This window comes from Pelobates fuscus, chromosome 11, assembly GCF_036172605.1.
Source record: "Pelobates fuscus isolate aPelFus1 chromosome 11, aPelFus1.pri, whole genome shotgun sequence".
NCBI classification, from domain to species: Eukaryota; Metazoa; Chordata; class Amphibia; order Anura; family Pelobatidae; genus Pelobates; species Pelobates fuscus.
The window spans coordinates 27,747,618-27,819,706 of NC_086327.1; the positions used below are offsets into that span (position 1 = coordinate 27,747,618).

A 72,089-nucleotide genomic window follows, 5' to 3' on the forward strand; every position below is an offset into this window, starting at 1 on the left:
GTAATTTTGAGCCTTTTCCCCCACTCAGTTTTCAGGATTATGGAACTATGTCCCCGCAGGTCAATATATCACCAACATTTTAAATAATACCACTGGTTTTCTATGGACGATGAAGGCAAGTTAAAAGCTTTTTAAACAACATTTATGTAAAAAGGAAGATAAATAAATTTTTTAAAAAGGACATTGTAAAACTAAGACCTTCTAAGGGCCTGAAATGTATTCACAGATTCATACATTCGAAGCTGTTCTACTGGCAGAATAAGTTTGCGTTTCCCATTCTGTCTGCAAAGTGTTTCTATTCTGCCCTATCATTCATGCACATATAGGATCTAGTGAGTGTCCCTGGCTCCATTTTTTGTGTACTTCCTATTTTACCAGCTTGTACGTCAATGCAGCAAGCAGACACGTTTCCCAGACTAGTATAGACTTCTGCATTTGCTTTCTATTGTTTTTCATAACTCACCACTAACTCCGTGGTAACATTCCACATACAAGTAGGAAATAGGCAAAAGACAAATTACAGGAATTCTGTTTTACTCTTGTGCTTAAAGGACCACTATAGGCACCCAGACCACTTTAGCTTAATGAAGTGGTCTGGGTGCCAGGTCCATCTAGGTTTAACCCTTTTTGCAGTAAACATAGCAGTTTCAGAGAAATTGCTATGTTTACAAATGGGTTAATCCAGCCTCTAGTGGCTGTCTCATTGACAGCCGCTAGAGGCGCTTCCGCGCTTCTCACTGTGATTTTCACAGTGAGAAGACGCCAGCGTCCATAGGAAAGCGTTGATAATGCTTTCCTATGACACTGGCTGAATGCACGTGCGCCTCTTGCCGCGCATGCGCCTTCAGCCGGTGACGTCAGAAGAGGGAGGAGAGTTCCAGCGCCGAGGGAGCCCGGCGCTGGAGAAAAGGTGAGGGATTAACCCATTCCTCCCCCTTCAGCACCACGGGAGTGGGACCCAGAGGGTGAGGCCACCCTCAGTGCACTATAGTGCCAGGAAAACGAGTTTGTTTTCCTGGCACTGTAGTGGTCCTTTAAAGGAGCACTATAGGGTAAGGAACACAAACATGTATGCCTGACCTATAGGGTTAAAACCACCATCTAGCCATCCTGGTCCCCTCATGTCTCCCTAAATATAGTAAAATCTTACTGTATTGAAGTCTGGAGCTGCTTGCTTTGTCCCGGTTTCGTTTTGCCTTGCCCACTGCCTGCTGACACCATCAGAAGTGGTAGCCTGATCCAATCACAATGCTTCCCCATAGGATTGGCTGAGACTGACAAAGAGGCAGATCAGGGGCAGAGCCAGCACAATTCACAGCCCTGGCCAATCGGCAACTCCTCATAGAGATGAATTGAATCAATGAATCTCTATGAGGAAAGTCAGTGTCTGCATGCAGAGGGTGGAGACACTAAATGTTTGGATGCATTTTAGGCAGCCATGACCCAGGAAGGATCTCTAACAGCCATCTAAGGAGTGGCCAGTGAAGTTATCACTGGGCTGTAATGTAAACACTGCATTTTCTCTGAAAAGAGTGTTTACAGCAAAAAGCCTGAAGGTAATGATTCTAATCCCCAGAACAAATGCAATAAGCTGAAAGTTGTTCTGGTGACTAGTGTCCCTTTAACTAATGAAAAGAAAAAAAGCAAATTTGTTGAATAGCATCTCCACAGTTTTAAGAACTTAACATTCACTGTAATCACTTACAAAAAAATTCTGCTGAATTACAAAGCCCCACTTCCCCATTCCCACACTGTAATGGGGTGATGTGCTTTTTGTGTTGTTTTTTGAAGTTTGAAGATACATTACATCACATTGTAGTGCTTATGGTGCAAAGAGCCCTTGAGTAACACTCCCACAACAATGGTTTGTGTCAAACTGTTTGAGCAGTTTGTCAATACCTATCCCTCTGTTGACAGTTAAAGGCTGGTCCCTCTGCGGTGGCTTATCTAATAAATACATGAACTTCTGCAAAAGTCAACATTCTTCCATTTCTTCACTTGTATTTCTAATTACCTCTCTGAACCAGATGAGCACAACTCGGGTCATAACTTTATTCCACGAGGATAAAAGAGAACAGACTGTGGGGGTCCCTTGAAAGCACATTAGGGTCAGAACAATTGTGTCATGGTCATAAAGTTTGCTACTTGAAGAGACACTTCTGGCATCAATACCTTAGTTGTCCTTCATTGTATTCCTAACGCTATAGTGCCTGGTTAGCAGTTTGGATGCCAACCCTTGAAACATGCCTTTCTCAAGCCAGTTTTATGAATAGGGAGTCACTGATGGCGGAGACCGTTCTCAGGCAATAAGTGGTGCCCCTCCCCATTGGTACTCCACGCTTCCTGAAACTGAGACTTTAATAGCTGGATGACCCCTGGGGGAAGGTGATATCGGTGTTAAAAGCTCAGTTATGGGTCAAACTGTTTGAGAACGGTTTAACTCCTTGAGGTAAGAGAGCACCCTTGGGCAGGGCCAGATTAAGAGTCCAGTAGGCCTGGTGCTGACAATTATGATGGGGCCTAATTACAGAATCTTATCGACCAAAAACACAGTCATACCTCTCAAGCATCATGTATCTGATGGAGTTGGTGTTGGAGGGAAACTCAAAGTATGCAGCAATAAGAAAACACACACTCTATGCTAATCTCTTTTTCTAATTTATGCTTTCATCTTTCAAGTAAATCCATACCCCCTAACAGTAGTATACAGTGAAGCAGGAAGTCAATAGGCAGGGTGAAAGGGTGGGCCACTGACGCAAATCACGTGAACAGAACTGCCAAAAGGTGCAAACATGCCCAAAAAGGGGGCATGTCTGTCCAAAGAATTGGAAGGCCAGCCTGTCAGTGTCCCTATGTATCACAGTGTCAGTGTCCCCATGTCGCCCAGTCCTCTAGTCTCCCAGTGTCTGTGTCCAATGTCACTAGGGGACACTCAGAGACATGGGGACACAGTGAGACATGTGGACACAGACCCGGGAACACAGACAAATGGGGATCACAGACACTAGGAACAGAGACATGGGGACACAGACACTAGCTGAGAAGGCATGGGAACACGGAGATATGGGGGCACTTATGGACACAGACTAGGGACACTGTGTGGGAGACATTGGGACACTGAGAAGAATCAATGTGTTCTGGACTCCTTTTTTGCGGTTAACCTTGCACCCTCTGTTGGAAGATATTTTATTTTCTTGTGAACTTGTGTTTGCTGGCTTTCTTCTGTTCTTCAAAATACTATACTGCTCACCATCGCATAGGCATGAAGGTCATACCAACTCTCTCTTAATCATGCCAGCAGCAGACAATTTCAGAGTTTTTGTAAGACTTTTAGCCACAGGGTTTATCATCTAGTTTTTAGTCCTGGTAAACCTGACAAGAGACAAGCAGTTCAGATACCCCACCAAAAGGGGTATTTAAAAAAGTGAGTATTGAAAGTGAATTTTAAATTTAAGGACCAGAGCAGCTGCACTGCAAGCATTTCCAGTTATACTAATTTGAACTTAAAGTCACTAGAATTACAGCTTATTGTGTTTGTTCTGCTCAATATAATCAGTCCCTTCAGGCTTTTTGCAGTAAACATTTTTTTCTGAGAAAATGCAGTATTTACATTACAGCCTAGGGATACCTCCACTGGCCACTTCTCAAATCGCTACTAGAGGTGCTTCCTGGGTCAGTGCTGCACAGTGTGACTGCCATTCAGTGTCCCTCCCTCCCCACCCCCCACCCCCCTCCCTCTGCATGGAGACACAACTTTCCTTATAGAGATGCATTGATTTAATGCATCTCTATGAGAAGATGCTGATTGTCAATGGCTGTGTTTGGCTTGTGCTTGCTCTGCCCCTGATCTGCCTCCTTGACAAGCACAACCAATCCAATGATTTCCTATGGAAAAGCATTGTGATTGGGCGAGAGAATTACTTCTGACTTCAGATCGGGGCAGATACAGCAGCAGGAGACTGTAATAAACGTAAGGGGGCCTTTTTCTAAAACTATTTTTCTCTCTTAACCATCAAAATAAAAAGACTACATTAAGTCGCCTTCTAAGATGGCCACTTCCAAGCCACCAAACACTGTAGAATACTTATCCTCACATGGCAGTTCACTTATCGCTACAGATACACTATTTCTAGTGACTCTATTTTAGCTAGCTACTGCTCCTCATGTGTCCATGACTTTATGGCCAGACCTTGCTTTTCAATTTCCCCGTACTTAGATGACTGCTTTCACCTGGCAAGAGCCGTGTAACATACAGATATTATCAAGTCTCTAATGGTTCATATATAAACATACGCAAATCGCTTCTTTTTGATTAGCTAATTGCATGGACGTTGGGTCTGTTGGGTACAATATACTTTCTGAGACTCCACCTCAAACTTCTCTCCAAATAGTAATTCAGCCCAAACTTGTAATTTTAAATTATAAATTAAATTATAAGATACACTGGTTAATGTTTCTCCCATCATAAGCACAGGGTTACATACTCTTTAATTCCATACAGACCATACAATGCCTAAAGATTTTTCAATGTCAAAGCCTATTGCGCTTTGTGGTTAAAATGAGAGAACCACGCAAATACATGGAATCAACCAATTCTCTTTAAACCTCATAAGACTTATGACATAAGACATATTGAAGATGCATTGTTCGGTTTAAAGACTCATAACAACAGAAAGTGGGATCAACATAATTTTATTTAACTGTGGAGTTGGCCTTTACTGGAATTAAATTAACAATCTGTTATTTTTCCCCTTTTATTTATTTTTTTTTTTTTTTAAACTTTGATGTGGACAATGCTACAAGCGTTGGTGCTGTAGCACAGCCTCCAAGTGTTTCATGTTTAGACACATGGCAAGCCAGCAGGCTGGTGAATCTTTAAAGGACCGCTGTCAGCATTTTAAATTTTTGTTTGTTTTAAGTTACATTTAATTAAAATTAATGATTTGTTTGAATGATGTATAGGTAAAAAAAAAAAAAAAAGGAAACTAAGCAGCCCTGTTGGGTAGGATTCTAATCCTATCTGTTCAACTGCTGCTCTGCTCAACATAACAGAGCAATCCCAGCAGTTTGACCCAACATGGCTGCTCTGTCAGATAAAGTCATGTTTTTAAAAAAAAACAAAGAAATCAAGATAGATAAATATATATATATATTTTAAAACAAATCTACTTTTTATGACAGCTGTCCTTTATCTCCTACTGTCACAATGCATTGCCAGTCTAACCTGTTGGCTACCACTGATCTAAACCTAGCTGAGGCTTATTGAAAACAAACTGCAAAATACAGAATAAGTAGCCAGATCAGTACAGCTGAAAAAAAAATAAGGGCAACCCCCTATCATAGAAGGGTGCTGTGCATGAACTTCTAGACTTAAGATGACTGGCCTTGGGGACACCAACTGTTGCATATTGGGTTTCCCTTAGACACATTTTGGATGGAACATGCAAGGCAAATCGTCTCATCTTGACTGAAAATGCCATATTTAAGGAGCAGGCATTTTATTTTTGGGCTGTTTCACACCAAAATAAAAAAACAATGAACCACATAAATGAATGAACTCTATTTAAAAATATCTGAATGGATAATAACAAGTAACAAGAACATTTTCTGTATAAAGTGTGTAACCATGAACAAAAAGGCTCAATTCAAACACCAGGGCAATTTATGGCTAATGGATAGACATTCTTTGTATAAAAGAAAAAACAAACAATAGCTGATACATGGAATTTACTTCCAGCATTAAACTAAATGGCATATGTTCACTAAATAAAATGTAGGCACATTAAAATACAACTCTCTGTAAAAACGGTATCTCCTGGCATAAGGAATACTCCAACATTCCAAATGAATAAATTTATCCATAATGTTAGCATGTGAGTTTTAACATTTATATTATTGCCACATTTGGTATTTAAAAAAAAATATATAGATTAAACGCATCTGTAATTCAGCAGTGTTTCGGCCTCAGAGATGATAATCTCTGCCAATCCAATGATACTCAGAGAAGCTTTGGGGGTCGTACTGCACATGCACAGCAATTGCCGCACTGCACCAATCATTATCCCAACGCCTTCTCTATAAGAAGATTTATTGAGAGTTCGGTGTCATGATGCTAGGTGTGATGACACGGAATGCAAAAACTTTCATTTATTAAAAGTCTTTACTAGCAAGTGCCTCCATTGGCTGACAGCTGCTAGATGCATACTGACTGATTAATGTTTTGATGACATCCCTACAACACCTACATTGTCGTTTCTCGTAAATTGCAATGTTTATGAAACAAAACAACTACATTAAGCTGTACTTTTTTTTGTGCTCAGAGTATCTTTATCTTTTTTCATATTGTAGAGATGGAAGTTAAGGGGCAGATCCTTTTGATATAGGTACACCTTTGCTACAGAAAATGTTGCCTTAATGTACTTTATTAAATCCTGCAATTTCTCTATGTAATAATTTCTTACATAGCGCCTTCTTCCCCATCAAGAGAATTCAAAGTGCTTAGTGCGCCCTCTTAACCACCTCTTCTCCTTAGCCCATTTACAACCTGACTTACGGAAGGTTCTTCTACAACACTCAGTAGTGCTTGGTTCATCTAAAAAGTCTGAAATGTTGAGTGACCATGTCAAGACTAGAGTATACAAGCTATGAACAGGTTCACAAAGCAGCAGATATAGTCCACAACAGCTGGAGTACCAAAGGCTAGCCATCATAGTCCTAAAACATCCCCAGGAAACGCACAGCCCTAAGCATGTAGGTGACGGGTCGGCCCTAAAGCTAGTCTGAGTAGCTACTGATTGTCAGTATTGTGTTAAAATGCAGCAGTGGGTAATGTTAAAGCAGGAATTCCACAAATAAATCATTATAGAGTGCTTTGTCCTTTTCAACTTAATTTTCTGATCATTTTTACAGGCTTTCATGATATCCCTATAATGCCTACAGTTCGATGCAAGTGCCAAACGAAGGATCTTCCCCCAATTTCAACTTTGCAAACAAAATTTTTCTAAGTGCATATTAATAAAAGAGCAATGTGAGGGAGAACCAATTAAGTGCGAGATTTGTTAAAGGAAACTAAAATCAATAGATCAGGATAACAAGTAGGGAAGCATAATGAACTCAAATGCCACTCTTGACACAGAGAAAATAATCTTAATCCTGTTGGAGGAAGAGTAGCAGAAAGATGACCAGCGATCGAACGCTTGGCATTATTTCAGAAGGTCTGTGTTCTCACACACAACACTCAACTGGGGCCTGTACAACGTTCTCCTACAAACTACCGAAAACCTCTCTCTACACCAGCAGGGACAAGGACACGTCCAGTGTGTATGATCTCACCCTGTCTCGGGATCAAAGATGAAGGATCTTTTGAAGATTTACAACCACTACATCAATAGAGGCCAAGTCCATTTAATGACCAACAATGGTCTTCTAGTGCAGTTCACGGGACCCTAATGTATAAAATGATGCTTAGGGGTAAAACCGTATTGGTTTCTTATCCTACGACATAACTCCTCTCCAGTAAGAGGAATTAATAGTTTATGCTCCTGAGCAAAAAAAGTGGCAAGTGGTTAAAAACCTGCATTTACAGAAGAACTGGACCGATACCCTTTGTGTGACACAGGCCAGCTATGTAAAAATGTAAAGCTGTGGATTGTTTTCCCCCCAAGCTGTAATTTTGTGGTCGAGAGAACATTATTTGACAATATCCTCAAAATCGTCTGCTCCTCTTAATTAGACTCGGCCAGCAAGGTCTTCAGCCCATGAATGGCCGACGGAGTCCTTTATCCAACTCTTAGAGCTTGGTAGAGAGGTTTAGTAAGTGAGATGCAATGGTTTGTCTCAGGTCAATGCTGCATACAAGGTTTACTCATGAACATCCCATATTTCAGATAGCAACGGAGGCAGCTTTTTGTCCTGAAGGCGGAGAGCAAAGACTTGCTCAGAGTGCACACTGCTTAGTGTCCGCAGGCTCACAAGTTTCATTAACATGCGAGGGAACATTAAATGATCCTGTGGAAGTAAAAAAATATATATATATTATTTTATTGTAGTCCGTGTAGCTTGGTTACCACAAAAATTTGCAGACTTCAAACTTATACCAAATCTGCAAGGATGAACACCAGGCCAACATACTAAAGAAACTAAGGGATGTATCTGTACATTTGATACACAGACTTGCTTTTGTGCCATAGTTTGCTTTGGAGAGGGGGACAGAAGGGGAGAGAGGAGGAAAGAGAGAGGGGGAGAAAGAGAGAGGAACTTTGTCACAGGTGACTGTGACAAAGATCCTCTAGGTGTGCAGTGGCAATTAACTAATAAAGCCTGGCTGGTGGTGAAGAACTAGTAATTTTAAGATATTATTTATATTTAACACATGCATACATATATACACACACACACTTTCAGTGTTCACTACATTCCTTAATCTTTGCTAACCATGCAGAACCGTTCCAACAGAGTTAACTTGGATAGATCGATTACAGTGGGGAACAAGAAATTAACCCAAAAGGTGTAGTTTCTTCATTTAAATTAATCACATAGTCTTGCTATTGATTAACAGCAGTGTATGTCAACTGGTTTATCTATAACCCAAAGTGGATCAGTTTTCCATAATTTAAAGACTTCTGCAGTTTTACAACTTACATGCCAAAGGCCACCAATGCAAAATCTAGAATCTCTAACATGCAAATTACACCACATAATGCCAAACATAAATGGTCACCAAAATGATAAAGTACAACAAAAAGTGAAAACAGGCAGAAACACTAAGTGCATTATCAGAACCTATGACTTTTTACCTGAGGTCTCTTGATGCGGGTGTAGGAATGCAGTGCTTCTACATATGGGAGCTGAAGGTTTTCCACAAGTTGGTGGTTCTGGACATTCGGTCTGTCTGCGGAGAAGATGTTGATTGCTATGAGAAGGGCGTATTCTGCATCGTCTAACTGCATCTGCCTCATTCCGCGTGAAAACTCAAAAATGGGGTTTATGAACTCTACCTGCAAACCTGGAACAGAAAAGATCAGATTTATTTAAAGGACAAGGTAAGCCATTGCTGGGCAACATTATGTATTTTTCCCATTCACACTTAAAGGGACACTCCAGGCACCCAGACCACTTCTGCCCATTGGAGTGGTCTGGGTGCCAACTCCCACTACTCCTAACCCTGCAACTGTAATTATTGCAGGTTTTTTATAAACTGCAATAATTACATTGCAGGGTTAACTCCGCGTACGGGTGCAGAGTGCGCGTACGGGTGCAGAGTGCGCGTACGGGTGCAGAGTGCGCGTACGGGTGCAGAGTGCGCGTACGGGTGCAGAGTGCGCGTACGGGTGCAGAGTGCGCGTACGGGTGCAGAGTGCGCGTACGGGTGCAGAGTGCGCGTACGGGTGCAGAGTGCGCGTACGGGTGCAGAGTGCGCGTACGGGTGCAGAGTGCGCGTACGGGTGCAGAGTGCGCGTACGGGTGCAGAGTGCGCGTACGGGTGCAGAGTGCGCGTATGAGTGCAGTGTGTGTATATGAATGCAGTGTGAGTGCAGTGTGTGTGTGTGAATGCAGTGTGTGTATATGAGTGCAGTGTGTGCAGTGTATGTATGAGTGCAGTGTATGTATGAGTGCAGTGTATGTATGAGTGCAGTGTATGTATGAGTGCAGTGTGTGCAGTGTATGTATGAGTGCAGTGTGTGTGAATGCAGTGTGTATATGAGTGCAGTGTGTGTGTGAATGCAGTGTGTGTGTTTGAATGCAGTGTGTGTGTTTGAATGCAGTGTGTGTGTTTGAATGCAGTGTGTGTGTTTGAATGCAGTGTGTGTTTGAATGCAGTGTGTGTTTGAATGCAGTGTATATGAGTGCAGTGTGTGTGTGAGTGCAGTGTGTGCAGTGTATGTATGAGTGCAGTGTGTGTGTGTGTGAATGCAGTGTGTATATGAGTGCAGTGTGTGTGTGTGTGTGTGTGTGTGTGAGATGCAGAGTGTGATGCAGAGCCTTGGTGGGGGGTGGGCATTTTAATATATTTTTTTATTATTATTTTATATTTTTATTATTATATTATATTTTAATTATTATATTATATTTTTTTGTTATATAATTTTTTTATTACTATTTTTATTATTATATTATTATTATATAATTTTTTTTATTACTATTTTTATTATTGTATTATTATTATTTTAATTTTTTTGTTATATTATTAATTAATTTATTTTTATTACTATGATAAATTTTTTTTGTCCCCCCTCCCTGCTTGCTAGCGTGCCAGGGAGGGGGGCTTCTTCCCTGGTGGTCCAGTGGCATTGGTAGTTCAGTGGGGGGGGGGGAGGGGGGCTGTCAGAGAGTTTACTTACCTCTCCTGCAGCTCCTGTCAGCTCTCTCCTCCTCCGCGCCGTCCGGTCAGCTCTTCTGTCAGCTCACACTGTAAATCTCGCGAGAGCCGCGGCTCTCGCGAGATTTACACTGGGAGCTGACCGAGGTGCTGAACGGACGGCGCGGAGGAGGAGAGAGCTGACAGGAGCTGCAGGAGAGGTAAGTAAGATCTCTGCAACCCCCACAGCCCCTGTCTGTATTATGGCAATGCAAATTGCCATAATACAGACTATTGACTCGAGTATAAGCCGAGTTGGGGTTTTTCAGCACAAAAAATGTGCTGAAAAACTCGACTTATACTCGAGTATATACGGTAATCATTTTCTGTATGACTTTTGTCAGTCTCTTACAGCGTTTTTAAGGAATTTTGGCCCAATCTTCTTTACAACGTTGCTTCTGATCATTGAGGTTTGCTGGCATTTGTTTATGCACAGCTCTCTTAAGGTTCCGCCACAGCATTTCAAGCAGGTTGAAGTCTAGACTTTGGCTGGTACATTGCAACACCTTGATTCTTTTGTTTTTCAGCCATTATGTTGTAGATTTGCTGGTGTGCTAGTGATTATTGTCCTGTTGCATGACCCTATTTAAGTAAAGCTTTAGCTGTCGGGCAGATGGCCTCACTCTAGAATACCTTGGTATAGAGTTCATGGTTGACTCAATGACTGCAAGGTGTCTAGGTTCTGTGGCTGCAAAAACAAGCCCAAATCATCACCCCCTCCATGACTGTGCTTGAAGTTGGCATGAGGTGTTTGTAATGATGTGCGCATTTTCACCAAATGTGACACTGTGCTTTATGGCAAATATCTCCACTTTGGTCTCGTCTGTCCAAAGGACATTGTTCCAGAAGTCTTGTGGTTTGCTCAGGTGTAACTTTGCAAACCGTGCTGTCATGTTCTCTTTCTCACTGTAGCATGATGGTCTTTAAGTTGTTTGATGCGCAGCAATAATTGCTTCTCTAAGACCATTAGTGATATCTTCCCTCCTTGGCATTGTGTTAACACACAACTGAATGCTCCAGACGAGCAAACTTTTTTAGAGGAAGTTTCTGATTATCAATTAATCAAGGGCATTAAATTACCAGAACCTTTTTGCTACTTAGCCTCTTAGTTCTTATGCAAGTAGCAACAGTGTGGTTTTTACACATGGCGTCTCCATTTTGGCTTTATTTTTTGTTAAATAAATAATGACACGGTGTAATGTTATGTGGTGTTCATTTGAGGTTGTATTTACCTAATTTTAGGACCTGCTATGGAATAGACGATTGTCATCATGTCTTGATATGTAAAACCTTAGAATTCTATATTTTGTGGATGACTGTGCGTTTGACCTGGGTGTTCTAGAGAATGTGCTTGCGTCGGGTGGTATCTATGTATGCGTGTTTGGCACAGTGTATCTGTGGTTTGTAGATCTGCCACTTTGTCGGAGTTTTCTGTGTGCGTTTGTATGTGTTTCTGTCTATGTATGTATGTCTATGTGGTAAGGTCTGGGGAAGAGGCGCCAGCCAGTGGATTGGTAAGAGACCCCCCCCCCAAAGGTTCCATTCCAACGCTTGTGTGCTTCAGATTCCAATAGCACGATGTATGAATTACAAAAGAACACATTGAATCTACTGCACTTTTAGATCTATGTTAATAGATATAGATAGATATCTATGTTATAGATAATAATATAATTGAGTAAAACCAATAGGACACCATGCACACAGTGTAGTTTCTTCTTTTTTTAAGACTGGAAACTAAAGAAAAAGTTTTCTAGTGCCAGGAAAGTTTAAAATTGAAAAGCTGTTCTCCCATTTGCAGTATTCAAAAAAGTTTATTCCGTAAACAGTGAACTAAGTAGTTAACTGAAAACAGAATTGCAAAATACAGGCTACAATAGCCAAACTATAGCTGATGGAATGTTTTTTCCTAGCTTAGCAATTTTGGCCTAAATTATGCAACCCAAGTAAAAATTCACCACATTTTACTCCTAAAAGAGGAACGGTCACCTGTCGCCTAGTAAGAAGAACGTTCCCATGAACCCACGAGGGATCAGAAAAGCAAAACATTTTAGTTAGCTAAATAACTAAGCAAAGATGGAATTATTTATTTTTCGTTAAAATGTAAAACCATTAGTAAAAACAATAAAACAAAATAATTTAACTCCTCGCAATATGCCCATTACATTGAATGTCTCACCCGCTCGGTGGAAATCATCCTTGCTGTAAGTGAAGTCTTTGAGGAACGTTATACATTCAGTTTCATGATTGTAGCGCCTGGCTGTCTCAAGTAGCATTATCTGTCAAGGACACAAAATAACATTCTACTGACATCCTGTGTCTCATGAAAAGTATACCTCTTAACACGGAGGTACGGATATTAGACAGAAATAGTGAGGCCACCAGTGGGCATGTCTGGCTGGAAAGAGGGGCAAATACATCCAGAAAATGGACAGATCATCAATAAATAAATAGGAGCATGTCAGGAAGGCTAGTGGACACTCAGAGCTGAGCAAAGCACCCCTGAAACTCGCTCAAAGCCCTGAGTTTACTTTCCTTTCTGCAGATCCTCCTACATTATGCCCAGCACAAACTTCCTTGTTAGAGAAGCATTGTAAACACACTAACTGCTCCACAGCTCTGAGCAGGGAGACAAGAAGGACTTAACCTCCAAAGCTGTAAACTCACCATTCAAGTGACTTCTAGCAGACGTGTCTTCCCACGTAGTGGCTGCTGGCTCCCAGCAGTGCCCTGTTCTATAACATGTGGTGAGAGCTCTGTGCAGTTCCTGTAGTGTATAGTGAGGAAGCTGCGTGCTCGAGAACCAATCCCTCGAGAACCAATCACAGGGCTTGTTCTTCGCTGAGGCCACAATGAAAAAAAAAATCACTGTGGTCTCTCCAAAGAGAGTGCCCCCAAAACATATATGCAATGATTTGCCAATGCTTTTATCTTTTATTCTACATATCTACTTTAAATTCCATGAGCACATTGTGAAGAGAGGACAATGCGTAGTGTTGGTGATATGGTCATCATTGGTCGTGTCTAAGTTTTTATGATTTTATTTTTTTACTGTATAGCAGCTACAGCTTAAGGATTCATGTATTACAGATGGATCTAGTCATCAACAATAACTAGAACCCTGTTTAACACAGAGGTGAACCGTCCCTTACTAAGGGAGTTCAAGCACAAAACTTAGTGAGTACAACATGGTTCATTCACTAAAGTGAGCATTGTCAGCAACAAAATAGCAAGACTGAAAACACAGCCGACTTGCAGATCTATTAGGATTTGGTCTTTTAGGATCAAAATTTGAATTACGGTAACTATGAGTTCCCATAAATGCACACTCTAGAGAGTAACCCAATAAATGGAACTATGAGCAGGGTGCATTAGCACATTGTGATGCACTGCATTTGCAATTACCACGGGAATCAAGACTCCTTGTTACTGGCTAGAAGTGGTTGCTGAAAACTCCAAATGTACAAAAATATTGGTAAATTAGGAAAAGCATTTTGTCTTGAACGTGAACTTTAAAGGGACACTTCACCGCCCCATGAAATAAAAATCAAGTTTTACTAGACATACCCTCATAAAAACACACATGCATTATGCATTTTTTCACTGAATGTATATCAAATAAAACTAAAAGAAAAAGAAAAAAAGCAGCTTGCAAAAGCTGCAGGTCTCTTGCAAGCCCTCCCATTCTTCCTCAGACCAGACTGGCTGTCTCACCACAGACTTTCCAACGCAGTTTCCTGTCTCTTGAGTTTACCTCCACTGAGCAAAACAAACCAGGAAGTAACAGAGCGAGTTGTCCAATTGACAGCTAGGAAGAGTGTCACAAAGTTAATTTATAAAAGTGCCAATTTCTACTGAAATAAATACTTTTTGTGACATGAACTTCAGCAAGCAGGGGGGAGGGGGTCTTAATTGCCCTTTTAACTAAAAAATAACAGAGATGGAAATAATCCAAATAAACTTTGCTGTTTTAACGCATCATTCTTGACATTCCCTGATGTAACTGACCAAATAACCAGAGAAGGAAGGTTGTAATAACTTAAAATTAATTGAGTGACTGTTTAGAAGGAGATGGTTAAGTGCATGCTGGGAAATGTTATACTAGTATAAGACAAAGCAGATAAAAATAGATGAAAATATTCTGCAGAGAGGGTTCATGCTTTCTTAATTATTGTCCACTAGATGGCGATATGCCTCCTCAGCACTGTAATGCATTCTGTGAAATTCTAATACATGCATATATAATGTTTACCTCTATAGTGGAAGCCTTCAGTAGTGCTATCTGATCCTCCCTTGACAGTTCAAGGAAACCTGGAACTTGTTTGGCAAAATCCACAATCTCCTGTACTGAAATGATGGCGAGCTCCGTAAAATGAGCAAAGCGTTGTTGGCGAGCTTCTCGGCTGTTTGGATCACTGCCCAGGGGCCACGGCTGGTAGTGAAAATAAATAAAATGATTTGAGATCTTTTTGGAAAGCTGTAATCAAGAGCAAAAATAAAGTGGACTGAGCAGAAACACTTAGAAACCTGGTAGCGTGCCTCTGTCAACCTTTAAGAGGAACAAACACTTAAAAAAAAAAAAAGTTCCTGAATTGCCCAACCCAGTAAATGCTACTAAAGATGTGCAGAGGTAGTGGAGGCAAATGTAAACCACAAATCCACAGCACTTCCTTGTGCAGGTGCCATCATCCCCCATGATGCTCTTGGCACAATCCTGTTCAGTCGGCCATTTTTTTCATAGTGCCTTCTGCAAGCAAGCCCATTTAATATTATCATCATCATTTATATAGTGCCGACATATTAATTCCATGTACAGCAACATTGTGAGACGTTAGAAAAGGTCTTCAGGAGGAAGTGACCGGTTTCTCATTTTTTTTTTTTCCCAGTCTATTCTACTTGATTCCTAGGCCTCTCTTAGGAGATTTCCCTGAATACAATTTTTGACAAAAAATAGAAACAATATAGACAAAAGGCGAAGAAGGACTTGCTGTGATAGTGCAATGATTAACACTGTAGGGTTAAGGTGAAAGAGACATTGCTCCAGACCACTTTAATGAGATTAATTGGTCTGGGTGCCTATAGTGTCCCTTTAACTAAGTCTATGTCCAACAAACTCACAAATATATAAGAATGTGAGGTTATGGAATAGTGCAAACATATCGGCACACAGGTATATGCAGGGATGTATTTACCACAAAGGCAAACAAGGCATTTGCCTAGGGCGGCACTTTCAGGGGGGGCGCCAAAAAACGCCACCCCAAGCAATGCCTTGTTTGCCTCATGTTCTGGGGCTGTCCACCTTGCTGTGAGTGAGTGAGTGTAGCTGTCAGTGTGTTTCTGTTAGTGAGTGAAAGTGTGTGTCTTTCAGTGAGAATGGGTGTGCGTGTCAGTGTGTGCATGTAATTTTATGTGTATCTGAGAGTGTGTGCCTGTCAGTGTGTGTCTGTCATTGAAAGTGTGTGTTGGTTAAACAGTGTCTGCCAATAACTGTGTGTGCCAAAGACTGTGTATCTGTCAGTGAGTGTATATCAGTGCATGTATCAATGAGGGCATGTGTCTGTCAGTCAAAAAAGTGGCCTTGATATGAATTGGAGGGGCAAATTTAGATTTTGGGTGTGCCCGAATTTAGTCGTGCCTAGGGCAGCACAAATCCAAAATACACCACTGGGTATATGTACCGTTACTTTAGGCTGATCACTGAACGACCTCTTGTTGCATTGCTGCTGTGCTGATACCAGTTGCTGGATCATCTCTTCTTGCTGTGGAGTGAGCTGGACAATATCTTGGGACAGCATACAAGGGCTTGGGGGAATGAATACTGCCGTGGAGCGCACAACATCATCGTCCTGTTGCTGCTTTCTTATCTTTTTACTACGGATCTGTTCTTCCGAAAGCACACCTATACAATAAAGCAGCAAACAAACTGTAAGAGGACACATTTAAGTCAGGATCCCACTGACAGCACAATGAAAATTAATTGTTGAAAAACAAAAGGGGGGTGTGGGAGGCTGGGAATGGAATTAAGTAGTATTATGCCTTTCTGGTGTAATATTCCCTATTGGGCACTGTGGAGAAGTCTGCCCCCTTTCAATGTGCTGTTCAACCTGTAATAAAATATTTTACTTACCTGAAATCCAGCGCCAGGTGAAGCTTCCCGAGCTGCTCTTCCACGACCCCTTCCTGACATCACTGGGGCTGCGGGCCAATCAGAGGCTTCTCAAATCCACAAGCTTCTGTCATGTGACTTTGTGGCTACTTTGCACATTGTATGTTAACCCATTTTCATTATGAGAAAACGTTTACAAAGTATTATTGATATGTTGTTTGTTTTACGGCAACACAAAGTGAATTGATAAAATATGGAGCAGCTTGAAATGTAAGCTTGTTGAGAGGCTCAAAAAACACCCATTAATGTGCAAGATAGGGTCCTCCTCCTGTAGCCTCTTGCTACATTCCATGACTAGTTTGCAACAAGCAATCTTGATCAGAGTATTAGCAACTAGATATTATACATAGTAATTAATGGGTCATACATTTCTGGAGTTGTAAAGGAAAGGATTGATGTAATGAACAACACAATCACAAACTTCCTTTGTTACTGCTTCTGGCTGACAACACAGGCGGAACCTGTTAAATAGAACCTCGGGCACTTCAAAGGATGAGACTGCTAATATCCCACAAATGTTCCCTCTACAATGTACAAACCAAAAAAATGGTGATATCCTAAAACCATGCAACAACGCTAGGTCATCAATATCCTAAATGTCGCTCTCAGATATTGGTATAGAATTCCCATAATGCAGCGGTATCTTGCAAAGCACCGTGGGGTTTCTGTGCCACAAAAAGCCCTCAGGAACACCGGCATTAAAAATAAATCTATTGCTTTTTAACATTAAATTTAGGGTTTTTTTTTTTGTTTGTTTGTTTAGATGCAGGATTTCCCTTTGTTCTTAAAATAAAAAAAGTAAAGCAAAAGTTAAAAATTTACATAAAAGTTGCCTGTAATCCAACGCTGGGGACCTAGACGCAGTAGTTGTCTATGAGACGTAATTGCCATGTACAGCAACATTGTGAGACGTTAGAAAAAAGGTCTTCAGGAGGAAGTGACAGTTTTCTTATGTCTTTTTTTTTTTCAGTCTATTCTACTTGATTCCTAGGCCTCTCTTGGGAGATTTCCCCAAATCGAATCTTCCCTTTTGGTATAACAAGAAGTATTATTCTTGCGCCCCCTCAATAATGCTTACCTTTTCTGGTTTAAGCAATCTGGGATGCACACTCAATAGGCTGAATAGGCTCAATGTACAATGGCTGACATTGCATACATGTACTTGTGGCTTCCTACTGGTTCACCAGGCAATATCACACTTCTGCATTGAGCACCAGGCACATGCACACACCACATGCTAAACATTTCTTGTGTATAGCTCGCTAACAACCTTTCTCCCAGAAAGCCTTTTAAGTTGATCTGGCTCTACCTGGAACATAAATCATCTATATACATCGATTAAATAACCAACAAATGACTTAAAAAAAAAAAAAAAAGGTTTGAATCAATCCACCTCCGGGAATTCTCTCAATCTCTTTCGAGTGCCTTTTCCTATAAACTGTCCCAAGTACCATTGTACCAGGAATGTTTGCTCACTCACACTGTTCCCGCATGCCTGCTTCTCTGCATTTCCGAAGTCTGCACTCCTGGCACTTGCGGCGCATGTACATGTCCATCTGGCACTTGCCATTATTCTTGCATGTGTACTTTGCATTTTTTATGACACTCCGCCGGAAGAAACCTTTACAGCCTTCGCAGCTGAGAACATTGTAGTGGAATCCAGAAGCTTTGTCCCCGCAGACACTGCAAACCTCATTTCCCAGCATCTTTGGCGCCGGACCCTTCTTCCTCTTCCGCTCTGGTTCCTCAGCTGTTAAAATATACAAGTATTTAGATATATACAGATCATGCAGTTCCTAATATACCCTTCCTATATGCTCCTTATAAATGCCCTCAAGCATTTATGTTTAAAACAAAACAAACAAAAAAAAAAACACACACACCAAGATGAGAGACACACAATAAGGAAAACTAGTCCTCCCTTCAATACGTCTGTAACAGATGAATGAATGATTGCAAAATTATACAAATTCACATTTTCTTTATCTTGCTTAAAGTATACTCAAAATGCAATGTATATGCACCACTGCTGTTTTATTACAAATGTACATACTAGCTATTCACCAAATGTCAAACAATTATTAAGCTTGTATTTCTTGTTTTTAAGTACTGTAAAAATTATTAAAGGGATCAGTTTCTTCTCTGGAAGGAATATTTCCTTGTTCCCTCACATCAAGTTAATGACAATCCGAGGCTAATGTAAATTAAATCTCATGTCTGGCATTGCAACTAAAATGAAAACTACTGAGAGTTTTTGGAATTAATGTTTTATTTAACAGCCAACTTATTGCTACTGGGTTCTGCAAGAATCTAGGTAGTGATGGTTTGATTTAAAAAAAAAAAAAAATTCAGCCAACCAGAGTTTAAAATGTAAACTTGCTGGCATTTCTGTTCTGGACAGCCTTTACGGGTGGGACCAGTCTAAAGTGCTCCAGATAGGTTCTCTCTGTAATTGCACAAGCGAGCAACAATTATTTTGAAACCTGAGCATAGATTTACCGAAGGGCAAGCTACTGAGTTTTCTAAGCTTTTGTCCGTTCTCAAGAGTTCTCATGGTCTTTGTTTTTGCTTCTAAACATATACTTACCAGCGCTGTGAGAGGAGCATTCTCCATCTGTACCCAATAGGTCATTTTCATTGGGTAATGAGGAGCTCCCTCGAGACTCCGACCTTTCCTCCTTTATACGCAGTTTTGCGGTGTTAGCATGATCCAAAAGGATCGTGTCAGATGAGTGGAAGGACTCCCCATCTGTGAGCAGGAATACAAGAAAAATGTTAGGGTGAAACAAAGCAACAGAGAAGCCACAATATATTTAAATGGTTTGAAAGTTTTCTATAGAACAAATACAACTAATCTCTACGATTAGCAAAGACATGAATAATTATAAAAAATAAAGCTCAAGTAAACCTACCCATGCCCAACACTTAAAATTGAGTGGTTCCTTTGGAATATAAAACAACAAAATAGTTTGTAATAATAAATCAATACATAATTAAACAATATTAGCTGTCATCCCACTAAATATAGGCAACTTCTTGGATAAAGTAAATAATTAATATAGGGGGCGCCAAAATATATACAATGCATGTATTTATTTTAGAGACAAAGTATCATATGTACGGATATTTAAAAGGATGTGACAGATCCTTCTAAATGTTGCATTGTATCACATGGCCACTAGATATGTTTTAACCAAAAGGAAACTTTTTTTAAAGGAACAGTAGCCAAAGGGCTCAGATCTAAGGCTGCCACAGGAGAAGGTAGGAAGAAATCTACTGAAAATTAACTTAAATGAAAGCAATAGCAGCAACATCACCACATTACATATTTATCTAGATGTTATCGTTGTTTTTATCACATCACATATTTTATTGTTGCATTTATCACCATATTACATATCCATCTATATTTTATTGCCATATTACACATTTAGCTATGATATCCATTCCATAGCTAACCATATGGATCATATAATGATGCCCTGGGTGTGCTCATGTGTGGGGTTTGAACTCTTCTTGTGTCCCACAACGTGTCTCTGGGGTATGATAATAGGCATGTCATGCAGCCTTAACATAAATAACTAAATGTAAAAAAAAAAAAAAAAAAGCAGAACCATTAACTAACATTTAATTTATAGTTGCGCGGAAATAGGAAAACAATTTTTTATTTTGTTTTAATTTTTTTAAATATACACAACATGCACACACATGACAGTTCCACTTTAAAGAGAGATGTTTAAGCACCAAAACAACGTTCGCTTAGTGAAGCAGTTTTAATGTACAGATTATGCCCCTGAAGTCTCACTACACAATTCTCTGCTATTTAGAAGTTAAATCACTTTTGTTTTTAATGGTCTAGTCACACTTTTTCCTTGCTGTGACACACATAGCCAACATGAAAAAAATAAAAATAATGGTTTCACATTCAATCAGATCTTATAGCATAGTGTGATTACTTTAGAAAATGTGATGTCCTACTCTGTTAATTTAACTTTAAATTGCACACGAGGCTCCTGTAAGCTCTAGCAGCGAATTATCAGAGTAGAAGATAAATTCTAAATGAAACACAATGTTTAATAATGGAAGATTAGAAATTAGATCTCCCTCAGGGAGGCTGTGTAAGTCACATGCAGGGGAGGTGTGGCTAAGTGGTCATATACAAAGCAATTTAACTCCTAAATGGCAAAGAGTTGAGCACTACTCAAATTTAGCAAAATATAAAAAAAGCTCTAAGACAGTACTTCTCAAACTTGTGGGTAAAAAGCCATTTGACCCCTGGATTTAATAAATGGGGCTCCCCTGTGTCTCCAATGTCCAAGTTTACTATGTCTCCCATGTGCAAGCTGCCAGGTCCTCAATCCCCTCCTCCAGTTTACTCTTCCTTAATTCTTTTGTTTTGGAGAGCTGCATTTTGATCATCAGCAGTACAGACACCTGTAAACTATTCAGTGAAACATTGGAAATTGCCTATAACTTATGTTAACCTTTTTTTTTTTCTTGTGAGAGGCTACATGTTATTTTAAATTGATATTAAAAGGTTTAGCAAATTATATCATAATCCAATCCTAAGAAGGCAAAGGCAGGGAACACAATGCAGATGAGAAGGATAAATAAAAACATGACTTCATTTCTCCCATAGTCTGTATGCTTTCTCTATGTTGACTGCCAGGTGCAAAAGAGATCTTCTAACAATGATTGACAGAGTTAAGAGGGCACCCTGTTGTGGAATAGGGATGGAAGGAAGGGTGTGGATTTCCTCATTTAATTTTATTTTTCATACCTCACAAATATATATTTGTTTAAGTTAAAGGACCACTCTAGTGCCAGGAAAGCATACTCGTTTTCCTGGCACTAGAGTGCCCTGAGGGTGCCCCCACCCTCAGGGACCCACTCCCGCCGGGCTCTAGGGGAAGGAAGGGGTTAAAGTTACCTCTTTCTCCAGCGCCGGGCGGGGAGCTCTACTCCTCCTCCTCTTCTTCCTCGCGACGTCATCGGCTGAATGCGCATGCGCGGCAGGAGCCGCGCTCGCATTCAGCCGCTCGCATAGGAAAGCATTCATAATGCTTTCCTATTGACGCTTGCATGCTCTCAGTGAGACAGCCACTAGAGGCTCTGGAGGCTGGCTTAACCCTCAGAATAAACATAGCAGTTTCTCTGAAACTGCTATGTTTATTAAAAAAAAGGGTAAAAGCTAGCTGGACCTGGCACCCAGACCACTTCATTAAGCTGAAGTGGTCTGGGTGCCTAGAGTGGTCCTTTAAGGGAGCACATAACTATGTATATCTTATTTATAATAGTAATAATAAATACAATTTTAAAAATACAATATACCAGATTTAGTTCATGCAGCTCAGTCACCTTCCTGGGTGCTTGCATATTTTGCAAATACCCTCAAAGGAGACATCATTTGCTGTTCATTGGCCCGAAGTGACCAGGGAAGAAAGGCTTTACTTATCTAAACCGGTCACTTGCGGCCGCCACCATGTCCATCCAGTGAATCCTTTTCATCTCCTGGCTTAATTTTCTGCCAGAAGCCCACGTCAGTGCTGTACTCTCGCACATGCGTGAGAGCACAACACAGAGGACTGTGGAGAGACTCCAAAGACAAAATGCCCTTCCACACCGCCATCACTAGCAACAAAACTTGAAAGCGGTAGTGCCGGCTCTGGTCAAGTTTTGCCAATTGGAGGAAAAATGCATAAGACAAATAAGTCCCTATTTAGTCTTATGATATCTTCTGATTGCATTGGAGTTTCAGTAAAACTCCAATGAAATTCCAACACCATCAATGTGAGCATTTGAAAAACATTTTATGACTGCAGTACAGGTGCACATTGATAAAAAAGGGTCAAGGATTTTCAAATAAAGGCACAACAAAATGAATAAGAATCTTCAAGATATTGCAACACAGTGTAATCACAGTTTCTTCAAACTGTAGGACAGGAAGATTTAAAACCAACAAATCACAGTCAAGTTATAGCACTATAGCGAATGCTTTATATTTTCACACTGCAACAGCAATAAATAAATAATTAGGATTTGTGGTTGAATTTTCAAGTACTTACCAAGCGAAACATCAGAGCCATCGACAGTCGTGGCTGACATATTCGGTCAGGCGCCGTCAGTCATCTTCAAGGCCAAACATTGCACTGTAAGAAAAGAAAAACCCTATCAAAAAAATTGATTGGAAGTTTATGTCATTTACAACTTAACAGGTTGCCAAGCCTGTAAATGCAGACATAAAACCATAAATACGAACACCAGCTGTAACAGCTGAGAGAATCAGGTATTCTGAATAATCTACTCTGATTAGTTCTAAAACCGCCACTCACCAATGAGCCTGTACTATATTCCAACAGGACCGAAAATAACCAAAAATACTGGGGTTGGTGTTCTTTGACAGGTTTAAGAATAACCTTTAAATACATAAATTCTATACATGTACAGCCATTTGATGAAAATAATGTACATATTGCTTATGGTAAGATTGGAAATTGTAGCTATCAATAGCGATGGAATTAATAGCCTAAACGGACAATAAAGTAAAAAACAAACAAACAATCACATTTGGGGTTGAGGATAAAGAGTAATTCTGGGGCAATGTTCTAGAAGCAGAATTATTCTGCTTGTTTCCACGCTACAGAGTTTCAAATAAAAGTACAATTCCTGCATGACATTCTAAAAGATACCACCAAGATAACATACATACCGGAATGTTTAGCAAGGAGACTGGCCAAGAGGCTGGGGCTTAGATATTCATAGCAATCAAATAAGTCATCTTACTGCAAGCATCTACCAATGCAGATACACAACAGACTGGAAAAACAAAACAAAAAACACAAAAAACACAAAATAAAACATTAATATGCTTGAAAATACATATAGGTATAACACTCAGATAAACATGCCACTGTAGTACATATCCTGAAAAAAACAAAACATCTCTTGACCCGTCCTCACCCTCTAACTATCGTCCCATATCCCTGCTCCCTTTTTCCTCAAAGCTTGTGGAAAGACTTGTCTTTACCCGTATGTCTCACTTCCTCAATTCCAACTCTCTCCTTGACCCTCTTCACTCTGGCTTCTGCCCTCTCCACTCTACTGAGACTGCGCTTATCAAAGTTACTAACGCCCTAATCGCAGCTAAATCCAAAGGCCACTACTCCATACTAATTCTCCTTGACCTCTCTGCTGCCTTGACACTGTTGATTATGCTCTCTTTCTTTGAACTCTTCAATCACTCAGTCTCTGTGACTTATTTTGTGGTTTTCCTCTTATCTCTCCTAATGCTCATTTAGTGTCTCCTTTTCTAATGATACCTCCTCCCCTCGTCCTGTCTTGGTTGGGGTGCCCCAAGGCTGTGTCCTTGGTCCCCTACTATTTTCTCTTTATACTGCCTCTCTTGGCAAACTTATTACCTCTTTTTGGATGTACCACCTGTACACTGATGACACCCAGATATCTCTCTCCTCCCCAGACCTCTCCCCTGCCATCCTGCAACGTGTCACTGCTTGCCTTTCTTCCATGTCTGACTGGATGTGCTCATGCTTTCTGAAACGCAATCTCTCTAAAACTGAGCTCCTATTCTTTCCTTCTTCCAAAACTGATCCTGCTCTTTCGCTCTCCCTTCCGCATCCGCCCCTTTCTTACCCAAGATGCTACCAAGAAGCTTGTCCATGCTCTAGTAATTTCCCGCATGGATTATTGTAACCCTCTCCGAATTGATCTTCCCAAAGGCCATATTGCCCGCTACAGTCTGTAATGAATGCCCCCGCCAGACAGATTTTCCGCTCTAGTCGGTCTTCTCACATCTCACCCCTCTGTCAGTCCTTACATTGGCTTCCTGTATCCTATAGGAGTCAGTTTAAAGTGCTAACCCAGACCTTTAAAGCACTGAACAATTTTAGCCCCTCATATTTCTTTACAAATCCATAGGTATGCCCCTTCTCGGTCTCTCCACTCTGCCTGTGACCTTCTCCTGTCCACTGCTCACACCCATACGGCCAACTCGCGCTTGCAGGACTTCTCGCGGGCGGCTCCCTTCCTATGAAATAGCCTGCCTACCACCATCAGACTCCCCTAGTCTTGCATCTATTAAGAATTGCCTTAAAACCCATCTCTTTAGGAAAGCTTATGGCCTCCCAGAGTAACCTCTACCTTAAATATCTGTCTCTTGCTCTCTCCTAAAGAGCAGCACTTTAGTCTCTCCTCCAGCTCTGCTTCACTCCCACCTTATTTGAGTGCTATTTCCTGTACGAATGTGTTTTATACCCCACCTCCTATAGACTGTAAGCTCGTGTGAGCAGGGTCCTCTTCAACCCATCGTTCCTGTAAGTTTTTTTGTAATTGTCCTATTTATAGTTAAATTCCCCCCTCTCATAATATTGTAAAGCGCTGCGGAATATGTTGGCGCTATATAAAAGGCGATTTATACAAGTATACTAAACGTTTTTGCTTAGTAGTCAAAATGAAGAAAATAAATTTAGGCATATCAGAGCTTTGTAAAAATGTCCAAATTAGTAAATGTACTGTTATCTAGAAAGAACACAAACTTCCCGTAAAACAAAATCCTTGGGACAGTGTGTTCTGGCTCAGTGCGTCCTTGGGAGAAATATTTTTAAATAAATAAAACAATGTTTACTTGAATGTGAGAGGTTCCAGTAACCTGGAGCTCCATTTTCTAACAATCTGCAATTGAAATATAGCAAGCAATCTTTATGGTACCAGAGAATCTTTGGTTTTTTTTTAACTGAATTTCAATAATTATTTTATGAACTGCCCATCTCCTCCCTTGTCAACCTTTAAAATGCTACAACTCCTCCAATTTTATGGCTAACGCTTAACAGATGAAATTCGCATCTTGTAATACCTTTTTTTTTTTTTTTATTGGACAAACAGAATTTTTTTAATCACAAGCTGCGGGAGAACCTCCCTTTCTCAAGTCTAAAGCATTTCTGAGCAACGGCTACAATCTCTACTTGGCTAATTATTTGTAGAATTGAACATCTGGAGTCAATGTTTTGGCATTTCTTTAAAGTAGAAGAACATCGATGTAACTGCTAACAGAGAACCTTCTTTAAGAGAGGGAATTCTCTACTTCTCAACAAGGGTTAAAAATCACAATCTGTACTACCTTACTACACAAACAGATCTGGGGGCAGTCACAACCCTTGATAGCTAAAAAAGCTTTTGGCGGTCAGTGGCAGATCATGTTGTTTAAGCTCACAGGCAATGAACTGGCTTTGCAAAGCAAGGTTTACTTCAGGAGAGCTATCAGAAGCTTCTGGCTTTCAATAAAGGCAGTGACCAACTCACCGTACATAAGAAGTCAAACTGCTAGCAAACGCATTTACTATTTAAATAGAGGGTTGGGAGAAGGGACACAGGGCACACCTGGCACCAAAACCACGACAGCATGCTTGAAGGGTTCCTTTATTTGTAAAATAAAATGTAGAGGGAACAAAAACAAAACTGCAAATAGATAAACTAAAATAATAATAATAATAATAATAATAATAATAATAATAATAATAATAATAAACAGTGAATCGTGTACTAGGAGAAGATAATACCAACTCGGGCTTAGACATTCATAAACCACTCGACCTTTGCTCTTGTTATGCATTATCTATCCATCTATGAACTGAACGTATCTGGTCATCAATGCACAAACACACACAGGGCAACACAAACTTCCACGTGTTCCAGCTGTCTTATGGAATGGGACAAAAGTAACACAAAGGAGAAGAGATGTGGAGAGAAATAGAATTATAAAAAAAAAATATTTTTAAAAAATGTACAAACAATTTCTGAAATTTGAGAAGGATGTCCTATAATTTCTTGGGATATTCACATTGATAACATTGGGGGACCGTTACATTTAAGTGTTGAGAAATTTTTTTTCATCCAATTGTAGTTTTCTTTGTGGCACAATTAATTAAAGCTGCCGTCATCATCTCCTCCCCTACTCCCATCTGTTGCTTATTTTGCTCCATATCCCTTTTTCTTTTTGATAAATGCCATTTTTTATAGCAATGCAATGTCTAACAATTCTATTTCAATTATGATAGATGTAATGTGAAGAAAACTATTTTTAGAACTCTGTAATAAATACAATCAAACTAATGACACAATTTAACTGTCACTTTGATAAATATTCTCCAATGCATATCCATACTGGCCATTTGGCATTTATACAAGACTGAACATGTGAATGGGCACTCATCTTGCTCTAGTACCGTATATGAGAGTGCACACCTGCATCTATGCAGGTCTGCCATCAGAAATTTTGGGGCCCCTGACACAGTTAAAAGTGTGGGCCCCCTGGGCCCGCCCCCGAGGGCCCATTCTGAGTCCACCCACAAGGATGGCCTGTGTGGTGTGTAAAATGAATACAGATTGCACATTTGTATAATGAATGTAGTTTTGTGTGTTTTAGATAAAGTGTGTGTTTGTGTAGTGAATGCAGAGTGTTTGTGTTGTGGTTTTAGAGTGTGTATGGTGAACGCTGTGTGTGTTTGTGTTGTGAATGCAGTTTGTGTTGTGGCTTTAGTGTGTGTATGGTGAATGCAGTGCGAGTTTGTTGCGGTTTTACTGTGTGTATGGTGAATGCAGTGCGTGTTTGTGTTGTGGTTTTAGTGTGTGTATGGTGAATGCAGTGCATGTTTGTGTTGTGGTTTTAGTGTTTGTATGGTGAATGCACTGTGTGTTGTGGTTTTAGTGTGTGTATGGTGAATGCACTGTGTGTGTTGTGGTTTTAGTGTGTGTATGGTGAATGCAGTTTGTGTTTGTGTTGTGGTTTTAGTGTGTGTATGGTGTATGCAGTGTGTGTTTGTGTTGTGGTTTTAGCGTGTGTATGGTGAATGCAGTGCGTGTGTGTTGCGGTTTTAGTGTGTGTATGGTGAATGCAGTGTGTGTTAGTGTTGTGGTTTTGGTGCGTGTATGCAGTGGTTTTGGTGTGTGTATGCGTGTTGTGGTTTTGGTGTGTGTGTTAGTGTTGTGGTTTTGGTGTGTGTATGTGTTGTGGTTTTAGTGTGTGTAAAATAGGGGGCTGCATTGGGGATTTGGGGGGTGGGAGGAGAGCCTTTTTGGTGGCATTTACATTTTATTCTCCCCTCCCTGCTTCTTACCTGGCCAGGGAGGGGGGAGATTGCATCCCTGGTGGTTCGGTGGTGTAGTGGAGGGAGCCAGTCGCTGTAGAATGCAGACTGGGACCAGCCAGCACATCTTAACTCTCCAGCAGCTCCTGCCTGTAAATTTCACGAGCTGTGCCTGCTTGCTGCGCAGAGCGTTGCCATGGTAACCCGTGACAACGCTTTGCCGGCCGCGGGGCTCGCAAGACTTACAGGCAGGAGCAGCTGGAGAGTTAAGATGTGCTGGCTGGTCCCCGTCTGCATTCTACAGGTAGCCGGGGCCCGAGGTGAACATATAGGTAGCGATAATCGCTATCTATATGTGCACACATGGAATGTGGGGCCCGGGACTCCCTGAGCATTCCGGGCCCCCCAGGACCGCCGGGCCCATGACATGTCATGCCCTGATGGCAGCCCTGCTTGTATGCATAAAGATATAGTGGTGAAAATGTAATGCTATTACGTTTTTTTCTATATTTTATGTGCCCTCATTTAAAGGGACACTATACGCAAACAGACCACTTCATCTCCCCTTTAGCCCTGCAAAGTAGTTTTAACCCCTTACGGACCGGCCTGTTTTTGCGATGTTGTACGTTAAGGACCAGAGTGGTTTTAACACTTTTGTGGTGTTTGTGTTTAGCTGTAATTTTCTGCTCTCTCATTTACGGTTACCACACAAATTATATATTGTTTTTTTCAGGACAAGAAGGGCTTTCCTTACATACCATTAATTGTATCAGGTCATATATTTTACTTTAAAAAAAAAAAAAAGTGAAAAATTGAAAGAAAAAAAAACAAAAAGATGTTTTTGGACTTTTACTTGAAAAATCTTTAAAATTATCTACAAAAGCGAATGAAAAAAAACTTCTAAATAGATTCAAAATTTTGTCCTGAGTTTAAAAACACCCAGTGTTTACATGCTTTTTTGCAAGTTATGGGGCTATAAGTACATGTAGGAAATTGCTCTTTCAATATATATATTTTTTACATTTATCAATAGTGACATTGTAACAATTATGTCATAAATCCCCAAATCACACCCCACATGTACATATTTTTTTAAAGTAGACAACCCATGGTATTTAATATGCGGTATGGCCAGTCTTTTTTAGTAGCCACTTAGTCACAAACACTGGCCAAAGTTAGCATTTGTATTTGTTTGTGTGTTAAAAATGCAAAAAACGCTAACTTTGACCAGTGTTTGTGACTGAGTGGCTACTAAAAAAGGCTGAACATACCCCATTTTCAATACCTTGGGTTGTCTTCCTTTGCAAATGGTATGCCATCATGGTGGTAATTCTTATTCCTGGGCTACCATACGCTCTCAAAGGCAACATTACCAATCTGACAAATTTCAATGAAAAAAAATGAACCTTATAATTGACCCTGTAACTTTCAAAAGCACTATAAAACCTCTACATGTGGGGTACTGTTATACTCAGGAGACTTCACTGAACACAAATAATAGTGTTTCAGAACAGTAAAACCTATCACAGCAATAATATCAGTGAAAGTGCAGTTTGTGTGTGAAAAATGCAAAAAACTTCACTTTCACTGACCATATCATTGCTGTGATATGTTTTACTGTTTTGAAAGCCAAATTTGTGTGTTCAGCGAAGTCACCCGAGTAAAACAGTACCCCCCCCATGTACAGGTTTTAGGGTGTCATAGAAAGTTATAGGGTTAAACACAGTGCTGGCAAACTAAATTGTCTGGACTTATTGATCATTTCTAATTGGAGTAAAGTTCCACAAATTACCAGCAACAACCTGGTACAGATCCCTCTCCCACAATACAAGTTCATGACAGTTTTCTCTTCTGACAAAAGATATGGCTCAAATGATTTGTTGAACAACTTCTTTGTATGAAAACAAAATTCCTGCAGATTTGTGAACGGTCATCTCGACCTACCTAAATAAACAGACACAACATAAAACAGTGAGAAATCCGGCCCCCTTAGAGTGTGTAGCTGAGATAGCTGTAGCTAAGGTCCTACTTTGGGCTGCCTTAAAGCAGCACAGTCACTTTGCACGTTTTCGTTTTTAAAATAATCATTTTTTGTTTTTACTTTTTTGAGATCCAACTGTTTTTTTTTTTAGTTACACATAAGTAAACGTATGCATTGCTTTTTTAATGGGGAGTGTAATATTCAGCAATATTTGACAACTGGAAGAGATTAGGCAAAGTTGCATGTCAGTTGCCAAGGTAATTTACCCACAATCCATTAAGCAGAAGGAGGGAAATCCAAGTACTGAGATCCAGTACAGAGAAGAAAAGATAAAGGGATGAATATAAAGTCAAATAACGAGTGTAAGGGTCAGAAAAAAAAAAAAATCTTAAAATGTAATACTCCAGCTTCAAAATGTCAATAAGACCGCATCATTTAAGGGTTTTGTGGTGGGGGGGGGGGGGGGGGGGGGGGGGGGCTTGCAAGTATAATAAAATGAACATTATCCTTGTGGGTGAACAGGACAGATTCAGTAGAGGAGAGATGGATTCTGAGAATGGCAACAATTTTGCTTCAAAAGAACAGAAGGTTCCAACAGTAAAATGATGTTATATGCAGCCCTTCAAAAAAAACAAACAAACACTGAACTAATGCTTTCCTATTACAGTTCAACACCATTTTCTCTAGTTTACACACCCTGTGCAGTGTTTTGCTGTCTAAGTCCCTTTAGTGCCCAAACAGTATAGGATGCGACAATACAAATAAATATATCTAATAAATCACAGCCAAACCACTTCATAAAACATACATACATTCTACTCAAGTTTTTGACCTATGGTAACCTATGCAGACTTCCTCCAATTAACCACTGCAGTTTACCCTCATGACCTATTTCCGGGTGCAGTCCATTGCACAACGATACACAATTTGTGTCTGACAGACAGTGATCAAAGTCCATATCAGGCATGGGGCAGTTGATTCCCTCATTCAATAGACGACTGGTACAGTTACATAACCTGCACATGAGCTAGAATGACCCCCTAAGTCAATTTGTGCTGCAGCAATCCCCTTTTCAAGGATTTGTAAAGTAAACCATAATTGCAAATATGTCTGATACCATCATAGCCTATAAAATGTAAGCAGTGCATCGCCCAAAAATGTACTATAGATTGTGGAGAATTAGTGGTAAGTAGCAGAGAGGGAGAACAACTAAATTGTAAATATGTGTATCAGAGGAGAAGATTTGATACCTCCTAACAGTGAGAAAAGTTTGAAGTGATTTATTTGGTGTAAGCGTTAAAGAAAAACAATAGCTACAAAATTGTTTCCTTGGTCAGTGTCAATTGCTATTTGGGGATAGGTTTCCTTCTGTCCACTCCCTTTCGATTTTAAAATCTTTCCAGCCCAGGGACTCCCCTGCTGAAGCCTCCTGCTCCGCCTCTGGTGATGTCAGCATCCAAGCTGAAATCAACTGTGATCTCCAATCCATTGCTTCTCATGGAAAAGCAATGGATTGGAGATGCACATGCACAGACAAATGCACTCCTCCAATCACATGGAGTTATATTCGGTCTAGAGGAGGAAGCACCTCTAGTGGCTGTAAGGAAGGGAGCCACCACACGTGGATTTAACCATGAAATGCAAATATTGCAGTTTGTAAAATGACACAACCAATGTATCCAAACCACTTCATTAATTTTCTCATTCATCACACACAGCATGAGAAGCATTGGATAGGCAGAGCGCAGCGAGTATCGCACACATGCCGTTGCTTTCCAATGCTTGTCTATCCATCCACCATGATGATCTCAGAGGAAACAACGTGGGCTGCAGCAAAAAGACAGTATCAGCGCTGAATTGCAGGTTAAGTTTTATTCTTGGTGTTTTCTTAGCTTTATTTTTCTAATTTTAAAAAGGGAGTACCCATAACGCATACAGCAATACAAAGATAAAAGATATGTTTATTTTTCACCTTGTGCTCCTTCAGAATACAAGATCCGTAGTAAGGGAATGAATCATGTCTGTGTAACTGCTCGTCGATGACATCACAGAAGATTTTTGTTCAGCTGTGAGAAAATGCCTTGCGAATTTCAGACAAAATACTGTTCTACTCACTCTGTAAACACATTGGGCTTTCAATTCTGCTCTATAGGGAAAGTACACTGAAAGACACCATTTGTCTACACAGAATGAGAGCCACAAAGAGCCTGTGACTGCAAGAGAGGCATACAGAAAGCCAAATAGAGATTCATAAAGGTTTATAAGGCAAGCTTTCTATTTCTCAAAAAGCATAATGGAGTCGAACAGACACACAAAGAAAGACACCGGTATTCAAGATATAGGATTTGTAAGAGGTATGTCTGGCATGCACATATAAGAATGCAATAGTCTCTGGTGGGTGCATCTCCCCGAGGGCCTGTAATTTTATCTTAGTCCAAGCAGTGTTCAGACAATTAGGAAGCAAACTAAAAGATTATATTAATATTATATTAACTATCTCAGCCTCCTGATGTCGTTGCGTTGCAACGACCCAGTCTACGCAGCTTGAATCTTAGTCTGCTTCTAATATCTGACATTTGCTCCACCTCCAGCAAATCAGCCTTTATTTAAAGAGACACTGTAGGCACCCAGACCACTTCAGCTAGTTGTAGTGGTCTGGGTGCTGTGTCCCTTGCCATTGTAAAGAACACTGGTGAGACCTCATTTGTAGAATTGAACGCAGTACTGGAGACCGTATCTCCAGAAGGATATTGATACTTTGGAGAGAGTTTAGAGAAGGGCTACTAAACTGGTTCATGGATTACCAGATAAAACTTACAAGGAAAGGTTAAAGGATCTCAACATGTATAGCTTAGAGGAAAGACAGGGGGGATATGATAGAAACATTTAAATACATAAAGAGAATCACACAGTACAACTTTGTATTCCTGGCACTACAGCATCCCTTTTAGTCTTCTCTGAACTCTCTCTTTATACGAGATGTTGCCGAAACACAGACCATGCAGCTCCACCAAGAGCTTACTCGGTTTCACTAAACAGTGTCCTGGGCTATATGTAGACAGATAGCACCTGCAGTATAGCTGCTGGCTCCCTTCCTAAGCAATGAGTTGGATTTCTCTTGGTGATAAACTACTTATTCCATAAAGCTCTGCTAGACAGTGGGTTACAGAATGATAGATTCCTTCTAGTGCAAAAGCGGGTCTGACTGCAGGAAGAGGGTGCCAGGTGCATGCTGGTGTGTGTGTGTTCTAATCACAAGAGATAAAATTATGTTAATGAGAATATCTTAAATGTGAACCAATGTAAGCACATCCTGGTCACAATCAAAATCTCGGTTTAATGTGAAAGAATTATTTAAAAGTGGGTTGCTTGCAAAATACCATAATATACCCAAGCTCTACCAACAAAGAAATGTTGAATTCCATTAGCAGGGATACTTTACTCTGGCAAGTTAGTAACAATTATCCCACAGACCGCAGGACTGGATTCAATTAGGAAATATACATTTTTCTAGTAGCTGAATTATAAATTACCACATAGAACTAAATAAGAAACCGTCTACATAGTTACAAGCAACAAATCGTGTCTGTCAGCTCCCTGGGAAACGTTGCTTTACCCAGTGGGTAAAGGGCCCGCTGTCATCTCCCTGGGAAACTTTGCTTCACCCAGTGGGTAAAGGGCCCGCTGTCAGCTCCATGCAAAACTATGCTTCACCCAGTGGGTAAAGGGCAGCTTTCAGCTCCCTGGGAAACTTTGCTTCACCCAGTGGGTATAGGGCCCGCTGTCAGCTCCCTGGGAAACTTTGCTTCACCCAGTGGGTATAGTGCCCGCTGTCAGCTCCCTGGGAAACTTTGCTTCACCCAGTGGGTAAAGGGCAACTTTCAGCTCCCTGGGAAACTTTGCTTCACCCAGTGGGTAAAGGGCCGCTGTCAGCTCCCTGGGAAACTTTGCTTCACCCAGTGGGTAAAGGGCCCGCTGTCAGCTCCCTGGGAAACTTTGCTTCACCCAGTGGGTAAAGGGCCCGCTGTCATCTCCCTGGGAAACTTTGCTTCACCCAGTGGGTAACGGGCCCGCTGTCAGCTCCATGCAAAACTATGCTTCACCCAGTGGGTAAAGGGCAGCTTTCAGCTCCCTGGGAAACTTTGCTTCACCCAGTGGGTAAAGGGCCCGCTGTCAGCTCCCTGGGAAACTTTGCTTCACCCAGTGGGTAAAGAGCCCGCTGTCAGCTCCCTGGGAAACTTTGCTTCACCCAGTGGGGATACGGCCCGCTGTCAGCTCCCTGGGAAACTTTGCTTCACCCAGTGGGTATAGGGCCCGCTGTCAGCTCCCTGGGAAACTTTGCTTCACCCAGTGGGGATACGGCCCGCTGTCAGCTCCCTGGGAAACTTTGCTTCACCCAGTGGGGATCCGGCCCGCTGTCAGCTCCCTGGGAAACTTTGCTTCACCCAGTGGGTATAGGGCTCCCTGTGGGAATGTCTCTCCTACTGTATACGGGGCTGCACAGATAAGTACAATAAATCTAAATTTTGACATCACATGCAAAAAGACTATCAGCGCTGAATTGCAGGTTAAGTTTTATTCTTGATATTTTCTTAGCTTTATTTTTCTAATTTTAAAAGGGAGTACCCATAATGCATACAACAATACCTCTTCCCAATGAGCACCTGCAGCTTGCTGGAAAAGAAGTTACAGTTCATACTGAAAATGTTCTTTGTAAAGCCAAATTGAGAAAATACCCTCACTGCCAAAAAAAAAAAACACAAAAAAAAACAAAAACAAAAAAACACCACACAATAACTGTATACAAATTAAGCTCATGAAGGTTGATGATACAATCATGTAGTGAAGTTCTAATTCTCTATCTGCAAGTAACAATGAATGTGACATACCAGTTTAACCCCCCGGTGTCGTTACATGTAAAAATATTACTGTAAGCGCTACAATTGACAAATGAACTGTTTTCCCAATAACGTTTCAACATGCTTATGGCAGCATATATAGACTCTATTGGATTCTTTGAAGACCGAATTCCATCTTGTTGGATAAGAGCTCAATACCACAAGGCAACCCTTTTCATGTACTGCCCATCAGCAAAGACGTGACAGGAGTTCAGAAAAACATGGTGGATCGAGAAGAGCTAACTGTAATTTTCTGAAGGGAATACAAAAAAGTACCAGATTATACACTTATGCAAAAATTATTTTGGTGTGGTTTGCCCAAATCCAATGGTTTTTACACCTGAACGAGTCAGGTAAATCCTGTAAGGATCAATTGGTTCAGCTGTGGGTTAAAAAGGCATTTGACTTGGAGGACCCATGACAAACTAATTTCTGATAGATAGCATTAGTCTGGAATGTGAAAGTTGTTCTCTACTAATAAATGTCTAAACCAGATAAATTGTGTAATGATAATCAGGCCATCAACCCTTTATGACCCTCCAAAAAAAAAAAAAAAAAAAAAAAAAAAAAGGTTCTATTCTGTATAGATCCCCATCATTGAAGTGAATGATGGTAAACTATTGAACAGACAATCAGAAGCAAAAATCCATCCCAAACCGAAAATACTTATACAGGGGCAATCAGCAGCAGTATGGCAATAACCTAGACTGGCAAGATCTTGCTGCTGAAGTGCAGCAGTAGTGTACAGGAGTGCAACAAAAAGTTTAATCAACTATTGTGATCAATTTAACCATTAAATCTGCACAGTCCATATGCCTGGTGGACATGTGACACAATGCAAATTTCTGACCGCTAGAGGGTTAAACCACTGAAAGTCTAAAGCAGGAACAGCCAAGCATAATCTGCTATCTATTGGACAACTATAATTCCAGTTACCCTCTGACATAATTTGGAAGACTAATGGCTGCAGACGAAAATTGCCAGCTGAAGTTCAGCAACATCCAGGTAACTGTTAAAGGGACACTATAGTCACCAAAACAACTACAGCTTAATGCAGTTCCTCTGGAGTCTACAGCATGTCTAGGAAAGCTTTTTAATGTAAACACTGCCTTTTCATAGAATATTTACATTACTACCTAGGAACACATCTAGTGGTGCTTCCTGGATCAGTGCTGCATATAACTTTGTTATATGCATTTCTCCTATGCCTGACAAACGTGACAAAAGGGTGGAGCTTAAGGGAAGCTCCACCTCCTTTATCCAGCTAACAAAGGAGGAAACTTTCCTTAAGCTCCACCTTTTGTCAAGATTACCAAATGTAGAAAAAAATATATAAGACAAAATAGTGACTACTAGATCAGAAATAAAGAGAGAAAAGAAAAAATAACAAGAGAAGAGGAAACAATAGGAGAAAGGAACATTTGAGGTGACAGAGCCACTTGTGGTATGCTGACAGAAGTTAATTCATTTTTGGGGGGGGGGGGAGGCAGGGGGTGGGGTCTATCCTGCAATTCTGAATCAACTCACTGATCAGTTAGCAAATCAGTCTTTTAGCAACTTTGCACATATTCAAACTTTATTATTTCCTTATTGCACAACAAAATGTCGAGTGTGTGCACCTCTTCCCAATGAGCACCTGCAGCTTGCCGGAAAAGAAGTTACAGTTCATACTGTAAAACACGTCCAAACAACAATTAGGGAATTAAAAACAGGGGAAATGAAACACGAGGGCTGACGTTTTAGAGTTTAAAATATGAGATGCTGACAGAGGGGGAACTAATGTGACTGAGACATTTTGTTTTCTGATGTCCAATGCTGCTTACATCAACATATATTTACAAACTGGGTCTATTGTTTAGTGGTGTTTAATATGCATTTAAACATTTTTTCTTGTTGACAGAATGCTACGGAGTGTGCTTCCCCACTTTCTTAGAATGCCTTGTGTAATGCTTTGCAATAAGAATAAGGGAACAGGTCTTTGCTGATTATGCTTGTTGGTTGACCCTTGTGTTCCAAGTAGGTCCTTCAATACACTGAATCAATAACACAGGCAGAACACTCTCACACAAAATGTAGAATCTAGCACTAACAGGGATAGCCACTAAGAGTGAGAATTGCAGGGAATTCAAAATGAATTTCAAGCTTATTCCAAATTAATGGACAAGTAGCCGAATTGAAAGCATGGCGGACTAGGAGAATGTTTCCAGTTCAGCTATTTGACATTAAACCTTGAATTCCCTGCAATTCTCATTTTAGTTAAGAACCCTGTAAATAAAATAAATTTCCCTAAATTAAATCCCAAAGGATTATGAGATTTTCATAAATAGTGAACTGTATGTGACGGCTAGGATTAGTGAGCAGAATGGCTTAAAGGATTACTCCAACCACTGTAGTGGTTATGATGCCAGGTGTACCCTTGCCCCATTTCTTACCTGGGTCCTAGTTTAGCGTAGATGGTACTCTATGTCCAATGACAGGCATCCAGCTTCTGCAGTTGATCCCACTTGCCATTCATTGGCCGAGAGCATAAGCTGACCTCTTTCTGCCATCAATTTAACTCTTTGCACAGAATTGACATTAGCCAGCCCAGAGCTCTTGTTATGAGCAGGCTAATGATGCTACTTGCGGTAAAGTTATGACGTAGCCATGGTCTTGGAGTAACCCCTTAAGAATCTACATGCAGGAATACAATGCAGTGACATCCTAACAGGTACTTCTTCCTAAAAATACACATACCAAATGACAGATCCCAGATCATCAGAGTGGAAATGACAGCCTAATGGAAAAATCACTGAAGCAGTTGTATAAAAGTAAATAAATTAATTGTGAAATCTACCTAATGGGACACTGTAGAATGAATCGGTAATATTGGTAAAACAAGGTTGACAAATTTGCTTTGATTCTATGAGCCAGGGTTTGGATTTTTATATGAACTAACAAAGCTTTATATTTAAACAACAAAAAATATAATTCTAAATGGAACACTATAGTCATCAGCACCACTACAGATTAATGTTCTAATGTCTATAGCCTGTCCCTGCAGGTATTTCAATATAAACGCTGCCTTTTCATATAAAAGGCAGTGTTTACATTGCTGCCTAGTAATACCTCTAGTGGCACTCGCTCAGATGGCCACTGAAGGTGCCTCATATCTTAACTGAACGTACCCCATAAACATGTATTGATTCAAGGCATCTCTATGAGTAAATGATGATTGGTGCAACATTGTGAGCATGTGCAGTAGCCTCCCAATGCTTTCCTATGTTAAAGTATTGGAGTGGCTGAAATCATCAAGCTTGATTATCTACAATACGACAATACCAGTACAGCATTGTAAAAAAAAAAAAAAAAAGGAAAAGCCCCTTTCTCATGCGATCGGATGGACGCCAGTTACCTAAACAGACACGCGCGCACACATTGACAGACACAGACACACACAATGACAGGGACGGAACCAAAAGCCACCCTCTATGAGAAGATGCATTAAATCAATGCATCTCTATGAATAAAGTTCAGTGTCTCCATGGAGAGGGTGGAGACAATGTCAGTGCTGGATAGTGTACAGCACTGCCCCAGAAAGCACCTCTAGTAGCCAACTGAGGAGTGGCCACTGGAGGGGTCACTAGACTAATGTAAACACTGCCTTTTCTTCGAAAAGACATTGTTTACTGCAAAAAGCCTGCAGGGACTGCCTATACTCACCAGAACAACTACATTAAACTACAACAACTACACTTACTTCACTGCACAGTCTGTTTAATTAAGAATTTCTTATTTTCTGCTCTGTTAATAGCTTGCTAGACCCTGCAGGAGCCTCCTGTATGTAATTAAAGTTCAAGTTACAGAGCAGGAGATTAAAAAATAATAATAATAATAATAATAATAATAAACAAAAAACCTTTTAAAGTAAGTTACATCTTATTAAAAATTAAACCATAATTTTTATCCTGCAGGCTGTGTCAGACACAGCCAGGGGAGGTGTGGCCGGGGCTGCATAAACAGAAACAAAAGTCATTTAACTCCTAAATGGAAGAGAATTAAGCAATGAGACTGCAGGGGCGTGATCTATACACCAAAACTGCTTAATTAGGCTATAAAGTTGTTTTGGTGACTAAAGTATCCCTTTAAGGTTAAGGAAGCACTTTTCTAGTCTGAAGTAAAATGAATGAATTAAGGGATTTTTTAAAGAGCTGAATAAAATATATTGTAGATACTCTGTTGTTTTTACCACAAAACTAAACACCAGCTGAACTGTAGGGTAAATACGGATGAAATACCCAATTTTACCTTTTGTAAATAGTCAAATAGCTAAGGTTTGGTTGAAACAGCTATATTTGGACAACTAAAAGCCATACGGCCACTGGTCAGCCTCATAATATTCCACGTTCTTCAATCTGAGAGTCCATCAGCATTATCATACCAGCCTCTCTCCAAGCAATTCAGTATTAAAAATATCCTCTCTGCCTCATAAATTTACCCTTTTGAATCCCTTAGAGAACATAGGCCAGGTAACAGATAATCATGCCCCAAACCAAGTTCACTTTATCTTAGTCGGGGCAAACACATCATAACTTCACAGCCATGACAAGCCTTCCACTTCCACTTGTCATGAAACGCTTGCTAAACATTTCTCACAAATATTTCCTGTTGGTACAAAGTCATGGCTGGGTGACTATTCAATAAAATGTTTAAATGACTGGTAATGCAAGTACAATTCAAGGGAAGTTATGCCTTTTCCCTGATGACACATACATTTGTGACAAAGCTTACTTACCAAGAATAGCAAGTCAAATGATTAAAAAAATGCAGTGGTGTTAAAAATCTGAAGTATAACAAAACAAACAAAAAAAGTTTTAGAAAATTATAATTTTGGACTCAAATGTGGACTTAACATGACTTTATCTACTACATGTTTTTTGTTTTTTTTGCCAAGACACACTTGAGGCATAACTATTATTTAAAGCCAAACTACAGAATGCTTGACTGTACATAGACTACAATAGTTAAACCAAAATTTGTACTTAAACCTTGATCAGTTAAGGGTTAATTCTCATTTGAAACATTTAGGGTTATGTAAAATAAAATGTTCTGAAAGTGAAGCAGGCTCCAATGGTTTCCATGGAAACTGCTTCACTTTTAGTACTTTAGAGCAAGACATTAATGTATAACTCTTACAGTGTTCAGTTCTGGGGGCTGTGGGTTTAATTGGTCATGGATCATATAGTGACAGTAAAAATAAGGGGCAATTAAATGATCTTGTCTAACGAACAAATAAGAAATTACCAGGAAATGCTTCATAACATTAGCATGTGCACCAGGAAAGACAAGAAAACCGTTCTAATGTGCTAAGATACTAAAACAAATCAAGGAGGAAACATTTTCAGGGGTTTTATAAAACGGCTGAGGACTGAATGTTATCGTTTGTCATTCATTACACCAGCACCAAAGTTTATGTTTTTGTAGTACTGGCAACTCCATGAATCCTTTCAGTCACAAATTCCATGGATCATTTCATGTTGGAATAGGAATCTTAAAGAACATAATAATATGATGGCACAGACTGCCATTGGTCCCTAAGGGGTTAAATAAATACTTCTGTGCCTGAAATAACCTTTCAGTGGAAGTAGCAACATAACAGGTTAAAGGAATTGCCAAATACTTCAGATACGCACACAATAGTTATGCTAAATGGCCATTTTTTTAAACCAGCCATAATAATATATATTTTTCTTTAGCTACCTCATACCCTGACCTTTCAGTACACAGAGTTTGTTATATTTATCTATATAAAAAAATAATAATGTGGTATGTAAATTGATTAATGCAAATCTATGAAACATTTAGCACAATTGGCTACCCACTCTGCAACTTCTTATTCCTGTGAGGAATACCATGTATCTTTACTTATACCTGTTACTTTCCCCCTCCCCCCCCCCCCCCCCCCCCCCCTTCTGGCACATTAGCTGCCTGGTAACATAATCGTATGCCTTTGATTGCCAATGCCTTGCCACCTATCTGCAGTCATCAGACAATATATATTTTCTCATACTCCTTCCAAGAACACCCCATCCTCACACTTTTGACTGTTTTACTTTCGCCTACATTGTTCTCACTGTCTGTATCGTGCTAAACAACACGGTCCACATTCAGGTCTAGCCTGCTTCCTATTAACCCCTTAAGGACCAAACTTCTGGAATAAAAGGGAATCTTGACATGTCACACATGTCATGTGTCCTTAAGGGGTTAAGCTAGCTGTCACTATCCTCATAGCAGTATGCGGTAATTTGGGAAGATTTCTCCTTGTACACCTGCAACTCCCTAACTTTCTCTCCTCTTGTCTCTGACATTTTTAACATTCACTTGTTATCTCCTCTCCTGACCTTTTATTCCTACTGCTCATTGCCCAGCTACATATCTGCAAACTCTCTCTTATCTATTTCTTTAAAACCTTCCTAGATTTATTATATCCAGAATCCTATAATCTTACCTGGTCTCTTTGAAATATATTATGCCTTGACCTTGTACTAGATACACTCACTACTAAGCTTGCCAATAATCAAACAATTTTACTAGACACCCCATTTCATGATGTAGGTAGTAGGCAGTAGGCAGCACATAAAGAGTACTGCCCTGGTGCACACAGACTTTATTTGCTTCACTATTTCTCATGGCGGAATGCCTTGCAAGGCTGGGATTATACATACTGTTTATCTACACACACAGGTGCTCAGTGAAACATGCTGGATCTGGAAGCCCTAACATCCATTCCTAATGACCCAGTCTGTCACCCATGCCTCCCTCTGTTAACCACATGCTCCAATCTGTCACCCTAGATCCCAGTCGGTCACTGCAGGTGCCTCTCTGTCACCCCTTGCCCCTCTCTCTGTTTACCTTATGTCCTAATCTGTCACCACAGGTACCTGTAATCCCATGTCCCTCTCTCTGTTTACTGTATGTCCTAATCTGTCACCACAGGTACCTGTAATCCCATGCCCCTCTCTCTGTTTACTGTATGTCCTAATATGTCACCACAGGTTCCACTCTGTCACCCCAGGCCCCTCTCTGTCACTCCATGCTCCCCATGCCCATTTCTGTCACTCCATACCCCACTCTGTCACTCCATACCCCACTCTGTCACTCCATACCCCACTCTGTCACTCCATACCCCACTCTGTCACTCCATACCCCACTCTGTCACTCCATACCCCACTCTGTCACTCCATACCCCACTCTGTCACTCCATACCCCACTCTGTCACTCCATACCCCACTCTGTCACTCCATACCCCACTCTGTCACTCCATACCCCACTCTGTCACTCCATACCCCACTCTGTCACTCCATGCCCCCTCTCTGTCACCCCATGCCCCTCTCTGTCACCCCATGCCCCTCTCTGTCACCCCATGCCCCTCTCTGTCACCCCATGCCCCTCTCTGTCGCCCCCATGTCCTAATCTGTCACCCGTCTCCTACATCCCAGACTCTCCTTCCCCCACAGGAGCCCACACTGAGGCCTCCCCTCTGCCATGACATACACAGCCCTCCCTCACCTGACCCATTGTTTTTATGCGCGACCCCCAGCCCCCCAGCCGCTCCCCAGCCCGTGTTATTACCTATGCTGGTTCCCCGGGCGCCTTCCCTGCGTATCCTCCTCCACAAAACTCTTCGCTACAACAACTTCGACCCTCTCTTCCGGGAACGCACGCGTCACTTCCGGCACTGACCCCGCCCCCGGGCACGGGTCTTTGAGTTCCCAGGCTCTAGCAGCCAATCAGGAATTACCAGGGCATTGACCCCGCTGGAGTAAAAAAAAGAGGCGGGAGTTCTAGGGGGGGCGGATCCAGCACGCGCAGCTGACAGCCACCGCAGCCAATAAACAATCTGGACAGGGTAGGTAGGCGGGTTCCCATGGCTTACTGACAGGGCTTCCAGCCAATGAGACTTCTTGTAGGCGGAGTTCCCTGCACTTGTCCTCTCAGCCTGGCTGTAAACTGCGTCACTAGTGATTTGGCTGCCCGTGTGTGCAGTGTGTGTGCAGTGTGTGTGCAGTGTGTGTGCAGTGTGTGTGCAGTGTGTGGTTATCACTGTTATAGTGACATAGATATAGGACAGGTGTGAACTCTGTAATCCTGTCAGAGAGACTGTCAGGGTTATTCACTAAGCCAGGATGTGACCTGAGAATTGTATTTTAGGTCCAAAGTGAAGTAATAAATGTCCCCAGTTATTTTCACACCAGGAATTTTGTGTAAAATGCTTTTTGTTCATTTCCTTCCTTAAGGGAGAAATCCAGCCTACCTACCTACCTTGGCAGGGGTCCTCAAACTGTGGCCCTCCAGATGTTGCTGAGCTACAACTCCCATGATTCTCTGGCTATCTATGTAATTTAAAGAATCATGGGAGTTGTAGTTCAGCCACAGTTTGAGGACCTCTGCCCTACGGGGTAGATAGTGGGAGCTGCTGGATTCTCTGTGCTCTTCTCAGAGGGTTCGCACCCAGAGCCCAGCTCACATCACTGCCCGCTGTGCAAGGGAGCTGTGCAGGAAGAGTACAGAAAGTACATTGCTCCATCACCACCGTTGCGACCACCACCAGGTATATTTGGGCAGAGTCGGTAACCCATAATTGGGTAGACAGGTGCCTTCCCTGCCAATGTGCGAGTGTCAGGATCACTGACCTCTCCTCTGATTCCACCTGCATTCTCTGCGACGCTGAACGCTCGCAAGTCGCAGGGTTTTCAGGGAATTTGAGTCCTAATGGCATATTCGGATCAAATGCGGCACAAAAAAATTATGTTTACAAATATGCTAATAAGGTTCATTCACTTATGACGTGGACCAATAGAAAGTAAGCTATACCTATATTTACTAACCTCTTCCATTCCTTCTTGCACTGTTGTGGTTCTTGTAGCCCAAGAGTGCATTCCCTGTATCTCCTGTTTCTGGTTTCTGATTTTGTCCATTTACTCGATTCTTCTGATCGCTGGTATCCTTTGACCTTGGCTTGTTATAATGTTTATCCGTATCTCTCCTGTCCTTGACCTCGGCATTCTCTCTGACTTCTCTACTGTTAGCCCAGCCACTCTAAGGACCGGTATGCTGAATTTCTTTTTATTGTGTTATAGTGTGCATGTTTAGGTTCCACGCCGAGCCAGACATATGTCCTCGTGGAACCTGTAGACGTAGCGGAACAGAGGGTAAAGTGTGGTGCAAGGATGGATGACTTTGATCACCATAACGATCAATTCGGCCAAGCCTTGCAAACTATTCTGGCACGTATGGCTCATCTATAGATGGAGGCTCAAGGTTAAATTCATACTAAGAAAAAAAAAACCTTTGTAAGTCTCCCTGATAAAAATGTACATTTTGGAAAAAGACAGACTGAACATTTTATTGTTGTATCACAAAACTAAACCTAATAAAAATACAATCAAAAATGCGCAAGAAAATATGTGCAAATAAAATCAAAACATTCATTTAAAGGATCACTATAGGGTCAGGAACACAAACTTGCCTAATTTCCTATAGTGTTAAAACCACTATCTAGCCTCCATGGGCCCCTCATGCCTCCCTAAAATAGCAAAATCTTACTTTTATTCAAGCCTGAAGCTGTAGCTCTGCATGCTGTTTGACTCAGAATAGTCAATAGTCAAAACCTGTCTGCTGACATCATCAGAAGTGGTGGCCTGATCCAATCACAATGCTTCCCCATAGGATTGGCTGAGACTGACAAGGAGGCAGACCAGGGGCAGAGCCAGCATGATTCTAACACAGTCCTGGCCAATCAGCATCTTATAGAGATTAATTGAATCAATGAATCTCTATGAGGAAAGTTCAGTGTCTGCAAGCAGAGGGAGGAAACACTGAATGTTTGGATGCATTTTAGGCAGCCATGACCCAGGAAGGATCTCTAACAGCCATCTGAGGAGTGGCCAGTGAAGTTATCACTAGGCTGTAATGTAAACACTGCATTCTCTCTGAAAAGACAGTGTTTACAGCAAAAAGCCTGAAGGTAATGATTCTACTCACCAGAACAAATTCAATAAGATGTGGTTGTTCTGGTAAATAGTGTCCCTTTAAAAACAGTAGTAAATATTAGTTGCTAGACATATAAAGGTTATTCCCAAACCTTTAAAATCGAATGTAGCAAAAACATTTTAGCGCTGCCCAGCCACTCTAAGGACCGGTATGCTGAATTTCTTTTTATTGTGTTATAGTGTGCATGTTTAGGTTCCACGCCGAGCCAGACATACGTCCTCGTGGAACCTGTAGACGTAGCGGAACAGAGGGCAATGTGTGGTGCAAGGATGGATGACTTTGATCACCATAACGATCAATTCGGCCAAGCCTTGCAAACTATTCTGGCACGTATGGCTCATCTATAGATGGAGGCTCAAGGTTAAATTCATACTAAGAAAAAAAAAACCTTTGTAAGTCTCCCTGATAAAAATGTACATTTTGGAAAAAGACAGACTGAACATTTTATTGTTGTATCACAAAACTAAACCTAATAAAAATACAATCAAAAATGCGCAAGAAAATATGTGCAAATAAAATCAAAACATTCATTTAAAGGATCACTATAGGGTCAGGAACACAAACTTGCCTAATTCCCTATAGTGTTAAAACCACTATCTAGCCTCCATGGGCCCCTCATGCCTCCCTAAAATAGCAAAATCTTACTTTTATTCAAGCCTGAAGCTGTAGCTCTGCATGCTGTTTGACTCAGAATAGTCAATAGTCAAAACCTGTCTGCTGACATCATCAGAAGTGGTGGCCTGATCCAATCACAATGCTTCCCCATAGGATTGGCTGAGACTGACAAGGAGGCAGACCAGGGGCAGAGCCAGCATGATTCTAACACAGTCCTGGCCAATCAGCATCTTATAGAGATTAATTGAATCAATGAATCTCTATGAGGAAAGTTCAGTGTCTGCAAGCAGAGGGAGGAAACACTGAATGTTTGGATGCATTTTAGGCAGCCATGACCCAGGAAGGATCTCTAACAGCCATCTGAGGAGTGGCCAGTGAAGTTATCACTAGGCTGTAATGTAAACACTGCATTCTCTCTGAAAAGACAGTGTTTACAGCAAAAAGCCTGAAGGTAATGATTCTATTCACCAGAACAAATTCAATAAGATGTAGTTGTTCTGGTAAATATAGTGTCCCTTTAAAAACAGTAGTAATTATTAGTTGCTAGACATATAAAGGTTATTCCCAAACCTTTAAAATCGAATGTAGCAAAAACATTTTAGCGCTGGAAAATAAACCCCTAAATGTTGTACATAAGGGGATTATAGATCAATATTACAATATTACTGACAATAACAAGGTAATATTGATCTATATTCCCCTTACGTACAACATTTAGGGGTTTATTTTTCAGCGCTGACATTATTTTGCTACACAAAACTAAACTTGCTGGACATCCTGGTATTAATAAAATACACAAGTCTATTTCACAATTATTCTGGTGGCCTTCATTGAAAAGGGAAGTTGTTGAGTTCATTCAAGCATGCACTGCTTGTACCCAGTTTAAATCAGTTTCTCATAGGCTGGCTGGTTTACTCATGCCATTACCCATTCCGAAAATGCGCTGGACACACCTGTCCGTTGACATCATTGTTGAGTTACCTCCTTACCCAATGCCACACTCTTGGTCAAAATATACACTAAGGAGATATTCAGGTTACATGGAATCCCTTTAGAAATCATATCCCAGTTTGTTTGTTTGTTTGTTTGTGTTTGTGTGTGTGTTAGTTATTCACTAAAATGAGGATCCAAAGTGAATTCAAAAAGAATTTCACATTTTTAGAAGAAGTCGAAATGGAAGCATAACTGAGAATTTTTTTCAGTTCGGCTATTTTGAACTTAAATGTGAATTCACCTTTAATTTTCTCTTTAGTTAAAGGGAATCTCCAATGCCAGGAAAACATATCAATTTTCCTGGCACTGCAGGACACTGCAGTGCCCCTGTCCCTCCTACCCCCCATCCCATGTAGCTTAAGGGGTTAATACCCCTTCAGTGACTTACCTGAATCCAGCGCCGATGTCCCTCGGCGCTGGGTCAGGCTTTGCCCACACTCCTCCGCTGTCGACATCAGCCTGCCGGGGGAGACGTAATGCGCATGCGCGGCAAAGGCTGTGTACGCATTAGACCTCTCCATAGGAAACCATTATTCACTGCTTCCCTATGGGGATTCCGGCAACGCTGGAGGTCCTCATGCATAGCGTAAGGACGTCCAGCGTAGTTTAAAACACTTTTCGTGTTCTAAGAACACGGAAGTCCCTCTAGTGGCTGTCTGATAGACAGCCACTAGAGGAGGACTTAACCCTGCAAGGTAATTATTGCAGTTTATAAAAACTGCAATAACTGCACTTGCAGGGTTAAGGGTGGTGGGAGTTGGCACCCAAACCACTCCAATGGACAGAAGTGGTCTCAGTGCCTGGAGTGTCCCTTTAACAACCCTGCTTGTGTGAGCACCCCTTTGTTGATTAGGGGAGGTTGGTCAATGGACTCCATGGTAAGTGGAGAAACTCACGAAGCCAATTAGCTGAAAGCAAACACGGTCAGTGAAGTGTTCTAGTTGAACAGCTAATATCCGTAAATACCATATACGTTGAAAGCTTCTTTTCATTTCCCCCCTCACCTCCACCCCTCTTCCCACTTGGTTCTCGACATTTCAAATGGACAAAAACAGACACTTTCATTTTAGTACTAACGCAACTAAAATGTAATTAAGAACAAGAACAATGTATCTTATTTACACAGACTGATTTCCAAACCCATTTATTGTAATTTAAAGACACATTACTGGGAGTATTATTGCTGTGTAGCTCTGTTATACACTCAGACACACCAACATTACAGAGCTCCTAGAAAAGAGGGACATTATAATAGAGAAGAGGGACAGAGGGATTTGGGCCCAACATAGGGACTGTCCCTCCTATAAAGGGACAGTGGGGAGATATGTCACCATTTTATAGAACATGCAAACATTTACTATTTTTCTTTCCTCAAAGCTTTGGCAGTCGAGTGTTTCGGATTCCTCTCTTTGGGTTGTCACACAAGCAGAACATTTCACAGAGTAAATTTAAGACAGCATACGTGAAGAATAACACAGATTACCACAAATGTATTTCTCATTAATACTAGCGCAAACAGCCAGTTGTTAAACAGCCAGCATTAAAAATGGAAAGATAAAAAACTATTTAGCATGTGTTGGGACAGCAACATACCACACAGGCGTTCTAAGCTAGTGACTATCCCTGAAAAACTAGGATAGCTGGCAGGAATCTGGAGGCCCTGGAATGCACACTTCCTGGCTATGTAAACATTTTTAACAAAAAAAAAAAAAAGTAAAAAAAAGTGAAAAATTGGGCTGATATAATGCATGTACGAACAATTACATTCAGTCGCTGTCTGTTCCCTCACAACATGGTAATAGCTGCTGAATGGCTCCTGTTTCTTTCCACCAATCTCCACATCTTGGTGGTGTCTACTTCCAGAACCAGCAATCTGACTTTTGTGGCCACAGTGAGTAATCTTGATGATATTAAATCTGGACTAACAGGCTAACGGGGTTAGTCACTAAAAAGACAGTTTAAAGTGAATTCATAGAGAATTTCAAATTTAAGGACAAAATAGTGGAATTGAAAAAAACAATCTCCAATTCTAAAATTCAGCTGTGCTTCTTTTTTAATTGCGTGGGTTATTATGGATATTTATTTGACCTTTTTTGGGGCTGAAAAAAGAAGATTTTAGAAGAAAGAAAACATCGAATGGTAAGTTTATTTTTATTTATTTTTACAGGTATTTAGTTAACAGTCCCCCCCCCTCATTATTTGTAGGGTGAGGGGGGTAGGTAGGAGTTTATTTTTTGGGGGAGGGGGTGACTAGGGGTTTTTGGACCCCTAGTCACCTGGGGGGAGGGGGGTTAAATTTTCATTTAGGGCCCCCACCCACCGCTCAGGGGTGGGGGCAAAGGGGGAGGACACTAGGTCCCCCCCTTATTCTTGTTTAGGGCCCCCACTCACTGCTCAGGGGTGGGGGCAGGGGGGAGGACATTAGGTCCCCCCCCCCAATTTGTGTTTAGGGCCCCCACCCACCGCTCAGGGGTGGGGGCCAGCAGGGGAGGACACTAGGTCCCCCCCCCAATTTGTATTTAGGGCCCCCATCCACCACTCAGGGGTGGGGGCCAGGGGGGAGGACATTAGGTTCCCCCCCTTATTTTTGTTTAGGGCCCTCACCCACCGCTCAGGGGTGGGGGCCAGGGGGGAGGACATTAGGTCCCCCCCAATTTGTGTTAGGGCCCCCACCCACCGCTCAGGGGTGGGGGCCAGGGGGGAGGACATTAGGTCCTCCCCCCCAATTTGTATTTAGGGCCCCCACCCACCGCTCAGGGGTGGGGGCCAGGGGGGAGGACATTAGGTAGTCCCCCCCAATTTGTATTTAGGGCCCTCACCCGCTCAGGGAGGGGGGACCCTTTTTTACAGGCTGCTCACTGTTTAATAGACCTGCCCCTACTCGCGGTATAGCGAGTAGGGGCATAATTTACTAATACTAAGTAATCTTTACTTAGTATTAGTAAATTTGGCTGAAAGACCAATTTAGGTCTTTCAGCCTTTTAGTAGATAGCTCCCTAATACCGTGGGAGTTATCTACTTATTCATTCCTGTCATTACACTGACTGGCTAAGTAACTTACATTTTATATGAATGTATGTTACTTGATTGTTGTAAGTGTTGCATTATCAGGGAGGATAATGTATAATAAACACAGGTTACTGGGGGGGGGGCGATGACGTGACGACGCACGCCGGTCACGTACCGCGGGAGGTGAGGGGAAAAGCCGCGAAAAAGACAAGGAAGCCGCGAGGTACCTGAGGCTGAGGGTCTATGGCGGCGTTTGGCGGTAGTTGGAGGTAGCTGGCGACGGACGAGCGTACATGCGGTGGCAGTGTCCAGATAGCGCAGGAGAGATCTCGGTGGCATGGTGATACAGGACAGGGAAGCCTGAGGCTGGTGTTAATGCAGTGAAGGGGAGCGAGCGAGCAGACACACGTGGTGGACGGACAGACGAGCAGATCGGAACATCCAGTACGGCAGCAAGCCAAAAAAAGACGACATAAATAACAAGCAGAAGACAATATAACTGCAAGTATACAAAAGGCATATTAATAAGCTGAATAATGTCTGCATAATCAACAGAAAACCATTTCACAGGCACATTTGAACATAGACTTGATAAACTCCACCTTACTGAAAACTCCACTAATAGGATGATATATAATGTTGAAATATACTGATATATACTGATATATAGATCTAAGGAAAGTCCACAAATAGGAGCGTGGAAAAAGGCTCCAAATTAATCTCAGTTGCGAGACTAGTTCCCACTGAAGATAGGGGTTTAACCTATTTCTATTATTGAAAACTCCGTTAACAGGAGTGGGTAAAGGAGGTTCCAAATGATTTTTGTTGAGAGAGCCTCTCGGATGGAAAAGCGAGTTTAACTTAACCGTCACCCAAAAAATAGTTAAGACGGGAAAAAAAAAAAAAAATGGAATAACACAGAATATACGGAACGTTAAGTTTCATATACTTGTTTAAAATAGACATTCGAGAGGAAAAATCACTATTTTGTAAATCGCCTGTAGCTATCTGGAGAGCTGAGGGATAATTGGATAAAATTGGATAAAATTATATATTTCCCTCTATAAACGCTCTAAAATCTCTAAAAGCTCACCTGATGAATGTAAAGTTGTTAAGAACGAAAGTTAAGACAACTGGAGCCTAAGAAAAAAAACGCAACGCCAGAGAACGCCAGAGAACAATTGACAATTGACAATTGAAAGCCGTGGAACGCCGTGAGACCGTGAGACCCTAGTTCCTGAAATCAAGATACCGGACACAATCAAGCGAAAGAAAGACGGAATAATCAAATAAAAAAAGAAAAAAAGAAAAGAAATTTTTTTTTTTTTTTTTCTGTTTTCTTTTTTTTTTTTTTGTATATACTTTTTGATACATATTATCCTGCTCTTATTAACCCCATACAAGTAAGTGCTATAATGGCAAACAAAAAAAGTGAACTTAAGCTGGGAAATAAAAGAGAAAAAAGAATCGACCAAAGAAATGAAAAAAGACTCTCAAATTATTTTTCACCTCAAGATAAAGAGAAGGCAGAAAGAAGAAACAGTATAAATGGAGCAGCCCAACCCATAATGCAAGCTATAATGCAAACAAACCCTGAGCAGGAGATGTCGGACTCTTTGAGTAAAGATGCTGGCCTGATTGGAAAAGATCTCTTGAACGAATGCTTACAAGTACAACTAGAAAATATAAAGAAAGAAATACATCTAATGATGGGGGATTTTAAAACAGAGATAGCTAAAATAATGGGCAGAATAAATCTAATGGAAGATAAAATGGACCATATAAAACTACAACAAGGTTTAAATGAAGAAAGAATCATACAGATGGAAAAAAAAATGGCGTTAATGGAAGCCAAGATCTTGGATAACGAAGATAGAGCAAGGAGAAACAATATCAGAATAAGAGGAATCCAAGAAGAAGTGACTCCAGGAGACTGGACGAATTCCTAAAAGAGTTTTGTAAATTTTTGGGGGTCCAGCAGAACTTTAGCCAATTCTGTACGGAAAGAATACATAGAATCCCAAACCCAAGTAACATTCCAGCCCAGCAGCCAAGAGACGTCATTGCAGCTTTAAATTCATATAGACTTAAACAAGAAATTATGAGGGCAATGAGATCCAAGTCCCTACAAGACTCTAAATATGAATCTATCAAAATATTCAACGACCTATCTAGAAGTACCAGAATGGCTAGGAAAAATTTTACATCTTGTACTGTCAAATTGAGAGAAATGGGAATCAAGTATATTTGGTTGTTCCCAGTTGGATTAAGATTCACGTACGGAGAAAAAGTGGAAATGTATAGAGAAGTTCAGAGTCTCCAAAAATGGATTCAGGAAACTTTTAAATAATAAATGTACGGGTTTACATTAGACTTCCCCCTCCCCCTCCCCACGAATAGGGGTCGGGAAGAGGTAACTCTAAGTAGCCTTTATTTTATTTATATTTTTTTTTTTTTTTTTTTTTTTTTGCCTTTTCCCCCTCGGTTGCCTTCTCATGAAGAGAGAGAATGATAGGTAACATTGATAAGCACTTTACACAAAGACGTGTTTTAAAACAAAGAAAAATAATATTAGGATAGAAGGGTAGCTAATATAATTTCCTTTATAGAAATTAACATGAGGTGAACTGAACTGAGATAAAACACAATTAGAGAAACAGAAAATCACATGGTTAAATAATTCACACAAATATTAAAGAATATATAAAAAGAAAGGAAATAGAGAGGAAGTGGGGCAGTAAGACAAAGAGGGAAAGAAAGAAAGGAAAACTAAGATACTTTTGAATATCACACAAATAAACGATAGTAGTGGGGAGCACTTAAGCACTGAAAAATAGATATTATTAGAATAACCAGTAGCGAGAAGGAAAGAGAAAATAAGTAAATAATAAATGGAAAGAGAGTATTACACTTTAAGTAAACAATATAGGATATGAGCACTAAAGATAAATAATACAGGGGAAAAGATAGAGAAGAGAGAAGGAATTTTGGTAAAGAATGTAAAGCAAAAATTTTTTTTTTTTTTTTTTTTTTTTTTTTATACTATCTCCGCTTGAATTCTGGGTAACTTGCGGATTGCTTTCTTACATGTTTGATATAATTGTTGGTATATCCCATCACCAAACCATATAAGGTGGTTAAATTGTAAATTTCTTCCCTCCTGATATACAGGGGGAAGGAACGCAGGGAGATCTATGGCTCCTATGGGAAAGGAACCATTTATTTTAATGTTAAGTGTAGGGGTGCAATGTCCTGTATGTTATGTTTTTCGGTTGTCCAGACTGAGGGGAAAGGGGTCAGATAGAGTTAAGGTATGTTTAGAATAGCATCTCTCAATGTAAGGGGGTTAAATACACCGCAGAAAAGAGTAATCCTCACCGACTTTATTAGGAAAGAGTCAATACATATATGTGGAATACAAGAGTCACACTGGCTAAAAAATGACAAAGATAGATTTAGCTCAAAAGAGTTCCCACATATTTTCAGATCCTCTATGCCCAAGAACAAGAAAAGAGGAGTAGCAATTATAATTTCTGCAAAGATAGACTTTAAGTTAATTCATCAAGTTACAGATGATGAAGGAAGGACTCTCATAATAATCGGAGAGATAAACAATCAGAGATATACAATTGTAAATCTATATGCTCCCAATAAGGCTCCCATAAGGTTTTTAAATAAACTGGTGAACAAAGTTGAAAAAATTAAACAAGGGAAAATAATATATATGGGAGACTTCAACTGTATACTAGACCCTGATATGGACAGAAATAAATTAAAAACAAATGAGAACAAGAGACAGTTAGAACAGTCCTCCCAAAAATTTAATGAGGTAATTAAAAAGGCAGGTCTTATGGATACTTGGCGCATTTGGCATCCTATGGAAAGGGACTATACTTGTTTTTCCTTCCCGCATCAGGTATATTCAAGAATAGATTATATATTGACAGAAATAAATATCGTTAGAAGGGTCAAGAAAATTTTGATCACTAATATCCCATGGTCAGATCACAATGCTCTAATTCTGGAAATTAAAGAAGAATTTCCCAAAACTAGATCTAACTGGAGATTGAATGAAAATTTGTTAAAAAAAAAACAAAATGTGGACATAATACAAAAGGCTATAGAAGAATATTTCAGAGAAAATAATAATTCTGAGATCTCCTTATCTACGCTCTGGTGTGCGTTTAAATGTACAATCAGGGGAAGTTTTATAAAAATGGGCACAGAGGAAAAAAAAAGAAATTCACAAAACTTGGCACAACTTTATATGGATCATGATAGATTGGAAAAACAGAATAAAAAAAAAATATCGTTTGAAATAAGTAAAGAATTAAAAAAAATAAAGGAAAATATTAATAACATATTGATAAACAAATCTAACCTTGCGTTAGAACGTTTAAGAAGAAACTGGTATTATAAAGGGAATAAAGCGGATAAACTACTAACAAATAGATTAAAAAAAGAAAAAATTAAAAAAATTATTTCTAAAATAAAAATAAACGGTGAAGAAGTAGTCCTGTCGCCAGAAAAGATCGGTGAAGCATTTCAAAAATATTATGCAGAGCTATATAATCTACCCGGGGGAAATAGCACTGATGACATTTCTAAATTCTTTACAGAACTCAAACTCCTGCATATAACAGAGGCTCAATTGGAAGTATTAAATAAACCTGTCTCACAAAATGAAGTTGAATCTGCAATTAAAAAAATAAAATCAAAAAAAGCACCAGGACCGGATGGGTTTAGTAACTGCTTTTATAGAACTTTTAGGGATAATATAATAGAACCTCTTACCAAACTATTTAATGACTTTATGTCATACGGAAATATTCCCAGTGAATTGTTAAAAGCCCATATAGTTCCAATCCCAAAGCCTGGGAAAAATTTGGAATTAGTAATAAATTATAGACCTATTTCATTACTTAACAGCGATATTAAAATCTACTCCTCTGTTTTAGCAGACAGGTTATCTAACGTAATAACTAGTATTATTCATCAAGATCAGGTGGGGTTCATATCCAGCAGAGCCCCAACTTCTAATATTAGGAGATTGATAGACGCGGCAGATATGGCAACCAGACACAAGATCCCCCTCCTTGCCCTGTCATTAGATGCCGAAAAGGCCTTCGACAGGGTAAGGTGGGAATTTCTGGAGAAAGCCCTATCCAGCTTCGGATTTCAAGGTAATATCACTAGGGCTATCATGGCTCTATATACAACTCCAACGGCTAGGGTAGTGGGAAGCGGATTTTCCTCCGAATGGTTTAAGCTAACAAATGGAACTAGACAGGGTTGTCCCCTGTCCCCAATATTATACCTGATTAGTCTCGAACCATTAGCACACAGAATCAGAGCGGATGATTCTATAAAAGGAATAGAATTAGAGAAGGAATCATTAAAGCTTACAATGTATGCAGATGATGTGGTACTCACTCTGAGAAATCCCGTGAAATCCATGGAAAAGGTCATGGATTCCATAGAGGAATATTCACTCTATTCAGGATATAAATTAAACTTAAACAAGTCTACAGCACTTTCATTCAATCTTACGTCGAATATTAAACAAAAGTTATTTGACAAATTCGGTTTTAATTGTGAAAAAAAAACCATGGAAGTTTTGGGCATAGAAATTACTAATGAACCGAATAGTATTATGGAACAAAATTTTTTAAGGCTAATGAAAAATACAGCAAAAACCCTGAATAATTGGAAGGGAATTGAAGTATCATGGTGGGGGAGAATAAATATTATAAAATTCTATATATACCCAAAGTGGGTGTATCTCTTCCGCATGCTACCCCTCTATTGTTCAGAAAGTTGGTTATCCCTAGCACAATCAATTATTAACAAATTTATTTGGGGTCAAAAACGTCCTAGATTGAGTAGAAACCATTCAAAATTAAAGATAAAATCGGGTGGACTGGGAATCCCTCAATTAAATCATACTTGGAGAGCTTGTAACATAGCACATGTAATAATAACCCAATCCGATGTAGCAAAAGAACAAATTTGGTTTAAAATGGAACAGAGTCTACTAAACGACGAAATAAAGGAGGATATATACTCTCTTTTCTGGAAGACAGACCATAAAAAAAACCTTAGACAAGGTAAATATGATAAGGGCTTAATCCTAAATAATTTAATCCCCATATGGTACAAATTAAGAAAAGACCTAGACCTACAAGGTAAACTGCTTCCTAGCATTGAGTTTAGACAGTTGCAAAAAAATATAATGGATTTAAACATTCAGAGCTGGATCAACGCAGGGGTCAATAAAATCAATAATATAATAGAGAATGGTAAGATAAAAGATTTTAATACTTTAACAGACGAATATAAGCTACAAGCCAAAGAGATATTTACCTATATAAGAATAAAGGGGTATCTTAATGAGCACTTAATAAAAAATTATTCAGCGAAACATTTAATACTTGAACAATTATTAAAAGACCATACTATTATTAAAAAGTTAGTCTCAAAGTGTCTTAATTTAATAGAAACTGACCCAGAAGAAATCATTGGCTTAGTGATATCAAAATGGGAGAAGGAAATAGATAATAACATAAGTTATGATGACTGGATGAAAGCACTGAATTTGACCATAAAAAATGTACACTGTCTGAACTTAGTGGAACTCCAATATAAAATCATGAACAGATGGTATTTAACGCCAGATAAACTTGCTAAAATGTACCCGGATGCATCGGATAAATGCTGGCGCTGCGGGGATCATAAGGCAGGAATGCTACATATATGGTGGGAATGTGGTGAGATAAAAAGATTTTGGGATATGGTAACTATAAATATTGAATCATGGACAGGAATTAAGGTTGACAAGAAACCACAGTTATTTCTGTTACAACTACACATGTCTCAGAATTTGGACCAATATGCTGTCCTGATAATCCATACACTATTAGCAGTCAAAATATCAATTGCTAGGAAATGGAAAGCCATAGAAATCCCAATATGGGAGGAAGTAAAATCACAACTAATTTATCAGCTGAAAATGGAGATAGGGATAGTTAAAGAACCAAGTACTTTGAAAAACTGGCTAGGTATTATACAGGAAAATTAGTTTATAGTTAAACCCTGCTTACATATGTTACAGAGATAGCTAGTTATTATAATAGGAATGTAAAACTGCTTAACTAAAATCTAATCTGACTCAAGAAAGCCCCCAGTCTGGACCCTTTGTGTATTTCTGTTAATGTATAGTCATTGTTTTGTATGTTTGATATGTATACACTTGAATTTTTTGTTATCATTGCAATTTGAGAAAACGGTAATGCATATAATGATGTATATGTTCTATATAACAAGAAAAAGAATAAAATATTAAATAAGTAAAAAAAAAAATAAACACAGGTTACTGGCTATGGGGGGATACTGTATAATAAACACAGCTTACTGGCTATGGAGGATAATGTATAATAAACACAGGTTACTGGCTATGGGAGGATAATTTATAATAAACACAGGTTACTGGCTATGGGGGATAATGTATAATAAACACAGGTTACTGGCTATGGGGGGATAATGTATAATAAACACAGGTTACTGGCTATGGGGGATAATGTATAACTAGAAAAGCTACAATTTCTGGGGAAATTGTGAAGTGTTCTTGCCTCCACCAGTAGTCTACAACTGGAGTGGGCGGAGTAACTATTATTTATTTATATAGCACATTTAATTGCAATGTTGTTGCCCAAAGTGCTTTACATTTACATTAAAACATACAGTTATAAAAACATTAGCAGGTGTAAAAGGCTTTGTCTATGACATCACTTGCTGCTGCAGCCTGGCACAGGTCAGAGTATTTTTGTGGTTGCCATCTTCAAACGGTCATATTTTTAAAACTATAAATCCTACAGTGAAGAGCTTTATATTGTGAGAATCACAAGACCCAGACCTACATTTTGATGTATAGTATGTCTCTGAGATATTAACAATGAAGGCACAGTCGCAGTTTAGAAATTGCCCTTCAAATGTGAGCTTTGCAGAGTGGAGTTTCAATGAATGTCAATGGAAGGCGTGAGTTGCAAACAAATGGTCATATTGTGAAAACTATCAGGACTATGGCTTAGCCGTGGACATTTCTAGTGGCAGCAGGGATAGCTGAACGTTTTGATATAAGATTTGTGTAGGTGGGCCTGAAAATGAGGGAGTGGTGGCAGTTTAGAGATCATGTCCTGATTTTTCAGCTTTTGCCAGCTCCCACTCTAGCTTTGCCATTCATTCCTATGGGACAAATTTCGCCACAAGAACGACGATATTCCGTGAACCATTCGGCGAAACGTTCCACAAAGTAATAGCAATCCGATCGGGAACAATCTGCACGTTTTGGTATATTTTTGTCTATGTAGTGTAAAAACTGTGGGAGGAGTTAGGGTGGCAAATTTGGCTATAATAAGAATAATAAGAACTAGAAAAGCTACAATTTCTGGGGAAATTGTGTGAAGTGTTCTTGCCTCCATCAGTAGTCTACAACTGGAGTGGGCGGAGTAACTGTTAGTATTTATTTATATAGCACATTTAATTGCAATGTTGTTGCCCAAAGTGCTTCACAGTTACATTAAAACATACAGTTATAAAAAATTAGCAGGTGTAAAAGGCTTTGTCTATGACATCACTTGCTGCTGCAGCCTTGCACAGGTCAGAGTATTTTGGCGGTTGCCATCTTCAAACGGTCGTATTTTAAAAACTATAAATCCTACAGTGAAGAGCTTTATATTGTGAGAATCACAAGACCCAGACCTACATTTTGATGTATAGTATGTCTCTGAGATATTAACAATGAAGGCACAGTCGCAGTTTAGAAATTGCCCTTCAAATGTGAGCTTTGCAGAGTGGAGTTTCAATGAATGTCAATGGAAGGCGTGAGTTGCAAACAAATGGTCATATTGTGAAAACTTTCAGGACTATGGCTTAGCCGTGGACATTTCTAGTGGCAGCAGGGATAGCTGAACGTTTTGATATAAGATTTGTGTAGGTGGGCCTGAAAATGAGGGAGTGGTGGCAGTTTAGAAATCATGTCCTGATTTTTCAGCTTTTGCCAGCTCCCACTCTAGCTTTGCCATTCATTCCTATGGGACAAATTTCGCCACAAGAACAACGATATTCCGTGAACCATTCGCCGAAACGTTCCACAAAGTAATAGCAATCCGATCGGGAACAATCCGCACGTTTTGGTATATTTCTGTCTATGTAGTGTAAAAACTGTGGGAGGAGTTAGGGTGGCAAATTTGGCTATAATAAGAATAATAAGAATAATAATAATAATATATATGTGAGATAACATTAAGTGGTCTTGCTATGCAAGAACACTTAATAAACACAAACCCAAAAACTAAAAATAAAATTAAAAAAAAAAAAAAAAAATGAATGCAGCTTCAGAATTAATCTAAATTGTATGCTGTCTAGGAGGTGGGAGGGTCTGGGAGGGAGGGTCTGCTGCTTATTGGCTGGAATGTGTCTGCTGACTGTGAGGTACAGGGTCAAAGTTTACTCAATGATGACAAATAGGGGGCGGACCGAACATCGCATATGTTCGCCCACCGTGGCGAACGCGAACAAGCTATGTTCGCAAGGAACTATTCGCCAGCGAACCGTTCGGGACATCACTATTAGGAATACCAATGTCTATTCCTAACGCTATAGTGTCACTGTCCCTAGTTTTGAAGTCTCCCTCGCCTTATTTCACTTATCTCTTTCCAGCACCAAGACCTCCTTGGCCTTGGATAGGTGTTCTCCTCTTGCGATGCCTTGGTCATGATTGCCCACATTTAAGCTTCCACATAGGAAAGCAATGAATCCCCCCCAAAAAAATCTGTTAGGGACCAGGAAATGTCTCTATTGAATGTCTGGCTGGCAGTCACTAGAAGATGACTTAATCTGCAAGAAAAACATGGAAACACTGCACCCAGAACACTATAAATAGATGAAGTGGTCTAGGTACCAATAGTGTCCCTTTAACCAGCAGGGCTTCCATGTCGATAAGCCTCATCTACCTGTTAATTCCAGGAAACTTTAGGATCTGCAGGTGAATGCCATGAGGTCTGTCAGTGCCAGTAAATGAACAGTTAGTGTATCGCTGGTGTCTTCTTGCTACACCAACCTGGTTAACCTACCTTAGAAACTAACCCATTCTTTGTCTTCAGCATAACAACTTATTCCTTTATTAAAAGCTGTTGTACTAGTCCACTACTCCATAATAATTCTTCTTGACCTCTCTGCTGCCTTTGACAGTGTTCATCATGCTCCCTTTCTTCAAAAATTTCAATCACTTGGTCTCTGTGACTCTGTCCTCTTGTGGTTTTTCTCTTATCTCGCCCAATGCTCATCCGGTGCCTCTAATGATACCTCCTCCCTTCGTCCTGTCTCCGTTAGAGTCCCCCAAGGCTCTGTCGTTGGTCCCCTTCTATCTTGCCTCTCTTGGCAAACATATTACCTTATTTGGTTTCCACTACCACCTGTATGCTAATGTCACCCAGATATACCTCTCCTCGCCGGACCTATCCCCTGCCGTCCTGTAACATGTCACTGCTTGCCTTTCTTCCATCTATGACTGGATGTAATCCCTCTTTCTAAAACTCAATCTCTCTAAAACTGAGCTCCTTTTTTTTCCTCCTCCTAATACTGATCCTCCTCTTTCGCTCTCCTTTTAAGTTAATGGTACCCACCTGAGTCCATCCTTGCAAGCGCACTGTCTTTGTGTTATACTTGATTCTGGCCTCACCGTTGAGCCTCACATGCAGTCTGTTACCAAATCCAAATCATAAAAACATAGCATGCTTCCGTCCCTTTCTTATGCAAGATGCTACTAAGCAACTTGTCCATGCTCTAGTATTTTTTCGCATGGATTATTGTAACCCTCTCCGAATTGATCTTCCCAAGAGCCGGAATGCTGCCGCCAGACTGATTTTCCTCTCCAGTCGCTCCTCTCACACCTCACCCCTCTGTCAGTCCTTACATTGGCTTCCTGTATCCTATAGGAGTCAATTCAAAGTGCTAACCCATACCTTTAAAGCACTGAACAATTCTAGCCCCTCTTATATCTCTTCACAGATCCATAGGCATGCCCCTTCTCGGTCTCTCCGCTCTGTCCATGACCTTCTCTTGTCCACTGCTTGCACCCGTACGGCATACTCACACTTGTAGGACTTCTCACGAGTGACTCCCTTCCTATGGAATAGCCTGCCTACCACCATCGGACTCTCCCCTAGTCTTTAATTGTTTAAAAAGTGCCTTTAGGAAAGCTTATGACATCCCAAAGTAACCCCTACCTCACATACCTGTCCCTTGCTCTCTCCTAAAGGGCAACACTCTACTCTTTCCTCCAGCTCTGCTTCACCCCCACCTTATTTGATAGCTATCGCCTGTCCTATTGTGTTTTATACCCCACCTCCTATAGACTGTAAGCTTATTTGAGCAGGGTCCTCTTCAACCTATCGTTCCTCTAAGTTTTTTGTAATGGTCCTATTTATAGTTAACCCCCCCCCCTCCTGTAATATTGTAAAGCACTACGGAATCTGTTGGCGCTATATAAATGTCAATAATAATAATTATAATAATAGTCCTTAATTGTATGGAGTAAGAAAATTCTTTAGTAAGAAAATCAACAAGTTGTTTGAGAGTTGAAGGTGGTGAAACTCTGCTTTTATGGGTGTCCCCCTATTTGATCCCAAAGCTTTCGCCACCCATGTTCCACAAAATGGGAACCGCCAGAACATATTGTTAAATTCTTACCTATGCATATCTACAAACTCTTAGCTAAGGAAATAAGCAACAAGCTGAGAGCAGAGTGTCCCCATTCTATAGACCTGGACCAAGCTTGAAAGACCACTGAGGTCGACCCCCAGATTACCCAAATTATAGTTAAATTTGTTGGAAGCCCAGGAATAGTCTCAATTTCTCCTTAATATATACTCAAGACAAGCTCTTGGATTCTATGGGGCCATTAGATAAATTGCACAAACTGTTAGAGGCTGCTCAATCTGGAGTGTAACAGCTCCATTTTGATGTTGCCAAAGATTGTATATAAGTTGTGTAATGTCAACACGGCTTTGGCCATGGAGCTTAGGAAGTAATCCTAGCAAGATTTGAGCCTAAGCTGGTCAATATGGCCTTAAATAAACCAGGGGTGCCCGCTACAGGTATGTTATTTGGAGAATCTTTTATCAAGATTTAGAAGCTTTTTAGGAGCCCTCTGTCCAGCCATGGATCAGGAGGTTCCATTCATCAGAACCAAGGCTCCTTATCCAATTGTGCCAATTCCTCTGACTTCAAGCCAGCACCCGTGAAATTACCTTATGGTAAGTATCCTAACTACCCTTCCTTCCCATCCATGTGTGGAGGGCAGACTGGCTTGTTTCGCTCATATGTGGCCATTGATAAGCTCTGATTTATGGATGTTCTAGCATATCGCTTGGAACTGATTTCTTGTTCTCTTCAGGTATCTTCTCTTCAAAGCTTTGTGGTTTCCCAACAAGTTGAGGTCCTGATGATGTCCAAGATATCCAAGTTGTTTTGTTGACGAAAGGAGCTATTCAGGAAGCCCCTTGGGACACTACAGGTTTTGTGAGCAACCTCTTCATGGTTCCAAAAAAAAGCATCAGAGTTCGCCCAGTGATCAACTTGAAACCCCTGAATGCTTTTCTTTAATACCACCATTTCAAGATGGAAGGCAATTATTGTCTTCGTGACCTCGTCCTACCGTCGGATTGAATGGCCAAGCTGGATCTCAAGGACACATACCTTACGATCTCAATTGCACTTGATTAGAGAGATTTCCTACAATTCACATGGAGAGACAAAAAAAAGGAAATCCACTTGCCCACCCTTCAGCTTCTCTTCAGCCACGTGGCGCTTTATCAAGTCATGAAACCAATGGTGGAGTTCCTTCAAAGTCAAGGTGTCTGTTTGATCATTTATCTCAACAACATACCCCTCCTCTCACAATCCGTGGATCTTACTGAAGATCAGACTCCTCAAAAATGTAGGTTTCCTTATAAATTGGAAGAAATCCATTCTAGAGCCTTACCATACCATAGAATCTCTGGGATTTTAAGGAGCAAATGTTACATCTACCGACAGACAAGGTCAAGCCCTTCAAAAGGGAAATCAAGCGCCTTCTATGCCAAGATCATCTCTACCTCCGATATCTAGCTTGCATTATCGGCCACCTAACTTTGTCATTCCAAGCCATTTTTTCGTGTTGGTTACCTTACCATAGCCTACAATGTCTCAATGCCTCATATCTCCGAGCAAGTCCTTCTTACGATGCTCAGATATCACTGGTTGCAAAGGCCAAGGAAGAGTTGATGTGCTGGCTGTCCCACATGGATGAGGGGAACAACAGAGCCATATTTGGCTCAACATCGGACGTCATTGTAGAGTCCGACGCCAGTTTACACCACTGGGGTGCACAAGTGGAAGAGACATTGAGCTGTTGGTGGGATCATTTGCCATTTGAAGACTCTCCCTACTGACAGCCTCTTGTTCAATCCTGCTCAAGATGGACAATGTGTCGGCTGTCTGGTACATAAATAATCTGGGAGGCACAAGTTTCAGGACCTTGGAGGTGCTTGCTCGAGATTTCTGGCATTATTGCCTCTTACACAATATTTCAATAGTGTCTGAACACATTCCAGGACTGTCCAACACTGCAGCAGACTGGAACTCATAATGCCTCAGAGATTACTGAGACTGGCATCTGCATCACACCCTGTGTCTCAGCATTGCTCATCTTTGGGGCCCATTGGTTATCAACTTCTTTGTCTTCCACTTAAACACTCATCTTCCACAATTCTTCAGCTGGAGACCAGATCCAGATGCCCAAACAGGGGGTGCCTTTCTACAAGATTGGACTCTGGCAGAGCAATGTGCATTTCCTCCCTTCTGGCTTATTTCAAAAGTTCTCCTCCACCCCCATCTTTGGGGGACTTCTCTGTTACTGATCACTCCCTTGTGGTGATCTCAACCATGGTTCCCTCATCTTCTAGAGATGTTTATAGACTTTCCCAGATTGCTGCTGAATATACCTGCAATTCCCCTCAATCCAAATGGGAACTCATTCAACTTAGTGAACCGAGGTCTCCTTCGTCTGATGGCTTGGTTGATTTCGGTTGGTCGAGGGAGTTACACAATCAACTTTCTGACTCTTTGCAGATGCATAGGCACCTAGCAGCAGACAATCTTATCGCTCAGCTCAGAATCCCTGATCTAACTGGTACGTAGGAAGGAACTTGGATCCCATATCAGCTTCTTTAGCAGCAGTTCTTCAATTCCTGATTAACCTCTTTGAAAGTGGTAGAGCTTATCAGACGATTAATCTTTAAAGGTCGGCGATTTTGGATGGTCACCACAGTCTAGATGGTGTTCATATTGGTTGCCATCCCTTTTTTGCTGACTGCTTAAAGGCATTCACTTCTCAAGGCCTCCTACTCCTCGATACTGTGGACTGTCAATGTGGTACAATGTTTTTTTGGATTCTTAGCATCCAAATTCAATTCTTTCTTTTAAACAACTGTCAGCTAAATTAGGTAAGTTGATTAGCTTAATTTTGTGTAAAAGAGTGTCTGATGTGTTGGCTTTGGATTTCCATGCACAATCTTTTGTTCTTGAAGGAGTACGAAGACCTTAGCAAAATAGTTTTTTTTATCTGTCCTTTCCAGACACATATTGTGTCTGAAGGCTTATGAGTTTTGTAAGTCATCAGATTCTGCTTTATGGATCTCTGTTAGTCAACCTCATCGTCTAGTTTCCATTCCTACTTTAACTTGTTGGGTTAAATGGTTATTGATGTTGGCGGGCGTTGATCGACTCCCACTCTGTTAGAGGGGCCATGGCCTTCAAAGCTTCCAGGTTGGGATATCATCTAGAAGATATTATGAAAGGATTTGTCCTCGGAATCGACTTTTTATTTTCATCCAATTAGTCATTTTCTGCATCAAATTGTTGCTGAGCCTTATACTACTATAATAAGAGCTTTCATGTCTTAATAACATTTCCAGATTTTACTATTTACCTGACGTAAAGTCATTATTTTATTAATGAGACGGAGATGAGTATTATTCCTACCCTCCAGTTTCCCTTTCTTTTTTTGTTGATCTAGACCCAATCTTGGTATGTTAAGTTACCTAATTCAGGGTTTTGTATGTATTTATGCATTATGTTTTATTTGTTCCTAGGTATGATTTCATTTCATTTTCCTATTATTTGTAGAACATTAACATTTTATGTTTCATGATGTGCTATTTGATATATTTTGCTGATGTCTTATATGATGATATGTATTTTGGTTTATCACAATTCAAAGATTACCATTTTTTTTTCTTTTTTTAGCCTTGAAATGTTCTTACCTTGAGATTGTTGCAGACCATGTAACCCCTTCATGACAATGGTTTTCCCTGATGGTAGTGGCGTATTTCAGCAGGATAATTTCCCCTGCCAACCAAAATTTTGTTGTAAAAAAGGAACCAAAGTTGTTGGAGTAACACTTTAGGATAGAACAAATTAAATTAAATTAAGCAATAAAATCCCAAAATAATAACTGTGCAAATAAATATAGGATATTTGTAATAAAATCAAAAGAAGATTATATATAAGACAATACCATAACATAACCAATGCTTAATTTTAAGGAGTTCCTTTATTATTGCTAGGATATATGTTACATGGTATATCTACTAATTGTTAAAAAGAGGGGGAAGGCGAAGAAAACAAGATGGATAGAAACACTTCTTAAAAGGACATAAATGCTCTAAAATGTACTTCAATGCGAGTATTAAATAGAACTTCTCGTAACAACGGACTTAGAGAGTGTATCTACTTGTAAATTGATACAATAATTTATCTGCTAACAAAGTTGTATGTATATAGCCTAAATGTATCTTAAATGCAACAGATGAGCAGCAGAGCAAAACTGAAGTCTGAATAAAGTGTGAATCCCCCGACCCTACAACAAACCAGTCCACCCCAGCCTCACCCTTAATAAACTCGGTATTATATGGGTCGTACTGGAAATAATTAATCGGCTAGTCTCAGGTAGCTAACGGTAAGCTCACTATAATAAGATTACATATAAATGCAGGCTATAATCCGTATGACTGAAGCAAAGTCTATCACTGCTTGAAAAGCATATGGGTAAATATCCATTAATATTACCATAAATGTAACTAGCGACAAGACTCCATAACCCTAAAGCCCAAATAAACCAAAAATAAATGTAAAAGAAGCGTTAAAGAACGCCTGACGCGCGTTTCGGCGCTTCTGTATTGCACCTTCGTCTGAGGCTAGCGAGAAGTCTCACCCCATACCTCCATATTTAAAAGTCCACGCCAATAATTTAGGTGCGCCCCTCTAGAGGATTCATCAAATCACAGTGAAGGAGTAGCATCGAGAGAATAGTTATCCTCCCCTATCGGCGAGGTGGAAGGAAATGTAAACGGCTATTAGTATCTGGCATACTAATCAAATCCTGAAGGTTTATGCCTATTAATCATCTTAGCTGACAGTAAATAAATTCTGTCAATATCAATTACACTACTGTCAAAAATGTATTTATTAAAAGGAAACAATAGCTATTAACTAAGTGTCTAAATAACGTTATGGAGGCAAGAAAATCCCCAAACAAGATATAAAGGACACTGTCACAGATGGTGAGGGGTTAAATGGATACAGATACAAAAATACAAAACACAATGGGAAATTCATATTCATCATTTCAGTTCTAGCCCAATTACTGTGTCAATTCTATGTTTAGATAGAACTAATAAGTATCCCAATCAATAGAAAACAGTTGCTTATTTATCCATAATGATATAAATACTTGATAAATTCCTAAAAGGCAGGTTACTATTGCCTGCTAGTTGTGCTATGAAGTGAAAAAATACTGGGGAACGATAAAATAAAATAATAAAGTGAAAAATTAGGATTTCATGAAGATACCCAATTGAACTTGGTCTATGTTTATGATGGTATAAAAGACTAAATTGGATTCTTATTAAATTGATGACAGGTTCCAAAAAGACTATGTATCCAGATGGATTACTCCAAGAATGGGGTATAAGTAAACCCTTAATTTAGGCCCAGGGGTGATAGAGTCTTTAATTTATAAATCCAGAAGGACTCCCTTTGTTTTAAGAGTCGGTCCAAATCCCCACCTCTTTGATCTAATTTCACATGTTCTATACCTGCAAAACGTAAGTCATGTGAATGACCTGAGTGATTTTCCCATAAATGTCTTGAAATGGATGTGTTGTTTTTATATCTTACTGAGCGTATATGTTCCAGGATACATCATTTGAATTGTCTGAAGGTTTTGCCCACATATTTATTTCCACAGGAACAAGTAAGAAGATAAAGTACTCCTGTAGTCTTACAATTAAAAAAAATTCCCTAACTGGGATCTTGATATTCTGAGTACTATCTTCAATCACTTTGGAGTCCCGTAGAATGAATTTGCAAGCCATACACTTGCCACACTGTTAGGTCCCTATCAGTGAATTCCTAAGCCAAGTGTGTGAAGATTTTTTACAAGAGAGGTAACTGGGTACCAAGAGGTTCCGAAGGTTTTTACCCCTCCTAGCTGTTAATGATGCTTTGGAAGTCAATACGTTTTTGAGGTGTGTATCCTGTGTAAATATAGGCCAAAAACGATTCATAACATATTTCCCACCCCAAGTCAAAATCCACAATGCATCTAATATGTTGATTTTCTGAGTCCTTCTGGACATTTTTGAACATGACCTCCCTATCCATATCCAACGCTTTTTTGTACGCTATTTTTAGACATCGGTTGGTGTAACGGATTTCCTAGCGCTTCCCTCCGGCTCCAAGCACTCCACTTGACACCATAAGCACCACAGACCTCACGAACCGCCGCAGCTTGGTTAGGGTCTCGGCGTCTCCTACCCACCCTGGACCTACGACAAGGCTCCAGGTTCCAGTGGGTGAACCTATCTTTCCCCAGAGAGTGAAGCAACAAGCTCTTAAAAGAGCTTAGTGATTATCCAAGGGAGTATGAAGAGGGAGACCTACACAATATTAGGCATGTTGTTTTAATGTTGTGGCTGATCCGTGTATATTCAAACTCTGTTTAATTTTTTTTGGATGGTAAGGACTGGCTGAGATCCTTGTAGTTGCTCATTTATTTTGGGGGAAAAAAATAAAATGACACCAGGCAGTAATAAAAATATTATACAAGGAAAATAAATCCAAGTACAGGCAAAACAATTGAACGGGGACACCACTAAGCAAGACAGTACGCATTTTATGTTTAACAGGTGACGCTTTTTCACCCTCATAGTTACAGATGTTTGATTTAGTGATGCAAACTTCTGTTTATATTCACAAAAAAACCCATCTGCAAGGCACAAATACTATTCTCAAGGACTCTGTGGCTACAGTGTCTGCGTAAAGGTGCTGAGCACAGCAGGGAAAATTCACTGTGATCATAAGCACTTTCCAAGTCTATTATTAGCTGCATGCCCAAGGCCAATTCTGCAATACCATTCAGGGCTGATGTCCTTTTTTTTTTTTTAAAAAAAAACAATCTTCTTTATCTTCATTTTTTCTATAGTTTCTGTCTTGCATTAACTCTTTGGACATCAGCTGTATTTAGTTATTAAACAAATTTCCAGGCAGAATGCATTAAAATATCTAGAGTTTTAATCTCAGTCCTGGAGAGTATGGACAGTACAATGCTACCAGTCTTCCCAACCATCCTGACACACAGATGGACTAGAGAAGGGGAGTAAAAGACACACAAATGGGCAGGTGGAGAAAGAGACACACTAAAGGGGCTAGGGGGAGGAGTAATAGACACACAGAGGTGCAGGGGAAGGGGAAAAAGAGACACAAACCGGATGGGGGGGCAAGTGATACACAGAGGGGATGAGGGAAGTAAGAGACACACAAAGAGGCTGGATAAAGCAAGAAACACACAAAAGGGATGGGGGAAGTAAGAAGCACACAAATGGACTGGGCAGAAGCAAGTGACACAAAAAGGGTCTGGGAGGAAGTAAGAGACACATAAAGGTGGGGGAGACACAAAGATGAAAATGCAGATAAGAAATTTCATTTAAAAGGGGGGGGGGTTAAATGATACACAGGTGAAGATGCTTTTTTGGGAAAGGGAGGCAAATGTATCTTTGCCTGTGTTGCCAAAAATCCTTCCATGAGCCATATTTCAGAGTACTATGACCCTAGAGAGGGCACTGATATGGTACTCCCTTCAGGGTGGGCCTCAGTGGGCCAGCTTGTAGGATTGACAAGCTGCCATCCTTGCATTCATGCTAGGCTGATCTGCCAGTTTATCAGGCGTACCCCCATTTGGGCAGAGCCAGAGTTGCTTCCCCTTTATCCCCCTCCCACGATGTACTAATTCTTTAGATGCTAGTGTTGGGAAGTATGCGCTGCACGAGATAGCTATATGAGTTTGATTAAATGCTATATCAGATTTGATGGCATTTATGGCAATGGTTAGTTAATCTGTGATAACTGGAAGAGATGTAACTAAAAACCATGGGATCCCGGTGCGAAAATTTTCCTAGACCCCCCCCCATGAGTCTCATTCTTCTCTCCAGGCCAACCATGTATTTCATTCCCTCCACCCAGCACCTCCATGTGTCTTGTTCCCTCCACAGGCCCCCCATATGTCTCATTCCCTCCACACAGCCCCTCCATGTGTCTTATTCCCCCCCAGAGCCCCATATGTTTCATTCCCTCCCACCCAAAGCCCCTCCCCGTGTCTCATTCCCTCCCTTTCATGTGTCCATTCTTTCCTCTCTCCCCCTCCCCTTCATGTGTCCCTTTCCTCCCTCTCTCTCTCTCCCCCTCCTGTACCTGGCACATTCCCGATCTGACAGGAAGTGCTGTCTAAGTGAGCACAGCCTGTCAGACCGCTCAGCCACACTACGTACAGGCAGGTGGGGAGCAACACAGATCTCCCATCCTACCAGACACCGGGAACCGTGGGCCACGAACCAGTGTGACTGTGCACCGTAGGGGTCATAGGGGTCGCTGCTGTGGCCAGGCCCCCTGGAGTGATGGGCCTGCAACCGTGGTAGGTACGCCACTGCTTGAGAGGCAAGAGTAGCCTGTCAGAGAGCTTCAAATCTGCTAACTGTTTAGTAGATAGGAGATATGCCTCATAATATGGAGGGTGGGGGCATTTAGAAAATGTCAAACCTCTCTATGGGAGTCAGTGGTGGAACTAATGTAGAGAGCGCCCTGGTGTAAGAAAGTTTTTTGGGTGCCCCTCTAGTGCAAGAGTGGCCAAAAGGTAGATCTCCACCTGTGGTACAACTCCAAAGACGCTATACCCTCTGGGGATCTACCATTTGCCCAAGTGCACACCCTGACAGACAGATACATGGACACTGACACACACAGGCACCCCGACACACAGATGCACTCACTGACATGTATACACACATGCAAACCCTGACACACAGATACACACAAACTGACACACACACACAGACACAGAGATGCACACCCTGACACACAAATGCGCACATTGACTTATATACACACACACAGATACACACCCTGACACACAGATACATACAAACTTACACACACATGTACACTGACAAACAGGCACACAAATGCACATCCTGACACACAGATGTGCACACACACATACACAGATGCACATCCTGAAACACACACATATTGACCTACATAATTACACAGATATACATACATATTAACACACAGAGACACATATATACACACTGACACATACAAGCACAGGCACAAAGATGCACACACTGCCATATACACACCTTGAGACACACACACACACAATCTGACATAAACACATAAAAGTCATCGTTTATATTTGTAACCACCCTCATATTAACCTCCATCGGCTTTATTTTGATTTTTAAAAACTTTTTAATGTAATGGCTGGCTAGCAAGGTCAGACCAGCTGGCACATGGTTGCCAAGTGTTCTTTAACTGTCTGCCCGAACGGTGCCAGCTGGCAGATAGTTTGGATTTCAAAATCTGGGTCTGTATTTTAAGCATCTGATTCCAGACATCAGATGTCTAGTAGTGATCGAGTAGCTTTAAATATAAATGTTTGGGCATACCTGTGGTTTCTTTGAGGCAGTCTTTTATTCAGACGTACAGAAAATGAACAGCATTTTCTCAAGACTTGACAAACGCACGGGTAGGTGGCGAAATTTTCATTTTCTGTACTCCTGAATTAAAGAATGACTCTTCTAAGAAACCACAGGTGTGCCCAAACATTTGTATTTCAAGCTACTGGATGTAATTTGGGAGTTGGCCTTTCCTGCTTGGAGGCACCCTGATGGGAGTGGGTGCACTTCCTCCCCATCAGAAAAGTCTGGTAGTGATCAATCAGGCTGAAATCTAAACAACATTCTTGCTCTTTCAGAACCAGTACTGCAAAATCCAGACATAGTTAAATAGTGTGAATATAGTGTGAACAATCTCCAGATTTGCAGTACGAATGGTGAATAATATTGAATAACCCTATAAGGGAAACTATAGTGCCAGGAAAACAAAGTTTCCCCCTCCTTATCTCAGTCACTTACCTAAGTCCAGCGCCGATGTTCCTCCGTCAGTCGGTGGGGTAGACCTAATGCGCATGCGCGGCAATGGCCATGCTCGCATTAGTTCTTCCCCCATTTGAAAGCATTATACAATGCTTTTCTAAGGGCTGTTAAGGGCACCTAACTGACGCTGGACGTCCTCCCCCATCCAGCGTCAATTAGGTGCCTAACAGCCCTGAAGTCCCTCTAGTGGCTGTCTGGTAGAAAGCTACTAGAGGTGGAGTTACCCACCAAGCTAATTATTGCAGTTACTAGCTTTGCAGGGTTAAGGGACCTGGGACTGTTCACCCAGACCACTTCAATGAGATGAAGCGGTCTAGGTGCCAATAGTGTCCCTTTAATGTTTCTGTTTATCTTACTTCAATGTCATTCGTGCCCTGTTGCTAGCATGACTGAAATGGATTGTGATATCAATGGCTAAATCATTTCAAAAAACACATTTTGAAAAAGGTTGACACAAGTTACAAGTTATTTGCTGTGTTTTATTTTAGTGGTGCAATTTGCAGCGTAGTGATGATTCTCCTTTATACATGTACTCATTATGAAAATAAGGCTTCTGATCTCAAATCACCGTGGGCTATATTCCAATGCTGAGTATCTGTCATGCACATGATGTGATGATAAAACGAAGAATGTCCATTTTTGGATACTGTGATTGGTGTAGATTTACGTAATGTGTATCTGAATCTCTGGATATTCTTTGGAATTTCCTGTTTGTTTCAATCAAAATTTCCTGTTTGGCTTCGAAAGGATAGCTCTCCTATGATTATGCTTTTTTTCTTAAGCCTCCCATAAATCCATGGTTTCTATTTAGCATTCCTACACACACATCAATATTTATTAAGAATACATTTATTTAGTTTATGAAAGACGAATGTTACACAATTGTATATAAAAGCCAGAGACACAACGTAGGAGAGATAATTATTTCAAGGATTTACTGCTTGTGTGCTAAAGGAACACTCCAATAACCATAACCACTACAGTTTGCTACAATAATTATGGTCCAGGATTGCTTTGGCGCCCTCCTAGTGTAAGCAGTCAAACTATTTGCGAATGGGGACACTGGGCTCTGCTGGCACCAGACACCTCTGCCTCATGAGCTTGGAAGCCGCAACAAATTACATCCATTAGCTCTCAATGTTTTGACTGCTTATCATGACAGACCACCAGGGCACTCCAGGAACCATGGTCACTACTGTGGACTGTAGTGGTTATGGTGTGAGATGTTTTTCTTTAAAATTAACCCCTTAAGGACACAACTTCTGGAATAAAAGGGAATCATGACGGAATATATCCGTCATCTGTCCTTAAGGGGTTAAACACCCCACATTACATTTAAAGCTATC

The 72,089-nt window shown here is 40.5% G+C and overlaps 2 protein-coding genes across 3 annotated transcripts in view; one reads left to right on the plus strand and one right to left on the minus strand.

Moving 5' to 3' along the window:
- Positions 1 to 4,676: 4,676 nt before the first annotated feature.
- NR1H2 (nuclear receptor subfamily 1 group H member 2) lies at positions 4,677 to 42,211 on the minus strand. The gene is made up of 10 exons (XM_063436702.1): positions 42,113 to 42,211; positions 23,233 to 23,339; positions 22,589 to 22,672; positions 19,111 to 19,272; positions 18,004 to 18,273; positions 16,036 to 16,256; positions 14,610 to 14,789; positions 12,537 to 12,636; positions 8,796 to 9,004; positions 4,677 to 8,007 (listed from the first exon to the last, which is right to left on the minus strand). The coding sequence occupies exons 3-10, from the start codon at positions 22,626 to 22,628 to the stop codon at positions 7,861 to 7,863; spliced, it is 1,329 nt and encodes a 442-aa protein (XP_063292772.1). The 5' UTR covers positions 22,629 to 22,672; positions 23,233 to 23,339; positions 42,113 to 42,211; the 3' UTR covers positions 4,677 to 7,860.
- A 5,715-nt stretch (positions 42,212 to 47,926) lies between these two features.
- LOC134578156 (testicular acid phosphatase homolog) overlaps positions 47,927 to 72,089 on the plus strand; it is a 62,502-nt gene continuing 38,339 nt past the window's right edge. For both annotated transcript variants that reach the window (XM_063437158.1, XM_063437159.1), the window contains exon 1: positions 47,927 to 48,032. In XM_063437158.1, the coding sequence (XP_063293228.1) occupies positions 47,934 to 48,032 (99 nt within the window). In that variant the 5' untranslated portion in view covers positions 47,927 to 47,933. The remainder of the gene's footprint in view (positions 48,033 to 72,089) is intronic.

Excerpts from the sequence above, each read along its gene's own strand:
- NR1H2 (XM_063436702.1), bottom strand. The coding sequence starts at position 22,628 with ATGTCAGCCACGACTGTCGATGGCTCTGATGTTTCGCTTG. Across the intron at positions 19,273-22,588 it reads TGGCTCTGATGTTTCGCTTG|ATGGGGAGTCCTTCCACTCA; the intron begins GTAAGTACTTGA and ends TCCTGCTCACAG. Across the intron at positions 12,637-14,609 it reads TGAAGGCTTCCACTATAGAG|ATAATGCTACTTGAGACAGC; the intron begins GTAAACATTATA and ends TGTCCTTGACAG.